Source organism: Amblyomma mixtum, chromosome 7 (genome assembly GCF_055824585.1).
Source record: "Amblyomma mixtum isolate Tamu chromosome 7, ASM5582458v1, whole genome shotgun sequence".
NCBI lineage: Eukaryota > Metazoa > Arthropoda > Arachnida > Ixodida > Ixodidae > Amblyomma > Amblyomma mixtum.
In genome coordinates this window covers 114598268-114670356 of record NC_143018.1, presented here as the reverse complement: position 1 = coordinate 114670356, position 72089 = coordinate 114598268, and the positions used below count along the sequence as shown (strand labels likewise).

At 48.4% G+C, this 72089-nt stretch overlaps 1 long non-coding RNA gene and 3 pseudogenes across 1 annotated transcript; 3 read left to right on the top strand and 1 right to left on the bottom strand.

The window, feature by feature from the left end:
* Positions 1-33508: 33508 nt before the first annotated feature.
* On the top strand, positions 33509-45845 carry LOC149337260 (uncharacterized; annotated as a pseudogene).
* On the top strand, positions 42512-44186 carry LOC149337261 (uncharacterized). Its single transcript, XR_016284609.1, has 2 exons — positions 42512-42833; positions 44046-44186. It is a non-coding gene; the product is annotated as an uncharacterized LOC149337261 (long non-coding RNA).
* Positions 45846-45858: 13 nt separating the features above from the next.
* Positions 45859-47637, bottom strand: LOC149337259 (uncharacterized; annotated as a pseudogene).
* Positions 47638-51285: 3648 nt separating this feature from the next.
* On the top strand, positions 51286-57280 carry LOC149337258 (uncharacterized; annotated as a pseudogene).
* Positions 57281-72089: the final 14809 nt, after the last annotated feature.

Sequence of the window (72089 nt, the reverse complement as noted above, 5' to 3'; positions counted from 1 at the left end):
AGCCCATTCCGCCTTTTACTGAGGCTTCTCTTCCGTACGCTGTTCTATCCAAGCTTTCTACTCATACTGCTGTCCGTGTTTATGCTCATATTTCGAGCCCATTCCGCCTTTTACTGAGGCTTCTCTTCCGTGCGCTGTTCTATCAAAGCTTTCTACTCATACTGCTGTCCGTGTTTATGCTCATACTTCGATCCCATTCCGCCTTTTACTGAGGCTTCTCTTCCGTACGCTGTTCTGTCCAAGCTTTCTACTCATACTGCTGTCCGTGTTTATGCTCATACTTCGAGCCCATTCCGCCTTTTACTGAGGCTTCTCTTCCGTACGCTGTTCTGTCCAAGCTTTCTACTCATACTGCTGTCCGTGTTAATGCTCATACTTCGAGCCCATTCCGCCTTTTACTGAGGCTTCTATTCCGTACGCTGTTCTGTCCAAGCTTTCTACTCTACTGCTGTCCGTATTTATACTCATATTTCGAGCCCATTCCGCATTTTATTGAGGCTTCTCTTCCGTACGCTGTTCTGTCCAAGCTTTCTACTCATACTGCTGTCCGTGTTTATGCTCATACTTCGAGCCCATTCCGCCTTTTACTGAGGCTTCTATTCCGTGCGCTGTTCTGTCCAAGCTTTCTACTCTACTGCTGTCCGTGTTTATGCTGATACTTCGAGCCCATTCCGCCTTTTACTGAGGCTTCTCTTCCGTACGCTGTTCTGTCCAAGCTTTCTACTCTACTGCTGTCCGTGTTTATGCTCATACTTCGAGCCCATTCCGCCTTTTATTGAGGCTTCTATTCCGTGCGCTGTTCTCTCCAAGCTTTCTACTCATACTGCTGTCCGTGTTTATGCTCATACTTCGAGCCCATTCCGCCTTTTACTGAGGCTTCTATTCCGTACGCTGTTCTGTCCAAGCTTTCTACTCTACTGCTGTCCGTATTTATGCTCATATTTCGAGCCCATTCCGCCTTTTACTGAGGCTTCTCTTCCGTACGCTGTTCTATCCAAGGTTTCTACTCATACTGCTGTCCGTGTTTATGCTCATACTTCGAGCCCATTCCGCCTTTTACTGAGGCTTCTCTTCCGTACGCTGTTCTGTCCTAGATTTCTACTCATACTGCTGTCCGTGTTTATGCTCATACTTCGAGCCCATTCCGCCTTTTACTGAGGCTTCTCTTCCGTACGCTATTCTATCCAAGCTTTCTACTCATACTGCTGTCCGTGTTTATGCTCATATTTCGAGCCCATTCCGCCTTTTACTGAGGCTTATCTTCCGTACGCTGTTCTATCCAACCTATCTACTCATACTGCTGTGCGTGTTTATGCTCATATTTCGAGCCCATTCCGCCTTTTACTGAGGCTTCTCTTCCGTACGCTGTTCTATCCAAGCTTTCTACTCATACTGCTGTCCGTGTTTATGCTCATACTTCGAGCCCATTCCGCCTTTTACTGAGGCTTCTCTTCCGTACGCTGTTCTGTCCAAGCTTTCTACTCATACTGCTGTCCGTGTTTATGCTCATACTTCGAGCCCATTCCGCCTTTTACTGAGGCTTCTATTCCGTGCGCTGTTCTGTCCAAGCTTTCTACTCTACTGCTGTCCGTGTTTATGCTCATACTTCGAGCCCATTCCGCCTTTTACTGAGGCTTCTCTTCCGTACGCTGTTCTATCCAAGCTTTCTACTTATACTGCTGTCCGTGTTTATGCTCATACTTCGAGCCCATTCCGCCTTTTACTGAGGCTTCTCTTCCGTACGCTGTTCGGTCCAAGCTTTCTAATCATACTGCTGTCCGTGTTTATGCTCATACTTCGAGCCCATTCCGCCTTTTACTGAGGCTTCTATTCCGTGCGCTGTTCTGTCCAAGCTTTCTACTCTACTGCTGTCCGTGTTTATGCTCATACTTCGAGCCCATTTCGCCTTTTACTGAGGCTTCTCTTCCGTACGCTGTTCTCTCCAAGCTTTCTACTCTACTGCTGTCCCTGTTTATGCTCATACTTCGAGCCCATTCCGCCTTTTACTGAGGCTTCTATACCGTGCGCTGTTCTGTCCAAGCTTTCTACTCATACTGCTGTCCGTGTTTATTATCATACTTCGAGCCCATTCCGCCTTTTACTGAGGCTTCTCTTCCGCACGCTGTTCTATCCAAGCTTTCTACTCATACTGCTGTCCGTGTTTATGCTCATACTTCGAGCTCATTCCGCCTTTTACTGAGGCTTCTCTTCCGTACGCTGTTCTGTCCAAGCTTTCTACTCATACTGCTGTCCGTGTTTATGCTCATACTTCGAGCCCATTCCGCCTTTTACTGAGGCTTCTATTCCGTACGCTGTTCTGTCCAAGCTTTCTACTCTACTGCTGTCCGTATTTATGCTCATATTTCGAGCCCATTCCGCCTTTTATGAGGCTTCTCTTCCGTACGCTGTTCTATCCAAGCTTTCTACTCATACTGCTGTCCGTGTTTATGCTCATACTTCGAGCCCATTCCGCCTTTTACTGAGGCTTCTCTTCCGTACGCTGTTCTGTCCTAGATTTCTACTCATACTGCTGTCCGTGTTTATGCTCATACTTCGAGCCCATTCCGCCTTTTACTGAGGCTTCTCTTCCGTACGCTATTCTATCCAAGCTTTCTACTCATACTGCTGTCCGTGTTTATGCTCATATTTCGAGCCCATTCCGCCTTTTACTGAGGCTTCTCTTCCGTACGCTGTTCTATCCAACCTATCTACTCATACTGCTGTGCGTGTTTATGCTCATATTTCGAGCCCATTCCGCCTTTTACTGAGGCTTCTCTTCCGTACGCTGTTCTATCCAAGCTTTCTACTCATACTGTTGTCCGTGTTTATGCTCATATTTCGAGCCCATTCCGCCTTTTACTGAGGCTTCTCTTCCGTGCGCTGTTCTATCCAAGCTTTCTACTCATACTGCTGTCCGTGTTTATGCTCATACTTCGATCCCATTCCGCCTTTTACTGAGGCTTCTCTTCCGTACGCTGTTCTGTCCAAGCTTTCTACTCATACTGCTGTCCGTGTTTATGCTCATACTTCGAGCCCATTCCGCCTTTTACTGAGGCTTCTATTCCGTGCGCTGTTCTGTCCAAGCATTCTACTCTACTGCTGTCCGTGTTTATGCTGATACTTCGAGCCCATTCCGCCTTTTACTGAGGCTTCTCTTCCGTACGCTGTTCTGTCCAAGCTTTCTACTCTACTGCTGTCCGTGTTTATGCTCATACTTCGAGCCCATTCCGCCTTTTATTGCGGCTTCTATTCCGTGCGCTGTTCTCTCCAAGCTTTCTACTCATACTGCTGTCCGTGTTTATGCTCATACTTCGAGCCCATTCCGCCTTTTACTGAGGCTTCTATTCCGTACGCTGTTCTGTCCAAGCTTTCTACTCTACTGCTGTCCGTATTTATGCTCATATTTCGAGCCCATTCCGCCTTTTACTGAGGCTTCTCTTCCGTACGCTGTTCTATCCAAGCTTTCTACTCATACTGCTGTCCGTGTTTATGCTCATACTTCGAGCCCATTCCGCCTTTTACTGAGGCTTCTCTTCCGTACGCTGTTCTGTCCTAGATTTCTACTCATACTGCTGTCCGTGTTTATGCTCATACTTCGAGCCCATTCCGCCTTTTACTGAGGCTTCTCTTCCGTACGCTATTCTATCCAAGCTTTCTACTCATACTGCTGTCCGTGTTTATGCTCATATTTCGAGCCCATTCCGCCTTTTACTGAGGCTTCTCTTCCGTACGCTGTTCTATCCAACCTATCTACTCATACTGCTGTGCGTGTTTATGCTCATATTTCGAGCCCATTCCGCCTTTTACTGAGGCTTCTCTTCCGTACGCTGTTCTATCCAAGCTTTCTACTTATACTGCTGTCCGTGTTTATGCTCATACTTCGAGCCCATTCCGCCTTTTACTGAGGCTTCTCTTCCGTACGCTGTTCTGTCCAAGCTTTCTACTCATACTGCTGTCCGTGTTTATGCTCATACTTCGAGCCCATTCCGCCTTTTACTGAGGCTTCTATTCCGTACGCTGTTCTGTCCAAGCTTTCTACTCATACTGCTGTCCGTGTTTATGCTCATACTTCGAGCCCATTCCGCCTTTTACTGAGGCTTCTATTCCGTGCGCTGTTCTGTCCAAGCTTTCTACTCTACTGCTGTCCGTGTTTATGCTCATACTTCGAGCCCATTACGCCTTTTACTGAGGCTTCTCTTCCGTACGCTGTTCTATCCAAGCTTTCTACTCATACTGCTGTCCGTGTTTATGCTCATACTTCGAGCCCATTCCGCCTTTTACTGAGGCTTCTCTTCCGTACGCTGTTCTATCCAAGCTTTCTACTCATACTGCTGTCCGTGTTTATGCTCATACTTCGAGCCCATTCCGCCTTTTACTGAGGCTTCTCTTCCGTACGCTGTTCGGTCCAAGCTTTCTAATCATACTGCTGTCCGTGTTTATGCTCATACTTCGAGCCCATTCCGCCTTTTACTGAGGCTTCTATTCCGTGCGCTGTTCTGTCCAAGCTTTCTACTCTACTGCTGTCCGTGTTTATGCTCATACTTCGAGCCCATTCCGCCTTTTACTGAGGCTTCTCTTCCGTACGCTGTTCTCTCCAAGCTTTCTACTCTACTGCTGTCCGTGTTTATGTTCATACTTCGAGCCCATTCCGCCTTTTACTGAGGCTTCTATACCGTGCGCTGTTCTGTCCAAGCTTTCTACTCATACTGCTGTCCGTGTTTATGATCATACTTCGAGCCCATTCCGCCTTTTACTGAGGCTTCTATTCCGTACGCTGTTCTGTCGAAGCTTTCTTCTCTACTGCTGTCCGTATTTATGCTCATATTTCGAGCCCATTCCGCCTTTTACTGAGGCTTCTCTTCCGCACGCTGTTCTATCCAAGCTTTCTACTCATACTGCTGTCCGTGTTTATGCTCATACTTCGAGCTCATTCCGCCTTTTACTGAGGCTTCTCTTCCGTACGCTGTTCTGTCCAAGCTTTCTACTCATACTGCTGTCCGTGTTTATGCTCATACTTCGAGCCCATTCCGCCTTTTACTGAGGCTTCTATTCCGTGCGCTGTTCTGTCCAAGCTTTCTACTCTACTGCTGTCCGTGTTTATGCTCATACTTCGAGCCCATTCCGCCTTTTACTGAGGCTTCTCTTCCGTACGCTGTTCTGCCCAAGCTTTCTACTCTACTGCTGTCCGTATTTATGCTCATATTTCGAGCCCATTCCGCCTTTTACTGAGGCTTCTCTTCCGTACGCTGTTCTATCGAAGCTTTCTACTCATACTGCTGTCCGTGTTTATGCTCATATTTTGAGCCCATTCCGCCTTTTACTGAGGCTTCTCTTCCGTACGCTGTTCTATCCAAGCTTTCTACTCATACTGCTGTCCGTGTTTATGCTCATACTTCGAGCCCATTCCGCCTTTTACTGAGGCTTCTCTTCCGTACGCTGTTCTGTCCAAGCTTTCTACTCATACTGCTGTCCGTGTTTATGCTCATACTTCGAGCCCATTCCGCCTTTTACTGAGGCTTCTATTTCTTGCGCTGTTCTGTCCAAGCTTTCTACTCTACTGCTGTCCGTGTTTATGCTCATACTTCGAGCCCATTCCGCCTTTTACTGAGGCTTCTCTTCCGTGCGCGGTTCTGTCCAAGCTTTCTACTCATACTGCTGTCCGTGTTTATGCTCATACTTCGAGCCCATTCCGCCTTTTAGAGAGGCTTCTATTCCGTGCGCTGTTCTGTCCAAGCTTTCTACTCTACTGCTGTCCGTGTTTATGCTCATACTTCGAGCCCATTCCGCCTTTTACTGAGGCTTCTCTTCCGTACGCTGTTCTGTCCAAGCTTTCTACTCATACTGCTGTCCGCGTTTATGCTCATACTTCGAGCCCATTCCGCCTTTTACTGAGGCTTCTATTCCGTGCGCTGTTCTGTACAAGCTTTCTACTCTACTGCTGTCCGTGTTTATGCTCATACTTCGAGCCCTTCCTCTCTTGCTGTGGGTAGCGCGTCTGTTGCGAACAAATTTTACCCCAGTTCACTCATGGCGGCTCCGCTTGCCGTTTCTTCTTTCTTCTCGGTGTGCTCTCTTCTGTTTGCACTTTCGTCTATAGACCGCGTCCTTAGTGAACGCCGGACTCATTGTTCCCAGTTTCTTCCACACTTTGCTGGGATGTTCATGCAGCTGATTTGCTCTCGACTAAACTGTCATGGGCTTAGTTCTCTTTCTTTCCATTCTCTTCTTGACCCTTCTCCGAGGCTCGTCTGGTTCGATTCCTCCTGTATTGGCGGTGCTCGATTGACTGCTCTTTCTTTTTACTTTCTTCCAAACTATTCTTTGGGGCGAGTCGGATTCGTTTTAGCATGCATCATCCGAGATAGGTTCTCGCGATGAAGCCACTGGCTCAGTCCTTTGTCGTGTGGCAGACTGAACTTCCTCCTTTATCTGGCGGCGTTTTCTTCTTTTTCCTCTATATGACCTTGCTTCGTGTACTTAGCTCCAAGCACGGCTCACGACTCACTGCAGGACCATTCTCCTCAGTTTTGCCTGTACTACTCCCCAAATTCCTTCCCTTAGTTGATCGCTTTCAGTGTAGTGGTAAAACGACTTTTCCTGCTCCTTTCCTTCCACTGCACATGCTCCTTCCTTATAGGCAAAAATTTCGTCGCCTTCCTCATCAAGAAATCCCTCCTCGATGCTCGAGGGTTCACTCGTTATGGCTTCCAGTTTTTCAATGTTTATGCTTTCCTCAGCTACAGTTACGTTGGAGCTTTCGCAATCAGTGCCACTTAACGACTATTTCTCGCGGTCTGCACTGCAACATTCAGACGCGTTGTATTCAGAATTCTCGATAGAGGTCCGATCCAATTCTGCTCCCTCAGGCGGCGTCCTTAATGCGCACTCTGGCTGAAGCGTCAATTTGGCCTTCTCCTCACTGCCTACTACGCCGGTAGTAGCTACACTTTCACATCCCTTAGGATGCGACACTCCGGGCTGGAATTCAATCTCTGTAATCCCAGTTGCAAGAACGGGCAGTTCCGCAAGCAACCTCTGACCTGCGGAGCTAGGTAGAACCTCGCCTGTGGTTGCCGAGGAATTAATCTCCTCTATCGTCCACCCGGCCTCTCCGAGGGTAAGCTCCACTGGCTCCCTGGTATTGCTCAAGCGCCTAAATTCAACAAGCTTCCTCAGCCAGGACAGCAGCTTGGGCATATTGGTCATTCATTTGTGACGGAACAGCGCAAAACACCTTGTGTCTTGTCCCGGTGTTTTGCGCTATTCCGTCACAAATGAAGCTTCCGCAGCAGGCTTGCTTTCTCTGTTTCAAAAGCTGTTTCGGCCGCTTCTCCTCTCCTGTTCGGTTCTCTAATTTCTTTTTCCCGTTTCCTTGCCTTTCTAAGCGGCTTGTTTAGCGCGCTATCTTTCTTTTTCAGGGGGTTCTCTACCGCGCTGTCTTTTTCTAGTGGCTGAGAAAGACAGTATTTCTTTCTCTTTCTCTTCTTGGATCTCTTTCACTTTCTGGTCTGGCAACTGAACAAGTTCAGCTCCCTTCCGACCTTTTTGAAGGCATAATTCAGCTACCTCCTTGAGATTCATAGCGAGCTCGCACTATTCAAATACAGCACATAACCTCTGTGCGGTGAACCGCCTGTAACCGCTTAGCGCGGTACCTTACAGTATCGCTATTCTGTTAAACACTCGTTTACGAACTCTTCGCGAACTTCTTCCGACTCTTCCTCCGTTCTTTGAGCTTACAAATAACAAACGTGCGGTCGCGGAAGCTATAACACCACTTTGCGCAAATTTGCGTGCGTTCCCAGACACCCTTCGAGCGTGTGGTGGTAAGAATTTCGGTCACAAAGGAGATGCCCTCGACTCAGCGTGGCAAGATCAGCCACAGACCAGCTACCAAGTGACAAGAAGGGTGGTCACTTGGTGCCCCGCTTTCACCGGCCGCAAGCAGAAAATGCGTCGGAGCCAAATGTTCATAAACGAAAGAATGTTTATACAGCAAAGACATGATACAAAGGATTTCGCAATCTTTCGTACGAGCGCATACAAAGTGACTTACAATGCTATTCAACTAGTGCAAAGTAACACTGGAGAGATTACATTACAGAAGAATTATTGCACCTAAAGTGCACTAACCAAAGAGATAGGCAATCAAACAAACCTGAACTTGTTCACAGGGCAGTGCGAAAATCCGACGACCAGAGCTTCACGACGAAGCCGTCGCTCAGGATGGCTCGCGATTTCTCGTTAGTTCGTGGCTGGTCGAGCGGTGTTGTCCAGGAAGTCAAGCGGGCGCGCTTCTCTTAGGCTTGAACGACTGCTCGCGCTGATAGACAGCGGTAAACACCCTTCTTATATAGGCGCGCTCCACGCCTGTTCGTTCTTCGCTCCAAGGCAGGCGCGAACATACAGGCAGTATCATCTGTGCTATTGCCTTATCCTTCTTGCACCGGGCGCACGTCCATATTGGTCAGGCCCGGAGAGTGGCTTCGAGATGCTTCGAGATCTTTCTTGTGCTGCGCCGTCGCCGGCGTGTGAGGGAAGGGTGAGAGGGCGTCACTTAGAACATTCAAGGCCACACCCTCTCCGTCAGCATTGAGTAGAAACTTCTCTGACATTCTTGAAAGATCGGCGTCATGCGCTGGCGTAATGTTCCTTGGCGCCGCGCCAGCGGCCGTTGATAGATAGGGCAGCTACACAAAAGGCTAGGCGCTCTCCATGGTTTCCTTGTCCCGTGTTCTACGGCGCGCGCTGGCGAGAAAGCTTCCGCGGGGCGCTGGTTTTTATTCAAAAAATGCGCCGAATTTTGTGACAATCTCCTTGCTTCGCCCTGTCTTTTAGCGAGGGGGGGGGGGGAATCTTACTGTGCAGCCTATTCGTGCCCCCCCCCCCCCCCGCCACCGAATACGGGCCGGTGTAGTTTCGGCGACTAGGCTTTGTTTCGGTGCAATGCCAGCAGTGGGGATGGGATGGCCGGGACCCATCCTCTGGGGATACAAACCCCCAATGGGAGTGGCAGCGACTCCCAGGCGACTGTGAGGGCCAGTCGCGCACGTGAGGTCCGATGCCTGAGCGGAGGCAGGCCTGGGTTTATACTCAGGTTGGACCCACGAAATCCGGCCCGGAAGGCATGTCAAAACGCCAAAAGGTTTTCAAATACATGCTACCTTCCTCTGCGCGCGGGGCGTGCAAGTCTGGCTGCCGACGCGTCGGTTTCTGGTTACGAAGAAACCAGGTCCGCGCGGGGGTTCATAGTGGCCAGGCTCTGAGGACCGCCTCCTCGGGGAAGCGGCCTTACGGCCGGCCGCAAGCTCAACCGCCTGCGGAATGCCGGGGGATGAGGGCCTAGTACTGCCTCGTAAGAGTCTGGCGAAAATCGAAGATGTGTGGAGTAACGGTGGAGTAGGCCCGGGTCATCTCATCCTAAGCCACGTTCTTGGTTAGTGGCCCGGTCGCCCAACCTTGAACACTCTCTCCTCAGTAGGAGAAGAGCAAGCTAGGAGAGGAAATAAGTGCATAGATGGTTGGAGGAAGCACAGATGGGTCCCCCCGGAGCGACCAGTTCTGAGGCCGCGAGGCCGTTGACGTTCTGGACCTCTACTGGCCGGGACTATCACACATACTTCCGGAGTCTGAAAAACCGCGAAAAACCTTCGACGGCTAGTAGCCGGCAGGTGGGAAAAGCCCTCTAGTGAGCGAAGAGGACCCCAGGTAGCTACTGACCCCGTGTTAGGTTTTCCTGTCTCCGACGGTCGGAGCCCGTTGCGTATGGTGGGTGGTCGGGCATCCCGTGAGTGGGGCCGCACCATTGGGCAATCTCGATGCTCTCCCTGCCCTGGCCAGGCAGGCCAGTAATGGAGTCGAGATAATTGAACGATCAGAGCAAAAAACTAGCTGTCCCCATTCCCTTCCCACATCCCATTTCCCTTTCCGCTACTTCCCAGGGGAGGTCAGGAGAGTCTCCCCGGGCCCGCTCTCTCGGCTGTGGGTCGCTACAGTAGCTTTTCCCTTTTATTTTACTTTTCCACCCACGGGTGGTAAAATTACAACTTGCTTACGGGCCGATTCTTTTATTTTACTATTGGATTAAGCCTGTTGTACGTAAGTGGTGCAGGCAGGGGCCTATTATTTTTATTTCCTTTTCGGTTGCCCCAACCTATTCAATGTCTTTTAGCGATGCAAAAATGCATTCCACGTACAAAGAGAAAACCAACTAGCCCGTTTTTCCACATGAACAAGTATCTCCAAGATTATTAGATCAAGCCCCACAAACACTCAATAGCAGCGCCAATTCCCCTGTCGTAATGCGCCTTTTCGCGGTGAAGTTGTTCGTGTAGCCTTCGGCTCAACAGCTGAAACCCACGGCAACAAAGACGCTGCCGTAGGCACAAATGCTTGTCCATAGTTTCTTTTCTCAAATTTCAGTTGCCATTTGGGCGGCTGAGTCTAGGATTTCAGAGAAAAAAAAACTGAAAGTGATATAAAGCTCGTTAGAGCTCCATTTGACTTTTACGATCCAGAAAATGAGGCCCGACATAAAACGCCGAACAAAAAAGGGTAGCACTTAAAATCTCAGAGGAAGAGACCTATGTAGATTTTGAACTTATTGTCGCTAGTAAAACAAAGAACATGTCTGATAGGATTTGATATTCAGTCTCGACGTAGTTCGGCATTCAGAGCACGCACATTAGGTTACGTGGAATGAAGCGTGTTGCACCATGAATTTCCTGGGTTCGTACCTGGCGACTACAATGATTATTATTTATGGAAAAAATACTGGCGCAATTACTTCTTCCAAAGACGCCCTCCACGTAGCCAGGTGCATGCATAGTCCAATTATTTTCTTGACTGCTCAAATTGTTAGTGATTGCTCATACCGACTGTTGTGTTTAAATATTTGAAAATTATAAAGGGTTGCCAAGCGGTGCTCAAGTGCTTAAATTCAAAAAACATACCCCAGGTAACTTTGTCAATGGATTCATTAAATTTCATCATTTTCTTCCTCTTATGCGCGTTGTCTAATAAATGTGATAAGTTCTGTCAGTTCAGATTTCCGGCACAAGCTACCAGGCATTATATCCTCCATTACATTCTGCGAAAATATTTGCCGTATTGGCCTTAATATTTTATTTCAGAAGACTCTTTGCGTCGATAGCCGAACTGTTATTTCTATTCGCTTAAGTTACACACGTCACTGTAGCTTTATTGTGACATAGGAAGCGTCTTCCACATGTGTTTGCGAGTGAACTAATAGAAGTAGTAAAGGAGAGAGAAGCTGAATGGATGCCTGGTTTTTCAAAACTTGTTGTGTGAGAGCGGCCAGGTGGGTGGTCGATGTGCCCTTGGAAGCGAATCACAGCTGAATGATTTTATCGATACAGGCTTACACGACGTGTGAGTTAAGAGAGCCGACTCGTATGTTGTGCCTCTACAGTTGAGGAAATAACAATTCACTGCTTATAAGGCAGCCCATTTTCGAAGCCTAAAAATTAAAATTGCAAACGCACCCTTTGTTCACCTTTAACTAATTGCTGTTTGTTTCGGGCGTTTTATTGTTGCCCCGAAAATTTTTCACTCTGAGATTATAATGAAGTACAGCTCTACTGTGGGCACTGACAAAAAGAGCAGATGTCGTAACCTTCTTCGTTGCAGTGTGTAGTAGGGTTAGCAGTGCCTTCTGGACGCAGTTTGCCTGTGGGCATGGGGATGAACCTTGCAGCGTACATACGGTCGTTACCATACAAAGTGTTTGGTTCTCTTGTATTCCATTTTTACCTTCCAGTTGAAGGACTAACTGGTGTAGGTGATAGTGAGGGAGTTGGCCTATGACAAAGGACAAAATATTCATAAAGAATTCAAAGCAGTCTGTTATCGTTGTAAACCATCTTCCAGCCAGAAACCAAAGCCCCAGATGAACATATACGCATGCCGAAATAGAGGCGGCTCGCATAGAGGCCGTCGAGCAGAAGTCGGTTCAAGCATAAATTGTGCTTGTTAGTTATCAGTCAGCACCGCCATTTCTATCGTCATTTGCATTTTTTAAGAGAACGCTGCTTTAGCTTTGGTGCAGGCATTTATACTAGCATGACACCATGGAATCTACCGTCCTCCTTTCAACCGAGCGGCCGCTTAGTGAAACAGTAGTATAGACTCGTTAGTACAACTAGCCACCGCTAGGATCGCTTGTATCGCAGGCTGTCGAGGAGTGAAGCCACTCCAACGCCACCTAATGGCTGCGCCGACGCCAGAGGTAGGAAGCGGGTGCGCGGCTGAACAAATCCGCAGCCCGCAAAAATTGGCGGGGGCTTAGCTTTGGTTAAGCCTGGTAGGTTTCGAAAGCAAAAGCTCAGCGCCTCCAACAAAAGGAACGCAGTGCACCGCGTCTACAGGTCACGCGTGGCTACCGGCCGCCGCTGTGCGACGACTTATAGCGTCTTCTGTAATTTTTTTTATACCCACGCCTCCGCACAGGTGTTTTATACTGTATAGGCAGCGCCTCTAGTGGAAAGAGCGCGGCGCACCGTGCCAAGCGGCTGCCGTTACCCGACGAGCCGAGTTGGTAGCCCCTCTCGCTCCTGGTATGACGTCACTAGAGATGGTATAACTCAGGGGTCATTGTATAGGTCAAACGTGCCAAGTGGCCGCCGCTACGCGAAAAGCCGTTCTTGGGAGTAGTATTGCTTTCGCAATAAAACCCCCTCCTTTCCACGACGGTGCTGGTGTCAAAGCAATCACGAGCTTGTAGAATAGTTAGCAACCTGAGGCTAGCTTTGAACACACTGCATTAGTCTTATTTTTCCAGTATAGATTGTTGTCAAATACAAAACGTAAGTATTTATTAAAGCTTGTTTGCGTGAGTGCATTAGTATTAATAGCCAGTTTAATTACAGAGCTCTTCACGCATTTCCTTAGTGAATGAAGCACTATGGATTTAGATTTCTTAGTATTAATATCAAATTTATTTGCCAAAAACAGACTGAAATCCTAGTCATTTCAAGTTCAATTTATCTTGAAGTTCGACATCGTTATCAGCAGTGATTATAATTCAAGTGACGTGAGCATGCATGAGCATTTCAGAATTGGTAACTGTTGTGCCCCCTTATTGCTTTTGTGTGTGTGCGCCCCCGCACCCTCCTCCTAACGACCACTCGCATCCTCCTCCTAACGACCACTCGCATCCTCCTCCTAACGACCACTTGCCCTTCGTCGCACGCTGTCGCCAGATGCCCCCCCCATGGTGCGCCCCCGCATCCTCCTCCTGTTTTGGGAAGCCACCCCCTCCCGTGGACGCTTCTCCGCTCCCTCCTTTCTTCGGGCGGCCAGTTCGGCTCCTGCCTCGGTCGACGCTGGTCGCACCCTCATCGGCTTTAAATAAACGAAGTCTTAAAGTACCGTGTGCGTCTTTCGCTGCATTCAACACAGCGACCGGACACGACAGTGGCGACGAGAAAGTGGATTCGACCCGCGCTACGCAACGCTATTGACAAGCCATGGCTACGCGAGGGTTTCCCAATCAGATACCAGAGTTCAACGGCTCATCGTGGTCATCGTGGGTTGGACGCCTTCAGTTCTACTTTGAAGCTAACAACATCACAGACCCAGCCTTGAAGAGGGCCAACCTGCTGACGCTGTGCGGGGAGCAGACCTACGATACTGTCTGCGCCCTTATTCAGCCAAGCACACCAGCGGCAGTGTCTTACGACGACATCGTAAAAGCGCTGCAAAAGCACTACGACCCAAGGCCATCCGAGGTCTACAGCCGGGCTCGCTTCCAACGACGAGATCAACTGGGAGGAGAAACTGTGAGCGCCTACGTAGCCGCGCTCAAGAAGCTCGCTGCCGACTGCAATTTTGGAACGCTGTCGACAACAGCTACCGGGCAGGAGGGAGACGCAGCTTCTTCTGCTAACACCACCATGCTTCCCTTGGACGTGATGTTACGCGACAGATTTGTGTGCGGACTGAGTGACGAGTCACTGCAGCAGCGCCTGTTCGCTGAGAAGGACCTCACATTCAGCAAAGCTTACGACATCACCGTTCGAGCGGAGAGCGCCGGTCACCAGCAGAGAGGGATTCGCCGGAACACCGAGCCGGTACACCAGACAAGCAACCAGGTGCGCAAGCCTTCTGTTGTTGTAAAATCGGTCAAAAAGGCACAACGCTGCTGGCGGTGTGACGACCAACACAACCCCCAGGGATGTCGATTCCAGTCAGCCACGTGTAATTTTTGCCACAAGCGAGGGCATATCGAAAGAGCATGCATTACGAAACGGAGACTTGCCAAGATAGTCACCTTCCCAGCCTAATCACAGCGTCAACGCCTCAGAGAATACGCCGCTATCTGATCTCCATGGAACAACATCAGCAACACCATCTGTGTTGTACGACCTGAACACCATGAATCTCGGCACGCGACCGAAGATTTTTACAGAAGTAAGCGTACATCACCAGCTGATTAAGTTCGAGGTGGACTCCGGCGCAGCCTGTACTCTGATCAGTGAGGACACGTTCCGAACTTCATGGCCATCTGACGCACCCGCCCTGCAACAAGACGACACGCACCTGCGAACGTGGTCAGGACAGAATCTGCCACTATTGGGCTCTGCCGACGTGCAGGTTAACTACAACGGCCAGACCCATACGCTACCTCTGCTTGTTGTGAAGGGCACAGGATCAAGCCTTCTAGGGAGAAACTGGTTTTCTCCACTAGGCGTGATGATATGCGGCATACACCAGACGCCGAGCCAGAACATGGTTGAGCAACTGCAAGAGAAATACGAAAGAGTATTCTCGGAAGAGATTCCAGGAAACGAAGGGCCCCCGGTCACACTGGAGTTGTTGGACAACGCGCAACCCAAATTTCTGAAGGCCAGGCCGGTGCCGTTTGCTCTCCGAGATTCAGTTGAAAAAGAGTTCGACAAACTGGAGCAGCAAGGTGTCATCGAGCCGACGCAGCATTCAGAATGGGCCACACCACTTGTCGTAGTTCGCAAGAAGAACGGAACCATACGCCTCTGCGGAGACTACCGGAGCACCGTCAATCTTGCGACTAAAGCGTCCTCTTACCCGCTACCGACACCTGAAGAAGTATTCAGTGTACTACGTGGCGCAAGAGTCTTCAGCACATTGGACCTCACCCAGGCGTATCAGCAGCTGAAGGTGAGCGAGTCAACTGCTGAATTATTGGCAATTAACACACTGAAAGGCTTGTACAAAGTCAAGCGACTGCCTTTTGGCGTAGCTGCAGCCCCGGCCATATTTCAAAAATTCATGGAGACAGTGCTTCAGGGCATCCCAGGAGTTTGTGTCTACCTTGACGATGTCATCATCAGTGGCACTTCCACTGAAGAGCATGCAGTGCGCCTAGAGCTCGTTCTCGAAAGGCTAGCAAACGCTAATTTGTGCATAAGCAAATCGAAGTGCTGTTTTGCGGTGCCAGAGGTGCAATTTCTGGGACACCGAATTGATGCGGAAGGCATTCACCCTACCGAGGACAAAGTGCGAGCGATCACAGAAGCACGAGCTCCAACAAACAAGCAGGAGCTACAGGCTTTTCTCGGACTCTTGACGTTCTACGACCGGTTCTTGGAACAAAGAGCTACCGTGGCCAACGACTTATACCAACTCCTTCGGAAAGATGTGACATGGACATGGTCGCCACGCCATCAGCAGTCATTCGATGCCCTAAAAGACCTGATTCGAAGATGTACAGTCCTCCGCCACTACGACGAAAGGAAGCCTCTGCTTTTGGCTTGCGACGCATCACCGTACGGAGTCGGCGCGGTTCTATCGCAAACTGACGAGCAAGGAAGGGAAGCTCCCATCGCCTTCGCCTCACGTACGTTGTCGCAAGCAGAACGCAACTACGCGCAACTTGACAAAGAAGGGCTAGCCATCGTCTACGCGGCGACACATTTTCACCAGTACCTTGCCGGCCGGAAGGTGACCTTTATAACCGATCACCGACCGCTATTGGGCATTCTGGGACCACAAAGGACTATGCCACCAACTTTGTCTCCGCGAATGACACGTTGGTGCATCAAACTCTCAGCGTACGACTACGCTCTGGTCTACCGCAATGGGAGTAAACATCAAAACGCCGATGCGCTAAGCCGTCTGCCACTAGACGCAACTGTTGACGAACCATTTCCACCAGGAGACGTTCTGATGTTCGAAGCACTGCCAGAACCTCCGCTTACAGCAGGCACAGTTGCAGCATCTACGCAGAAGTGCGCAGCTCTCCGGCTAGTTTACACAGCTGTTCAACAAGGCAACGTGCATAAACTCAAAGGGGACAACTTCGACGCTTACCGCAGGCGAGCTACAGAGTTGAGCACCCATCGCGGCTGCATCATATTTGGGTCCCGAGTTGTGATGCCGAGAGAACTACGCGCACAAGCTATGTCTCTCATCCACGCCGGACATCGGGGCATCGTTGCAATGAAAAAGTGTGCCAGAAGCTACATGTGGTGGCCTGGCATTGACAACGACATCGAAACAGTGGTGCGAGAATGCAAGCCTTGCCAGAGCAGCCGGAGCGCCCCGCCGAAAGCTCCTGTCCCAGAATGGGAAAAGCCAGACACACCATGGCACACACTGCACATTGATTTTGCAGGACCAATTGAGGGCTGCACTTTCCTTGTGGTCGTAGATGCCTACACAAAGTGGCTTGAGATAAGGCAAATGGGACAGACGACTTCGGCAGCAGTCATTGACAACCTCCGATCACTATTTGCAACGTTCGGCCTGCCGCGCAAGGTAGTGTCGGACAACGGAACACCGTTTGTGTCTGCGGAGATCCTCAAGTTTTATCGCGACAACGGGATCTCATCAGTTACATCGGCCCCCTACCACCCAGCGACAAACGGACAAGCCGAGCGCTACGTAGCCGAGCTAAAACGCGCCCTTGAAAGAGATCAGACAGGCTCGCTGCAGCGCCGCCTTGCGCGCTTTCTCTTCAAGCAGCACACGACGGTTCAGAGCACAACAGGCGAGACCCCCTCGAAAATGATGTTCGAGCGTGAAATGCGAACCCAGCTCACAGCCATCCTCCCCGAGCCAAAGGCAGAGACGTTCCGGGAAGAAAAAGCAATTCCGCGCTGCGGCACGCTTAATGAGGGGCAGCGCGTCCTCGCCCGACAGTTTCTGAAAAAGCCACGCTGGGAGGAAGCTACAATTGTCAGACGCATAGGCCTGCGCTCTTGGCTCGTCAACATACATGGCACAGTAGCACGCCGACATCTCAACCAGCTGCGTAGATTTACGACGCCGTCTGAGAGCTGTCCGCCAGCGGAGAGAACACGTGCACCATCTTCCCACATAGCCTGGCACCTCTTCCCGGAAGAAGAGACTTCGCCCAGGACAGACCTAGGAGACACAGCGAACAACAGCCAGCCTACAAGTGTTTCTCCCCCGAGAGCACAAAGCCAGCGCGCCTCCACGCGTGAGCGCCGTCCCCCTGCACGATACCAGGCAACTTTCTAAGGGGGAAGGAAGTGTTGTGTCCCCTTATTGCTTTTGTGTGTGTGCGCCCCCGCACCCTCCTCCTAACGACCACTCGCATCCTCCTCCTAACGACCACTCGCATCCTCCTCCTAACGACCACTTGCCCTTCGTCGCACGCTGTCGCCAGATGCCCCCCCATGGTGCGCCCCCGCATCCTCCTCCTGTTTTGGGAAGCCACCCCCTCCCGTGGACGCTTCTCCGCTCCCTCCTTTCTTCGGGCGGCCAGTTCGGCTCCTGCCTCGGTCGACGCTGGTCGCACCCTCATCGGCTTTAAATAAACGAAGTCTTAAAGTACCGTGTGCGTCTTTCGCTGCATTCAACACAGCGACCGGACACGACAGTAACCACTTCTAACCACTTGAGGCAAGTCATTAACATAGAGAGTAAAGAGCAGTGGTCCAAGCACTGACCCCTGCGTAAATCCTGTGCGTATGAGTTGTAGAGAAGATGTTATGCTGTTTACTTAGACAGTTTGCTGTCGGTCAGCAAGGACACTAAGAAACAATTCACTGTGGTTGCTCCGGAAACATAAACTTTAAATTTTTCCATCAGAATATAACTGTCCGCCGTACCAAAAGCTTTCCGTAGATCTAAAAATACTGCTGCAGCGATCTTATTTTTTAGGAAGGCTATGATGATGGGGCAGTGTTTAAAGCGCCTTAGAAGTTCATCACTGCATGAGCAGAGGAAGAAGATATCAGGAGTACCCTGATATGTAGCTTAAGTGCGAAACTGCCCTAAAAACGCATGCAGAATGTGTAGCAAGAACCATTTAAACAGTTACTTTTTATCTTATGCGGCAAACGCTATATCGGCAAATCGAAATAATGCATAACTGAAGAAAAATAGTCAACATTGAAGTAAATGTCCGCGCTCTGTGCAACAACATTACCTGGCAACACAGTGTGCTCTGCACAAGTGTGATTGTAGGCGATGCCGCATGAATGACTTAAGGAATGAACGCGAGAAAAGCAAAAAGCTCTCCAAGTGTTACAAAATTTGAAGTATGAGAGTGGCGCTGCAAACGACGCAGGCGTGCTTTGAAGAGCATCAAAGCTTAACACCACCAGCAATGAAGGCTCTTAAACTATGGGTGCGTAAAAACGGTAGACACATATTTTTTTTGCCCCTAGCCGGCGAGTAAATTAGAATTCATCGTTTTTAAGGCTGCGCATTTTAAAAAGTTAAAAATGGAAATCTCAAATGGGGGGGTTCTGTTTATCTAAATAATTACTCTTCGCATTTCGCTATTTATTTCTATCTACGAAAGCTGGTCACATAAATCGCCGACAAGAAGTAGTCAAAGATCGTAAATATGGATGGCTTGTTCGTTGTACTTTCCGATAAGGTTAACAGCGCCTTCTTGGAACAATTTGCTAGCAAGCAGTAAAACGAAGGCTTGCATTGAACGTATGGCTGTTTTCATACGAATTGTACGGGTGCACCAGTCTTACCGGCGCTTGGGCTTTTGCCAACATCGCCCGCAATCTTCGCGCATCTCGACTTACCGTTTGAGCTCCTCGCGCCACAGGAGCTAATGGCCCACTGCGATTTCCGAGTTTTGTGCAATTTTGAGCCAAAGATCCCCTCCTTTGGCTGGTGCTGCTTGAGAGCCACTTCAACATCACTGACCTGCCCATCCATTTGCATACCTGCTGCGGGTTCCACCTGGGCGCTGGCCAAACTGATTGCTGTCACCTGACCCCTCATGGCCTTGCTGTCCACTACAGCTTGGAGCTGTCACTGCCTCCCTGCGCTCCTTTTTTATGATGCCCCGATATAGGCACCCGTCTTCTCGTCGCCACTCGCTCTGCTTCCTTAACAAGCTCATCCGGCTGACACTCAACAAGTCGCTTCCACGGAGCTCTCTATCACCGCCGCACCTTCGCTCCAGCTTCGAGAGGAGTACTACTGACATTTCAGCTAGTTGGCATAGCCTCTAGGAAAAAACAGTGAAAAAAGGGAACGGAGCTAGCACGAACCCACACCACAAGTTGTGTGGCGTCTGCTCTAGTGGAGTCATGCTTGAGCGCTTCACTATCTTGGCCACCTTTGCTAGCGACCATAGCCCATCAACCAGTTCTTGACAGTGCTTTCAGTGTTTTTTTTTTCTTTCTGCGGGACACACCCAGGTAATTCGCCGTTTCCGGCACACATCCGACGCACTTATCGTGCGTGCCATCGCCTTCATTAAAAATTAAAGGGGACATGAGGCCAAGAAAGTGGCGGACGAACAGAGTGAAGCCCTAGGTGAAGCCTTAAGAGAGTAGGTCTGCGCACACTGGCAGGTGGCAGTTTAATTAATCCATCGCCTCGATAGGTTGCCCGGGAAGTGCAACGTGGGTTGCGTGGGTATCACCAACGGGTGCACCTGCCATGACAGGGCAGTGGAGCATCGCTTAATGATTGCACCACTGCGCCAGAAGTGGTATGAGGACCGCCAGGGATCTATGAATGTAGAGAATGAGCAATGTCGCGGCATTAAAAGGGGATGGCGAGAACTATAACGTGAAGAACAAACATCAAAGAAATAAAAAGAAAATGTGAGTGGTTAATGAGTGTCGTTTGTAACAGCATCCCCACGCGCACTCCCGTCGTGTCGTCCAAACTAGCGCCATTGTGTGTTTTTTTTAACTTAGTTTTGCTGTCATGTCCGGACCCCATGCTCTTCCCCACATTGCATCGTAGTACATACTGCAGAGACAGTTGACACGGTGGGCCGTCCCACTATGCGCGGACCGCCCGCAAAGTTCCTGACTCGACCCCGTCTTTGGCTCCTACCATACGCCGTGTCGTGCAGGACCAAGTCGCTGATCGGCTACCGTCCAGCCCTGTGCTCCCGCCTGTGACAGCACCCCTGACGTACGCCCAAGCGGTGTCCAGGCCACAACATCAGCCGGCACCCAATCCCTACCGGGCCGCCCCTTCTTTCTGTCCTCCGCCGCCGTCTGAGCCCCCGTCTCAAGCTCCGTTCTAAAGAGTTCGCCCACATCCTACGAACCCTTGGCGTACTGCTGACAACCGACCCATCGGCTACGCCAGTGCTCTGCCCGGCCTTTCGCGGAAACTGATGGGTCGGTATTATGGTCCCTACCGGGTTCTCAAGCCAACCTCTCCGGTCAATTACATTGTTGAGCCCGTTGCGCCCACTCAGGACTTGCGCCGCCATGGCTGCGGGTCCGTCGACGTCAACCGACTGGAGCCGTACTACGACCCCTCTGTTCTTCCTTCCCCTTAAGACGCCAGGCTGGCTGCTTTTCACCCGGGGGAAACTGTAGTGTGCCAACTGTGACGGGTTTCGCTACCGCCATGCGCCGACACTACGCTGCGCGTGACGACGACGAAGTTGTCCCGCTTTCTTGGTGCTGGCTACGCCTTCCTACGCTACCTGATCCTGCACGGCGGTTCGGTCTCTTGAGGACGCCTAATAAACGCACCCCTACCGTATATATTTCCGGGGGCATTCTGTTCCTCTACAATACCGCAGTGCTGGAAAACGCCTATATGATTTCACGCTCATGTTTAAGCAAAACCCAAAGTTGGGAAAGTTGGTGTGGGCCCATTAAGAAAAAAAAGCGCGAAGAGGACCCGGAGGACCGACAAGACGATGCAGACAAGCGATAACTTGTAACTGTTGTTTATTGGCGAATGTACGCAATATATGTATGGCACATTGAAAAAATTATTAAAAGCAGGCTGCCTTCGGTAGTCTTAGTCCAGTATTAAAAAGAAACGAAAGGAGCATGTATTACTGATCGCCTGCGGCAGAAAGAAACTAGCTTAATAAACTTTTTCACACTTGTGAGTTTGCGCTTGTCTACGTCGCCCCGTCAGTCCGTAGTGTTCTCTTCGCGCATTTTTTTCATCATGAGCGCTCAAGGTGACTCTGTCGGCCATCGCTGATGAGAGCAGCTTCTACGCTGCCCTTCCCGCCACCGCCCCGAAGAAGGCGAATGTCTTGCTGAGGCGCGCATGAAGTCCAAGAGCGCACCGACACCCCATGCTAAAATCTACGCCGACCTCACAAGCATAAGACAGCCGGCCGCGGGCCAGTGCGGACGCCCGAGTTTGCAGCTACGAAATGGGCGAAAATCTTTTTCGCCGCTTCTTGGGCGCGTACATTCTCACTACTCGACATGGAGCTCTTGATTAGGTTGCTGTCCTAGACTTAGCGATAAAAATGCGGCGGCGCCGCACACACCGAGCATCATACATCGGGGTTTGAGCATGTGACTCACCGAAGACTATATAACGGGCCGCAGGAGATCCCCAAGGACGCGTTTTCACTGTTTTGCAGTAGTGGTGTAGGCCAGGCCCTTTTAGCTCATTTGAAATGCCTCAGTTTATTACCTGTAGGGTGCTTAATTAGTACGTGTATTTTTAGCGTTGTTACGAACAGACCGATGCTTGAGGAGCTAATGGCGCAATTACTAAAGTTTGTTGTCGCGCCTGAACATGCCCGTTTCTGGCGCAAAACGCGTCCAGATTTATCTGTAAAGGTGAAATCCATACGAAACTACATTCAAGTCCTTGCAGATTGCTCTAGGTGATCCTCGCGCCTCATGTTGAAAGTGGTTCAAATGTAAAAAGTACCGCTACAGGAACAGGACGTAGAAAAAGTAGTGAACGGGACGAGCGTTCCTATTCCTGTAGTTTCTTTCGCGTTGCACATGTCGGGCCGACTGATCAAGCACATCTCCGTGCTGATTCAAAGTGCTTCGTTAGTATTAAAATGCTCGCCATCATTGTATGCAACAATGATAATTGCCGGGCTTACTTATCGCTGCTGCCACCCTTAGCCAAAAAAGGCTGTGCTAAAGATGCTTTTCGAATATAGCATATTAATTTCATATATTAGTTGCTATGACTAAATTCCGAAACAAATGCTTTTTAAGTATGCTATAGGAGTAATATTTTGAACATTTTTACAAATACGTCAAATATATTATTCCACACTTAGTATACTTTTATACTTAGTATACATTTAAAATATGCAGGGAATATGCAAGAAATACATCAAATGATTTTAAAAATCCACAAAAATACACATTTAATGCATAAAAAATGAATTCACTCCGGCTAGAAAAAGGACTACTAAACGGCTTTACCGTACGAGATTGATTGGCGGTTTCTCTTAACATCCCAAAGCGGCAAAGGTTACGAGGGACGTCGTAGTGAAGGGCTTCGGATATTTTGACCGCACGCAGTTCTTTAACATGCACTGACGTTGCACAGTACTCGGCCCTCTAGAATTTTGCCTCCATAGAAATTCGACCACCGCAGCCGGGATCGGAACCGCGTTTTTCGGGTCAGCAGCCCAGCGCCATAACCACTGTGTCACCGCGGCCTAACACGAGACTGATTGAAGTTGTCCACAGCAGAACTGGTGACTAACCCGGTTATAAACAATAAGCATAAAATAGCCCATCTCTGAGAAAATGCGGATGAAACAAAAGATATTGCCACGTAGCAAATGCAGACAGAAAGTTATGTCTGCAAACAAGAAGCGCTCTGACAGGCAGATGCTTGGCTTACCTTGGCCCCTCGAGAGCTGGCACATTATCCTGCCCGGTGAGGCGATTCTGGTGCAAAAATTGTGGGCCCCCAAATTGTCACACAAGTGCTTGACTTGTGACGCTTGAGCCTGGGGGCGATCTACGACCGAACTGCGAACGGTAACTTGCGTCAGGCAACGTATAGGAGTCTAAATATCAACCAACACATACATGAGCGTCTATGGGAGCCGGTCGACTCTGCGAGCCCGGGTACTTTTCGCTGGGGTGTTCGGGCCCAGGGGTGCCCAATGCGCCCTTGCAGGTGTAACGCTCTCACGTTCTCCACACATAATGCGAATTACAGACTCTCTTCCTGCTAGAAGGTACCATAAACCAAAGGACGCCAGAACAGGGAGAGTGTTCACTGCTCCCAAAAACCTTATCTCGATCATGAGATTGTTCCACGGCACCTTGAATTGGAATGCTAATATTATTACGCGGAGGGCTCATTTTCTGGAATTGAAGTATACTTTGGACGAATTATTTCGTATTTACGAAATCGTTTTAAAACGTTGCAAACGTGCAAATTTTATTTCCTGAAACGCGATTTCGAAGCACCAGATTGTTCTATGGCAATCACAAGTGTGCCGCACATATGCTTACGACTACTGCCTGTTTGTTAGAATTTAAGTATACATCGGACTAATTAATTTCATATCTACAAGAGGACATTTTAATACACTGACAAGATGCTAATCCACATACTTTTTTTACGTATTTGAAACATGCTTGAACCATGCTTAAAATAATGTGTATTTTAGGATTTTTAAGATTATGGTTCGAATACGAAGCATGAAATTTCAGAAGCCTATTTCATGCGTATTACTAGTGCAATAATGAATACAAAATATGTGTAATATAGAATGTAAACACACCGCTGTATACTCGAAACATATTTTATTTCGCTAACAGCAGTACAGTGATATTCAGGTGATAGCAGGAACAATATTTCCGAGCATACAGCTTTCTTTAGAAAACCGACCACAGTCAACATCACGTCGCGTGAAGTTATGCGCAAAGAAGGTCGCATTGAGTAAAAGCAGTGTGAATGCGACCCACATTGTCATTACTCCTTTTTGCTGGTATTTCTAGCAAATACTAGCATCACTCGCAAATTGCTAGCATCACTCACATGATGACGATCATTAATGTAGGAACTCTTATGACGATTCCAGAATCGCTGCAACCGGAAAAAACAAATGCGAAGGGTGCAAATGCTCGGGCGGAGAATCTGAATGCCCGATTCCTGACTCGCTATGCGAGTGCTATGGCGGGATCCTTTATTATAGGAATAGCGCGATCTGTCCCCTTCATGCCAGCCACTGCACCAGGACAAACCATAAAATGTAAGACGTTTCATATTTTCTGCGATTTTGAGCGTTACAATGACGTACAAATTGCACAGGATGCAAAGTAACTGCGAGAATTTTTTAATTATATGGGTGCTTTGCTGCTGTTAGATGGTGAAATACGCCTTGCTTGCATCGTTGTAGTGCGGGAGAGTGTAATCATCGGCTTAGTTTTATTGAGGCGGTAGCAGCGCATCTACAGGCTATGGACGCGCGCGACGAAGACGAAGCAATACGAGCCGCGTGTCAAAAAACCTCGGGCTCCGGGTCGGCTAGAGGACATCAGAATAAAGTGGTAAATTGGTAAATTGATTTTTGAGAAAAAAATTGCGCAGTATCTGTCGCGCATATCTCGGTGGACACTTGAACCACGCCGTAAGGGAAGGGAGGAACGTGGGAGAGAAAGAAGAAAGAGAGAAAGTGGTGCGCCAGTGGAGGTCTCCGGAATAATTTCTACCGCCTGCGGATCCTTAATGTGCGCTGACATAGCACAGCACAAAGGCGTCTTTTGCGTTCCGCGTCCATCGAAACGCGGCCGCCGCGATCGGGTTTGCGCGCGGGTACTCCGGCTCGGTAGATGAACGTCTTAACGACTGAGCCACCACGGCGGGTATATCAGAATAAGAATGAACCTGTTCTGGAGTAGAGCAGCTGACTGGTTCGCGCCCCATCTCCATCGACACTCTACAGGAGGTGATGTCCGCATGTGATCTCTGTGAGCCTTGCTTAGATGAGGTAGAGTATGGAGCACCACTTGGACACCCCTCTACGCAGAACGCAGCTCGGTTCCAGCTCCGGGGCCCCAGGCCATGAAACTCGTCACAGCTGATCCTCTCCAACCAGCCGAATTAAGGGGAGAGCAACCCAGCGCTGTGGTTTCTCCTGATCGAAGCACACTTCGGCCTGCCCCGGATCACACCTCAAGCTACGCGGGATTTACACGCCCAACACAACATCTCCCACCGTGGCTGAAGAGGTAGCCGACATTCTGGCTTGGTTCCGGATTAACCCCCGGCTGATCTTTACGACCCCCTCAAAGCCGCGCCCTTCGCGCACACTGCAGCCTCAGAGCAAACGGCTATCCAGCAGCTCCTGTCCGCTGAGGAGTTTGGAGACCTTCGCCAGAGTGAACTGCTAGGTCGCGTGGGGCAACTTCTCTGCGCACGAATCATAACGGAGGACGACACTCTGCTACGTAAACTGTTCCTCCAGTGGCTTTCGTGGAACATGGAGATAATCCTGGCTGCTGCCTCGGCAATGGACCTCTCCAAACTCACCGACTTAGCCTATGGATCCTGAAGGTCGGCGACGCGTGTCCAAAGCTTGACACTGCAATTTCTTCTACCACCGCCATCTCTGCGCCCCGCGCACCCAATCCTGCTGATCAGGACAGGCGGCTGCACGTGCATCCATCGCACAGCTCTGCCACAGCATAGATCAGCTGATCGATACACTACACCTAGGGGATTCAGTATACCTCTCCAGCGCCAGTGACGGCGGACATCGTCCTGTCCCGGGTCCCAGGAGCACCGTTCGGCCTCACCATCCCTGCCACCGCTCTCTTGTTACCACCACCGTTCAGGCGCTGACAACCGTCTCTGCCTTCTGCAGTGTTTTTTGGCGGCCATTTGCGGCCGCACGAAACGGCGACGAGCGGTCAAGGCCAGGAGTCCTGTCGTATTTTCTGCGTGACTAGCAAGACCCCCGGTAACATTTCAGATTGCTACATGTGATCCAATCAGTGCCCTATGCGCTATGCGCAACGACCGAACTTTGAGACCGCTCACCTATATGCTAGCCATGAGTGGCACCCGCATTCCGGTCTACTAGAGCGGTCTATGACACTGAATTTGGGTTTCTGTAGAATTTCTCGATGGATAATCGTGCGTTCTGAGGCCCGCACGCCTCTCCTCGGTGCCCACTTGCTCATTCATCATGGCCTTCTTGTCGATGTCGTCTCGCCGTCTTGTTGATTCGACCACTCGCCTCTCGCACATGGGTCGCGTAACGCAGGCAACTAATGATGCGGCTAGTTGTTGTGCATGGCGACTGACCCTCCGTCTAGCCCTTTACTCCGCGAGTATCGGACCCTGAAAGCCCCTACAGACTGAACTATACCAGCATTAAGTTCATATGATCTGGACACCATCGGCCCGCGTGAATTACCCTGTCGACCTCGTCTTGCCCCGGACAAGCTCAAGATCGCTCGCGCCGAATTTCGGTGCATGTATCAGTGGAGGGTTATTAGGCGTCCAGCATTTAGGCTTCTGCATTCGCTTTGTCCCCCAAAAGACGGAGGTCTGGCAGCCAGCTGGTAACGGTCGCTCTCTCAGGGCCTGCACCATCCCTGGACACTACCCGAGTAGCACAGAAAATCTGCCCAATAATGAAAACGTATTGGCAAAGGCCTAGCCCTACATTGGACCAGAGCGAAACCATCCATTTTGTAATATCGGACCGATTGCATATGCTGCCTGGGTGCCCACTGCCCCATATCCAGGACTTTACCATAGCTCTTTATGCCACGACCATTGTTTCGAAGATGGACCTCGTCCGCCCTACCACCACATTCCAATGGTAGCGGAAGATATTCGGATGAGAGCCATTACAACATCATTTGGTCTCTCGACTTCGTGCCGACGCCTTTCGGATTGCAGAACACTACGCAGTCCTTTTAACGTTTTACCTTCCAAGTCCTTCGAGGTCTGCCCATTGTTTTCGCTTAGGTGGACGGCCTACTTGTGGCCAGCAGGTCCTTGGACTATCGCTTACTTCATCTGCATCAGTTGCTTGGTCTACTCTCTGCCCAAGGCGTCGTCATCAGCAGTGAATTCCGCGTCGGTTCTCTTGACTTCCAAAGAGGAAGCAATTGTTGATTTTCAACACCCTACCTCTGTCGCTTCCTTGCACTCGTTCCTTGGAATAGTGAACTACTCTTCATCATCATCATGTTCACCTTGACTAGACCTACAGAACTACAAAGGCCTCTCGCAGATCTCTCCAATTAACCCCGTCATGCGCCTATTGAGGCCAGCGTATACCAGCAAACCTTAATCCCGTTAGCCCACCTAGCTTCATGTGGCACCCTGCTACGCTTCCCTTCAATTCGAATCAACTACGTTACTCTTAAGGACAAGTCGTTATCTTGTCTTTGCATTACATGCTCTGCCCAAGCCCATTTCTTCCTCTTCTTTGCGACTAGGGTGTCATTCACCGGCGTTTCTTCCCTCACCCACTTCACCTGCTTGCGATCTCTTAACGTTACACTAATCATTATTCTTCCCATAGCTCGCCACGCTGTCCTTCAGTTAAGCTGAGTCCTTTTTGTTATCCTCCACGTTTCTGCCGCTTAGGCGAGTACCGGTAATATTCACCTGTTATGTACTTCTCTCTTCAGGGATACTGCTAAACTGCTTTTGAGTGAACATCGCAAACGCGCTTGACCACATTCTTATTTTTGTAGTTATTTGATTCACGTGGCCCAGATACGCATTCAATACCTGCCCTAAGTACACCTAATCCCGTACCACTTTGAGCACCTCGCAGACTGTTGAAGAATATTTGGTTTTCTGCATACCAATTTTTAGACCCAGATTGCAGACCTGCCTGTCTAACTCACTGATCATGTTTTGCAGTTCATTTGCCGGGTGGTCTATAAAGTCATTGTTATCAGCGAATAAATTTTATCCTCAAGTGTTCCCTATCCTGCCTTCTGAATATCTCCTGCAAGCAGAGGTTGAATCGCATGGCGCCATTCACACTATCTTTATGGATAACTAGGGCAGCTGTTTACCCTCTTTATCTTCCAGTATTTTTGCATTACGCTCTTGCTCACCAAGAGTCCGCCATGTGTGCACGAGTGCTGCAGTTTCGACTGAGTCAAATAGGTTCTTAACTATAAACTCTATATATAGGGGTTGATTATAGTCTGCGCACTTCTCTATCATCACATTGATAGTGTAAATATGGCTTCGAGTACCTTTCCCGAAAACATGCTTGATCATTTGATTCATTCATATGCACCGTTCTCCTTACTCTACTAGTGATTACCCAATGAATACTTTATAGGCAACGAACAGTAAGTTGGTCGGTCGTAAATTTGAAAGTCCTTGACATCTCCTTTCTAATGGGTTTAAATGATTCCACTGTTCTCCGAAGATTCTTGTATGCTCAATGTCATAAGGTGTTGCATATACAGGAACACTAGTTTTTCTAGCACAATCTTCCCTCCATCATTCGACTTATCTGCTGATTCCCCATCGTCGCCAGCTGCTTTCTCCTTTTGCATTGCTCCTAAAACTTTAGTTCCTCTTTCGTTACTGTCGGGATATCCCAGTTGTGCTCACTGCCGCCTCTATAATTAACCATAACTAACCTTCTTAATACGTGCGCTGCAGTATATACTTGTGCAGAACTCTTAAGGTACTATAACTATCTTGTTAATACAGGTAACGGCATTGCCCTCGTTGTCGCTTAGCGAATACATCTCGTTTTGGACTATGCCTAGATTTCTATTCATCGCTTTTATGTCACATCGGTTCATGAGAGCTTGCTCGATTCTCGCCGTATTAAACTATCCGATGTCGGCTAACTTGCGTGTATTGATTAGCTTTGACAGGTCTTTCAGTCCCATTCAATCTGTGGCTTTAGATACCTTCTTTTCTGGCGTTTTTTTAATCAGAATTATTTTTACATTTTGTCTCCTAAGTTCGTTCTGCACTTAGTTCTACTGCATATCCCGTAAAGATAGCTGTGACAGGATCGTTCGCTGCTTAAACATGATGGTCGTCATCAGTGAGGTAAACTGAATATCCGTTCCTGAATTCCCCTGAATATCCTGAATTACTCTATTTTTCCTCAAACAGCTAACTCGGCAATGGGCTTCCGCTTCCCTAGTTACTGCGGTTCCCACCTCAAGTCCAGACTAATTCGGACCTTTTCATGCTGTGGTCGCGACCACGAAACTTTCCAAGTACATCCATATCCTGCACGATGCCAGAGTGAGTTGATAGTATGAAGTGGATTTCATTTTTATTCTCATTTACCAAAGAAAGTCGTCATGATCCATGAATAATTTCTGTCTGCACTCTACTTATAACTCCCTCCGAAATAGCTCTAGCCATAGTCGCCTACTGCGTGGTCTCCAGCCAGCTTGTTCCCAACCTTGGCACTTAAGTCGCCCTTCACTGCTGTGTAATGTGTTTTTCTTTGCTCATGGCCGATCCGAAGTGTTCGTCGAAGCTTTCTACGATCTGATCGTTATAGCTACATGTAGGCGCGTATGCATGGACTGCCTTCACTTTGTGTACTACTTCGAAGTGAAGTACTTAGTGTACTCCACTGTATGCTGCCTTCACGAGATAGCGATAAGAGGGAAAGCAGAATTCAGTATATCGTAGCACAACAGATAATGGGCTTTTGCTTAGAAAGACGACTTTAAAATTAAAACGATGAACGATGATCTTACGGCTATTTTTACAGAAAGCCCACTAGAGCTAGGTTGCAGGATGATTAGATAGGTTACCGGCAAGATCTTTCAGGCTACGAAATATCTGATTAAGAAACTTCAAAGCATGAAAGTCTCTAAACCTAAAGATACCTTTAATATCCTGTGGAAGTATCTAGTCGAAATAGCCAAATTTTGTCAGGCTGGCCTTCTCGAAATTAGAAAATGCGTAACTAACCGATAAGAAACTTATGCACAATGTGGAAAATGACTGCTAATCTTACAAATGTAAAATTATGGCAGGTAGCTGGAAGCACATCAAATCGCTCTTAAATTATTCTCTTCAAATCATTACGCCAGCCATCACGTCAGCTAAATATTTAGGCCTTCGTCTGACTTGAAATTAATCTTCGGCGAAAGACATTCGAAACATTCATCTAAATATATATTTAGTGCCGCCGCGGTGGCTCACTGGATATGGTGCTCGGCTGCTGACCCGAAAGACGCGGGTTCGATCCCGCCCGCGGCGGTAGAATTTCTTTCGAGGAGAAATTCTAGAGACCCGTGTACTGTGCGATGTCAGTAAACGTTAAAGAACCGCAGGTGGTCGAAATTTCCGGAGCCCTCCACTACGGCGTCTCTAATAGCCTTAGTCGCTTTGGGACGTTAAACCCCATAAACCAATCATCTAAATATTTAGGCCTTCGTCTGACTTGAAATCGCTCTTCGGGGAAAGATATTCGAAACATAACTTCTATAGCTTCGCGCACGCTGCGCTAGCTTAAGCGAAGTGTTCATAGCACATCTATTTCTATCTGCAAGCTCGCATTCGCAACATCTATGCATCCCCAAAGAGGATATGCTTCTGCTATCTGGTCATCGCAACAGGTTTATCTAATCCGATCTCTCGAAACAATCAAGAATTGTACAGTGCACTTTTATTGCTCACGGTGACAACCATCACTGAGCGTAAAGAACATGAAGTTATCTGAATCAGTAGAGAATCAGCAGATATATAATTGAGGCTTTCCATATAGCTAATTGTAGCGAAGGTTGCATCAGCACGCCTTCAATACGGTAATCGCCCAGGGAGATTGCTTTTCTTCAAAGACAGCTCGTGCCATTTTCTCAGGATAAGGATCTCACGCATGCTCCTTGATGGTTTCCTTTTTTCTTTATATGTCTCATTTTTGTATATTAAAATTGAGTTGATAGTTTGCGCTTCGTCGATTCTAGTCTCGTCTTGTTTTTTACTCAGCGCATTTCTGCCGCAGATTTAAAGTTAGCTGTACCGTTCAAAAGTTCGCAGACACGTACTGTAGTCGCACTTCTGTGCTTATTACCGAAAATAATTTTAGTAATCACGCCAGACATTGCCACCTACACCCCCAATACGCACGTCACGTCGCCTGCATAATTATCTAAGCTTCGAACGCCTATTCTTCCGATTACTAGCGTTTAATTCTGCTTTTCCACATGTTATTAAGTGTTGGAATAATCTTCCATACTGCAATGCTAACATACCTGACCCAAAATATTAAAAAACGAATAGACCACCTTTACTGAGTCACTATACAGTATGTGTAATGCGTTTATGAGGTGCGAGTCCTCAGTCTTGATTGCCATTGTTAACTATTTCATTGCGCGTGAATGTGAGTGTTTTTCCTTTCATGTTTTTATAATAGTTTGCAGGATAAATTGTATCATTTTGATTACATTTGTACTTTTACAGATTTTACTATCCCTTGTCCTTAAAATTTTGTTGCCCCTCCCTTCACACACTGTTCTAAATGTCAAACTGTTATTCAGTATTTCAGTAAATGTATTTCAATAAATAAATGAATATATTTATTTCGTGCGTGTACATGAAACCCAATCTGCTATCGTCATTCAACACTCCCTCACTGCTTAATCGCTAGAGGAGGGTTGGGTAGCGAAATGACAGGCCAGAGCACGTCTGCCAAGCGCGAGCAGATTAGATTCCGTGGCTGCATGACCGAATGCCGGCGGCGTTACACCCAGTGGCACAGGCTGGGACTCTTTTTCTTAATTCTTTTTCTTGTTCCCAAATGATTTTAACCTGCTCCTGCCTGGATACGAGTCCTTTTAAATATATTTATAGAGGTCTGACTACGACTTGTGCTTGGGTTCTTCTCCCCACGGTAAAGAGGCTACAGAGAACGCGTAGAACGCGTTACGCAGTATTGTTTACTCACGCTCTCTTTCTTTCAGGATTCCGGATGAGACATCTGACCATATGTGCGCCCATTGCACATGCTTGTCTCCCGAAATGTGCTGCGTAATGGGCGGCGAGAAATGCGACTGTGTCAGTGGAATACTTTACTACAAGGACACATTGAGATGCGTTCGGGACAGAAGCGAGTGCAAGTTGAGTGACTGATAAGCTTTTTCGCACCCACACGAGCAGTCTTTAAAATTTACTCTGAGCCTATTACTTTGTACTCGAAAGATAGTGAACTTCGTTGCAGCGATGCAGAGTGTAAAATAAAGTGATTGCATAAAGGTAGAGGAAACCACCCTGCGTTTTTCACGGGTAGCCACCAATGACAGGCACCTGCTCCTCCAGCGACTTATGGTGCATATACATATGCTGTTGCCCGCTATGAGTGTGAATGGTTGGCATTTTACGAGCAGGGTTGCCAGGTTTGGTTACTTTGCGCCAAATTGGCTACTTTTGAGAGCTCTTGGCGACAAAACTTTGAGCTTGGCTACTTGGCTACTTTTTGGCTACTTTTGAAGTGCTATTTATGAACACCATTATCCTGTTGTACCTGCCTTGTTGTCGATAAATGGGGAACAATTTAGCGAGGTTAGGCCAAATGCGAATTAGTTGTGCACGCACTCCGGTTTTTACTTCGGTTTTGGTTCGAGGCTCAGTTTTACACGTCAAGCAGGCTTCAGACAAAGATCGGCGACTTAATAGGACTTGAGCTCCATCTTAAGGGTATGACGAGATAGCATTAATGGGTTAATGCCCAGATATGTGGAATTGGTCATTCTCTACATTTATTGATCGCTGATAATGCTACCATTCCTGGCGCCGTGCTGCAGTGGTTAAGCAATACGCTACTGCGCTGCGATGGCAGGTGCTGCCATTGGTGGGGCTTGTGCCCAGGTTGCTCTTCCCAAGCAGCCAGTCTCAAGCAGTAATTTAACTTCCACAAGCCACGGTGGGGAGAGTACTCATAATCAGGTAGGCAGGGCTTCACTCCTAGAGTTCCACCTACGCCTTCACGTAGGGCTTCACGTAGGGCTTCACGTAGGGCTTCACTTTGTTTACCCATCACGAAATCGCGACATGTCCCCTCTAATGCTCACGCATTAATAACTATGACTGCGTCAAAAGAACACAAAGTATTTGCTCTGCCGAAGAGAAAATGATTTATTCTGGTCACTTTTCAAGTCATGTCATAAATACCTCTTATGCTTCCAAGTTATTTACAAGCACTATTGCCCCATAGGTTGCCCCCTCTCTTTAAACTGTAAATTTCCTGCCTCTGGTGACGTTTTTTTTGGTGCCTTGGCGCCAATTCTGGCTACTTTTGAGACCGTGGCCGTAGACTGGCTACTTTTTGGCTACTTTTATCATTTTCTTGGCTATTTTTTGAGATTAGGAGCTGGCAACCCTGCGTGAGCGCTGGATTCGGCTTATTCGTCGCCAAAAGTAAGTTCGATCTCCTTTTCTTGATCTCATACCATGCTGTAGACACAGGGACTCGTTGCAGTTTTACAGTGCTGGAAAAATCAAGTTTTTTGGCACTGTCTTGATGCACTTTCGTGAACTTATATGACGATAGATAAAAGCGCCGCAGCATCGTTCCTTGCAAACGTGTAGCGGAGTATCATGTATATTTGTTTTTATTTTGAACTATGCACCGAAGATGGTACGGATTGGATGCCTTCGAGGAAATCCAAAATATGCAGCACGCATTTTGTAGGAAATGCTAAATCGAATAAAGAAAAGCACCCGTCCTACTACCGACCCAAGTATCTTCCCATCAGCCTACAAAAAAGCAAGCACAAGTGGTTCATCCGGGCGTTATGACAGGTATGCTGACAAATGTATCAACTTCGGATTCATTAATGTGTACTTCATCCAGTATACATCCAGTAACTGTCCAGTTGACAGTTAGCGCTTGTGTGTGTGTTTCGTCTCTCTTGTCCGTGTCTTTGTTTGCGCTATAACATTTCTACTTCAACATAATGTGTACTTGTTGTGTTTTCGGGGCTAGATATTTTCTCCAAGAACGCGTAATTGGTCTGAAAAACGACAGCAGGCACATGGGTGCATGCAGGTGCGCTTGTAAAACTATCACATTGCCACGTATCATTGAAGTGTCCGTTCGTTCGCGCAAGGCCGCAGGAAACGGGTGTTATCATTTGTGTTCGTGACGCGAGAAGCGACCGGACTAATCTCGATTGATCACAGCCATGCAGAGCTGCATCTCCGTGTTTCCAGATTACTCTAGATGATCTCGACCTGTTATCTCGAAGTTTCCTTGCCGGCTTTAAATTGAACGATGCCGCGAGCAGCGGGCATTCGTAGTTCGACGACCGACGAGCACGTTTGTTCCTTACGCCGCCGCCGAGTGATTCAGTTCTTTTGCGGGCGCAAGTCAGGCCAAGTAAAGAGCTTCGTTTCCAAGACTGGTTGCTGTATTCCTGACCGCTGGACAGCCGTCACTATAACGTGACAATATGTATTCGCCACAATCTCGAACGTCTCCATTCCTGTCCTCTTCCTGCACATCTCTTAGACCATTTTAAATGCAATACGCTGCTGTATTTATTCCCCGTTCAGAGCGGCGTGTCACATTATTTTTTTTTTGCTCCGCCTGGTCGAGAGCTTAGTTGTTTTAATACATTTTGCTGGCGGCGATGGACGAAACATCTGTTCGTTTGACGACTGACCTTGATTTCTTTTTCTTGCACTTCCGCTTATTTTTGTTGCATAATATCTGCAGACGAAAGGAAAGAGAGCAGAAAGCATGATCAGCAGATCGACGATGATCCTCACCCAATGGTGAATACAAGGGGGGGGGGGGGGGTACTGCGCACAAAAAGACAAGGAAAAGAAGTTAACACAACAAGCGCAGACTCGCGACTAACTTTATTTGAAAACACGACACTCCTTTTATAGTTTCAAACTGTCACATCACACACATGTGGAAACCAAGAACCTGTCTTCATTGTGATACATTTTGATAGAAGGGTCACTTACGCAATCTTTATCCTTTTGTTTGATGCACAACGCCCAATGAATGCAGTTTCACTTGACGCCGACCCTCCACCGAGTGGCGGTGACGAAACTGCGTCACAAAAGAAGTTTGCCGATGTACGTAGCTTTTCCTTCAAAGCAGCATTGAGCGTTTGCAAAACTGTGAGAAGTAGCTTATTTGCGTAGCGAAAATCACTTCACCATGGCAGCCAAGCCGGTTCTGGGGACAGAAAATAGGGTGCAGCGCTGTAGACACACATAATTCCTGCACATTTTTGAAATTTGTTGCTTTCGCGATAAAGGTAGTTAAGTACAGCTCTACCAAGCCATTCCTTCGCAGGTATAACTCACTCTCCCCGCGCTGCAATCGCGAAGGAAGGGTGCGCTAAGGCAATTCTTGTCAATGCATACACGGCGTACGGCTTGGACAGATGTCTTTAGCGCTGCACCCAACTTCTCTTCCTAGGGTAGGCAGCGTCTTCATGATAGAGTTTTTGCTACGCAGGGAGGTTGACTCACGGAGTCTTGAAAAGGATCAGTGTGCAAGCAATCGGGAAAATGTTAACAGCAACCGCTGACATGCTACTTTTTTTGGTATTTCGTGCATTGCAGGCACGCACGATGACCGACATGGAGGCCGAATGCCTTTCCGGGGAACTTACGTTCATCTGGACAACATCAAATTGCAACGCAAGTTGCTGTGTGCACCACAGGACTTCCACCACCGCTGAACGCGGAACCCCATGTGACTCAGCTCAATTGTGCGACAAAAACGTGGGCCCTGTGCGGAAACAGCCGTACTTTGGAGGTTTCAGGGCACTCATGGTAATGAGGCTGCGCTGCAATCCTTCACTGCCGTGTCATTTCAACTTTTTTCGTTGCTTCTAAGTGTTCTTCCGCCAGGAACGCAAAGGTTATGGGAGTTTTCCGTTGAGGACAAGCTTCTTTTGTTTTTGATGAAGCTAAAACATGGCTTGCCGTTTTCGTTTCTCGCTTCACTGTTTTGCGTGCACAGCACAACGGCGTCCAGGGTATTGAAGTCTGTTCTTGTGAACATAAAAGTAGCAATGAAAGATTGGATCTATTGGCCGCCACGACTAGCAGTGCAGCGGACAATGCCGCCGAGCTTAAAAAGGCACTACGATACGTGCAGGGCTATTATAGATTGTACTGCAATAGAAACCGAAATGCCACCAGATGTGGAGACACGCAGCCTGTGGTTTTCCCACTACAAGGGCAGGTAGACCCTGAAGTATTAAGTCTGCATCGCACCGAATGGTGCAATAACTTTCGTAGCAGAAGGGTACGGCGGAAGGACTTCGGACGCGACCATCACAGTGGACGGCAAGCTGTTATCCCTTCTAGAGCCTAGCGATGTCATTCTAGCGGACAAAGGCTTTCCGGGAATTCGCACTGACGTTGGGGTGCAACAGGCGACACTTGTGATGCCACCATTTGCGACGAGTACCCAGTTTACGGAGTCAGAAGTCGATGCTACGTATGAGACAGCGTCTGTCTGCATTCATGTGGAAAGAGTTATCCAAAGGCTGAAAACATCCAATATAGTGTCCCAAAGAATTTCTCATGAACTGACTGGGTATGTCGATGATATTGCCACGTATCATTGTAGTGTTTGTTCGTTCACGCTCAAGGCTGCAGGAAAGGGTTGTTATCACTTTTGTTCGTGACGCGAGAAGCGACCGGACTAATCTCGATTGTTCACAGCCATGAACAGCTGCATCTACTTGTTTCTAGATTACTCTAGATGATCTCGACGTGTTATCTCGAAGTTTCCTTGCCGGCTTTAAATTGAACGATGCCGCGAGCAGCGGGCATTCGTAGTTCGACGATTGACGAGCACGCTTGTTGCTTACGCCGCCACCGAGTGATTCAGTTCTTTTGCGGGCGCAAGTCAGCCCAAATAAAGAGGTTCGTTTGCAAGTCTTTCTGGTGTCTTCCTGACCGCTGGACTGCCGTCACTACAACGTGACATCTGGTGGAGGTGCTGGGTAGTCTTCTAAGTACCGGACACCCCCAGCAAGTCGCGACGCCAGCCCTTCGAGTCATTCACCGCAGGACCTGAGTCCAGTCCACCGCGCAAGCCGACGTCTGCTAGGAGACGCACCTGAGTTCGGGATTCTGCCTGACCCTACCCGGAAACGAAAGCCAGCAGGAACGTCCACCATGAGCTTGCCCCAGCCGACGGCTCCAATCATTCTTCACCAGCCCCGGGTGCCACCAACCTTCGACGCTTCGCCTGGCGCCGACCCCGAAGAGTGGCTGGAACAGTTCGACCGTGTGGCTGCCTTCAACAACTGGGATGATGCTACGAAGCTTAGGTACGTCTTCTTTGCCTTGGAGGGACCAGCAAAAGTCTGGTTTGAGAATGAGGGAGCTAACATCACGAACTGGGAAACCTTCAAGGAGCAGCTTCTAAAGATATTCACGAACGTTGTGCGAAAGGAGAGAGCCCAGCAGCTGCTACAGTCTCGCATACAACACCCAAACGAGACCGTTGCTGTGTACACTGAGGAAATGAAGCGTCTCTTCCGGCGTGCCGACGCAAACATGAAGGAAGAAGAAAAAGTAAGGTTGCTCATGCGAGAAGTTAAAGAGCAACTCTTTGCCGGCCTCGTCCGCAACCCACCGAAAACTGTCGCGGAATTTGTAGAAGAGGCATCCACGATGGAAAAAACTCTGGATGCCCGAGCCCGCCAGTATGACTGCCAGCAGCGCATTTTCTCAGCAAGCTGCCTGGACACCGCTAACAGCAATGACCTGCGGGATGTTATACGTCAAGTTGTGCGAGAGGAGCTCCGACGATTGCTGCCAACGGGAACGCAGCCGCAAATTTCATCGCTCACTGACGTCATCCGGGACGAGGTTCAACAGGCCTTGGCTGTGACGCCGACACCCACGCAGCCTCTGCAGCCCCCAGCCATGACTTACGCCCCAGCTGTGCGCCGTCCTGCCCCTCGACGACGGGACCCAAGCCCCTATCACTCTCAGCCAGCTGCGTTGGACCGCCGCCCACTCGCCCCAACCCGCCCGTCCTACGAGCGACGCGCGCAGCCGAGGAAATGCGACGAGTGGAGAACTCCCGACCAGCGCCGCCCACTATGCATCCACTGTGGCGAAGCCGGTCACGTCCTCCGGCACTGCCCATACAGAAGACTGGGCATCCGAGGGTTCTCTTACGACGCTCCACGACCCCGACCCGGCCAGCGACCAGCCGAAATTGAGGAATTTTTGCGTCGGGAAGAATGCTCACCACCCAGCCACCTATCACGTTCACCGTCGCCTTCGTCTCCGCGCTTCGTATCTCCGAGCCGAAGCTACGCTGTGCGTGGACGCTCCCCCAGCCCCCGAAGGTTAAACTGAATAAAGCAGCCTCTGGAGGTGAGGTTGCTTCTAAGCGCAAGGACAAAGATCCTCCACCGACGATAACTCCGACGACACCTCCGACGACACCTCCGACGACACCTCCGACGACACCTCCGACGACACCTCCGACGACACCTCCGACGACACCGGCGACGACAACACCGACGACGACAACACCGACGACGACAGCTCCGACGACGACCACAGCTCCGACGACGACGACACCGACGACGACGATGACGACGACGCGGCCAGACTTGAAGCTTTTACCGTTGCCCAGTGAAGTACCGTCGCAGTGCGCCCACCGCAGCCTCACTACTCGACGAAGCCGAGATCGTGCACCGAAGACAACGTGCAATGCGAAAACGCGAATAAGTGACCTTGAAGTTATGATCGACGATCACGCGGTTACTGCCTTGGTGGACACCGGAGCTGACTACTCCGTCATGAGTGGGCCACTCGCTGTCTGACTCAGGAAGGCAACAACAACTTGGGATGGCCCGCTGATCCGCACCGCAGGTGGTAACCTGATTACGCCGTCAGGACGCTGCACCGCGAGAGTTACTGCAAATGGGAGAACCTACGCGACAACCTTCCTGATCCTACAGCAATGCTCGCGAGACGTGATTTTAGGAATGGACTTCCTGAATGAACATCGGGCGATCATCGACCTTCGATCCAAGTCGATCAAGCTTTCCACGGACAAAGCCATATCTGCACCGACGACAGCGACTCATCGCGTTGGCTTAAACGTCCTTGACGAAGTACTGAGCGTGCCGCCCCGATCAAGTGTATTCGCCTGCATAGGTACTGGAGACGTCGAAACTGCCGAAGGCGTCGTCGAGGGGAACACCCAGTTACTCCTTGATCGAGGACTGGGCGTCGCAAGGGGAGTCGCCCAAATCCGAAATGGCCAAGCCCAGGTGCTGCTAACCAACTTCACCGAAGAATACCGGCATGTAAACAAAGGTACGACGATCGCTTTCCTCGACGAGCTGGCAGACATCAGAGACATATTTGCCCTACCCGACCAACCCGTAGAACCATCTAACCAAGGCCATCAACCAACGTTTGATATCAACCCGGCATTACCACGGAGCAGACAAGAACAAATACGCAATCTTCTTCAAAAGTACAGCGATTCCTTCTCATCAGCATCGAATGTGCGAAGAACCCGGCTTGCCAAGCACCGCATTGCCACAGACGAACACGCCCGAGCACTGCGGCAGAGCCCCTACCGCGTATCGCCGATAGAACGCCAAGCTATCCGCAAGCAAGTAGAGGAAACGCTACGTGACGACGTCATCCAGCCATCAAGGAGCCCCTGGGCAGCACCAGTTGTCCTAGTGAAAAAGAAAGACGGCACCCTTCGCTTCTGCGTCGATTACCGCCGCCTGAACAGCATTACGAAGAAGGATGTCTACCCCCTCCCCCGCATCGACGACACACTGGATCGGCTATGCAACGCTAAGTACTTCTCATCGATGGACCCGAAGAGCGGCTACTCGCAAATTGAAGTCGACGAAAGAGATCGCGAGAAGACTGCGTTCATCACGCCAGACGGACTCTTCGAGTTCAAGGTGATGCCATTCGGCCTCTGCTCTGCCCCAGCGACGTTCCAGCGAGTAATGGATACGGTGCTCGCAGGCTTGGAGTGGCAGATTTGCCTCGTCTACTTAGATGACGTTGTTGTCTTCTCCTCAAACTTTGAAGACCACCTCAGAATGCTTCGGATAGTGCTGGAAACGATCAAGTCTTCAAGCCTGACACTGAAACCAGAGAAGTGCGACTTCGCCTACGAGGAGCTGCTGTTCCTTGGTCACGTCGTAAGCAAGGATGGAGTTCGCCCAGACCCCCAGAAGACGGCTGCGATCGCAGAGTTTCCACAGCCTAATGACAAGAAGGCTATACGCAGATTCTTTGGATTGTGCGCTTATTACCGACGATTCGTCAAGAACTTTTCGCGCATCGCTGAACCTTTGACCCAACTTATCAAGGCGGACGTGCCTTTTAAATGGGAAACGCCGCAAGAGGAGGCTTTCAAAGAGCTAAAGCGCCGATTACAGTCCCCTCCTGTGCTCGGGCACTTTGATGAAAACGCCGAAACCGAAATCCATACCGATGCAAGCAGTGTGGGCTTAGGAGCGGTGCTCGTTCAGAAAAATGGTGGAGAGGAAAAAGTTATTGCGTACGCTAGCCGTTCACTGTCGAAAGCCGAAGCTAACTATTCGACGACCGAGAAAGAATGTCTCGCCATTATTTGGGCCACGTCGAAATTTCGCCCCTACCTGTACGGACGACCATTCAAGGTTGTGAGCGATCACCATGCTCTGTGCTGGCTAGCCAATTTGAAAGATTCCTCCGGCCGCCTTGCCCGTTGGAGCCTGCGTCTTCAAGAATTCGACATAACTGTAGTCTACAAATCTGGCCGCAAGCATTCCGACGCAGACTGCTTGTCGCGAGCCCCCGTCGACGCAGCAATCGAAGAAGACGACGAAGCTTTTTTAGGACCGGTAAGCGCCAGCAGTTTCGCGGAGCAGCAGCGCTCGGATCCTGACTTGCAAAGCCTAGTTGATTATCTGAAAGGCAAGGCCGCATCGCCTCCTCGAGGGTTCAAGCGGCAACTGTCGTCCTTCGTCTTTCACAATAATGTCCTCCTGAAGAAGAACTTCGCGCCGAACAGGACAGTGCATCTTCTTGTCGTGCCCAAAAATCTCAGGCAAGAAATTATGCAGGCATGTCATGATCAGCCGACTGCAGGACATCTCGGGATTGCTCGCACGTTGCACCGCATCCAGGAGAAGTACTATTGGCCACGGCTAGCTACCGACGTTTCCCATTACGTGAAAACGTGCCGTGAGTGTCAGCGACGCAAAACGCCTCCGACTAGACCAGCCGGACTCCTGAACCCCATACCACCGCCAACTAAGCCCTTTCAGCAAATAGGGATGGACCTCCTCGGCCCCTTTCCGACCTCTTCATCTGGAAACAAGTTGATCAGCGTGGCCATCGACTACATGACCCGCTACGCCGAAGCAAAATCGTTGCCTAGTGGTACCGCAACAGAAGTCGCAAAATTTTTTGTCGAACAAATTCTCCTGCGACACGGCGCCCCGGAAGTGCTCATCACAGACAGAGGAACGGCGTTTACAGTGGAGCTGACGCAAGCCATTTTAAACTACAGCCAGACAAGCCATCGGAGGACCACTGCCTATCATCCACAAACCAACGGACTCACAGAGCGTCTGAACAAGACCATCGCAGACATGCTCTCCATGTACATCGACGCCGAACACAAGACGTGGGACTCCATTCTGCCCTACGTGATCTTCGCTTATAATACTGCCGTCCAGGAGACAACCAGGTTTACCCCATTCCAGCTGGTATACGGCAGGAAGCCCACGACAACACTCGACTCAATGCTCCCGCACGTGTCCGACGAAGACAACCTCGACGTCGCCGCCTACCTTGATCGCGCCGAGGAAGCCCGAAGACTTGCGCGGCTTCGCATTAAAGACCAGCAGCACGCCGACGCCCGACGCTACAATCTGCGCCGACGAGACACGAATTACAAGCCAGGTGATCGTGTTTGGATATGGACACCAATTCGCCGCCGTGGATTGAGTGAAAAGTTGCTTCGATGCTACTTTGGCCCGTACAGGATTCTCCGTCGCATCGGTGACCTCGACTATGAAGTAATCCCCGACGGCACTACAGCATCTCAACGACGACGCACACGCCCGGAAGTCGTACATGTCGTACGCCTTAAACCTTACTATGAACGCTAATGGATTCGATGTTACATTGTCCGTATTTTTCATTTTTTTAAGCGTCGAGGCGACGCTTCTTTGGAAGGGGGTAATGCCACGTATCATTGTAGTGTTCGTTCACGCTCAAGGCTGCAGGAAAGAGCTGTTATCACTTTTGTTCGTGACGCGAGAAGCGACCGGACTAATCTCGATTGTTCACAGCCATGAACAGCTGCATCTACTTGTTTCTAGATTACTCTAGATGATCTCGACCTGTTATCTCGAAGTTTCCTCATAGAGAAAGATATTGGTAAAGAGCGGACACTCGGCGAAATCTGGCCCCAGGAAATGACGCGCAATCCTCCTCCTCCACTAGATAATCTTCCAACTCCAGGATGGCGCCACCAGTCTCTAAACGCGCGCGCGCGCGCGGGCGGGTAGCCGGCGCGGCGGCTCAGACCCATCCAAGTGGCAGACAACGGAGCATCGTGGGGGCTGTTTCGTGCGCGTGAAAGCGTGCGGCGTATTTGTTCGTGCGTGCAGACCGCAATTTTTTTCGTCTCTCTTGCCCTTCGACGCAGAACTCCTCCTGTTTATGACGGCGGCAAGGTGAGAAATGTTTATTTGTGGAAGTACGCTGTATTGCATGCAATTTAGGCGGCCGCGCCGGCCGCCGTTGCCTGTCTGCAGTTCGTGAAGCGGCGCGCTCGCTCTGTGGCCAGCCGGCTGTTGTTCACGGCATTCTTGCAGTTTGTGACAACGTCAAGGAAGGAATGTTTTGTTTTTGCAAAAGTACGCTACATTTCAAGCACTTTATGCAAAATTACGCTGCATTTCGAGCACTCTAGCTTAGTACGCCGGCGCAGTTGTGAAGGGCGCGCGCACGCTGTGTCATGCTACGCCGTGGCGGGAGCGGCGGGAGGAATGATGCTGCATGATGCAGCCTCGCCGGTCGGCGCGTAGAAACAAAAAAAAAACCTGCCCACGGCCTGTGGCCCGACGCGCTGTGCCTAGCGGTTAGTTTTGCTTGGTTTCGCGCTTTCTCGGGACGTCACGTTTTTGTATGGCCCCCGACAATATGTGACTTCTTATGGGTGACATTTGTCGGTGTAAGGTTAAAATGTACTTTTTTGAAAGTGGGCGAACGGCGAAGACGACCGTTCCCGCGCAGCAAGTACGGGACCGTAGTTTTCAAGACTGGTGGAAAAAAAGATGACGCACGAAAAGCTCAAAAACCTTACTCTTGTAGTACGTATGTATGTATGTATGTAGTACGTGTGAAAGAGTCCGTTATCTGCGCTCGTGGAAACGCACATTTCACCCGTGCATTGACAACACAGGAATGCGCTTTTGAAAACCGGCAAAAAAAGGCAACGCGTCGGGCTTTCTAAACTCTAAAGAGCTTGAAAACCAAGAACTGTTGCGCCGATAGTTTAATTTTCTATGCTTCTTAAAACATACGTTGCACCCGTGTATTTCTCAGTGCTCCTAACACATTGTGTACTTCTGGTTCGTAGTCCGTGTTGTGGCCGTCTTTGTACGAAATATTCTCGAACCGCGTACTCTGCTGTCCACCTAGGTTTTAGAAGGTAGACAATAACGTCGGGGAATGTAGAAATGCTTGCAAAAAGCTGATTGGTATCTGCCGTGTAGTACGGTATGTGTATTGTACTTTGCGCAACGACGTTCAGCACGCGAGTTTCGCAAAAACATGTTTACTCCACTCGTAATTTCGTTCCCTCGCCGCTTTCGCACCTTTTCACTGTTTACAGAGTTACAATATAAGGTGACTGAGAATGACCATACTTGCGAATTTTTCAGGTGATGCCACCCGTCGGCAACACCTGCTGTGTGCCGTGGTGCCGCAACAGGATCAACTTGAGCAGGAGGCCAGGAACCATCTTGCGCATCCCACGGCTTTGTTTATGTTGCACAAAATAAATGTTCTCATTTCACTCAAAACCTGGTGTCTTTTGTGGAGTGCTAATATTTGGCAAAGGCTGTGATGCAGCTGCGTTCATGGCTGGTCAAAAGCACTCGAAATCTATTTAATTATACGCTGCCAACGGCGCAGCGGGGCGCGGCGTATGCTAACATTCAAACCGCGCGCCCCTGAAACCGGAACCGGAAGTCGTCCCAGGCAGCGAGGCGCAGCGCATGCAGCCATTCAAACTGCGCGCGTTGAAACCGAAACCGGATGTTATGAGACTCCGCCCGCTTGGTGCGCTGCAGTCAAATGGGCCGCTGGGCCCTATGGGAGTGTCCGCTCTTTACCAATATCTTTCTCTATGGTTTCCTTGCCGGCTTTAAATTGAACGATGCCGCGAGCAGCGGGCATTCGTAGTTCGACGATTGACGAGCACGCTTGTTGCTTACGCCGCGCACGTTTGCGCGCAGGCTAACCTCAGCCTGTGGCTCTTTCGTTTGGGCGGGCAAAACCGAACTTGTGTCACGAATGTTCATGCGCCTTCCATCGTACATGGGTGGGTTTGGTATACCTTGTATCCGCACCATGTGCAATGTGCTCGCCTTGCGAGGAGTACGAGATCTTGTACGCAACCCAGACTATCCCGGGAGAACACTCCTCACATATTTTCTGGGTACAGCGCGTAACGTGTTTTTTTCACAACACGTGGTTGGCCCTACAGCCGAGCAGCCGCCGGCATTTTTCGTTAATGTGCGTCGCACACTGACGTCGTTGACTGCCAGCGTGCCCGATCTGGATGTTGATGAAACCCCACCCTCCAGAATGTGTGAAGCACTAACGGCCGCTGCGCTGACCCGCGAACAACTCCAGAAAACGAGACGGGCACGCTGGCGCCATCTGACCTCAGCTACGCTTCCTGCAGATGTCAGGGACTTCGGCTGGCTGCGAGGCTGGCGGGTCCTGCCCACAAGAGACCGCCTTGCGGCGTGGGGCGTGGCGCCCTCCGCCCGATGCCCGCAGTGCGGTCAGCTTGAAACTTTGCAGCACGCAATGTTTGAGTGTGTAGTTGCGCGCACCTTTTGGACATTAGTGTCACGCATGTTTTTAACCCGCCTGGAAGCGCGCACTAGTTCTCCCGAAGTGTTTCAAAATATGCTCTTGTGTGTCGGCATGTTCGTTTTGTGGCGGCAGCGTGGAGTGGCATCCTTAAATGGGCGTCCGCAAAGAACAATGTTCCCAATGTTGCAGCGCCTGCGCACGCGCCTCTTTGAACAAGCATGCATGGACGCTCTGTCAATGAGCGAGGCTGAGTTCTTGCGCAAATGGTCGACATACTTTATCGTCCTGCGCGGCGGTCGAGTATCGGCATTTTTACTGCATTACTGACGTGCTCAGTGCTGCGTCACTGCGCATGTGCTTGACTGATCAGAGAATTAAGTTCATCTGTTTTGTTTTGTATGTTCTATGTTAAAACAGAAAAAATAAACTTCTCTTTCTACGCCGCCACCGAGTGATTCAGTTCTTTTGCGGGCGCAAGTCAGCCCAAATAAAGAGCTTCGTTTGCAAGTCTTTCTGGTGTCTTCCTGACCGCTGGACTGCCGTCACTACAACGTGACAATATTGTTCATGTGGTCGCTGTGATAACAAACCTAAAGCCAGTAATTTTTGCAAGGAATGAATGCAATGTCTCATAAGAGACTCTGTTTATTACACTTCTCGGTATGTACATATTGCACAGCTCTGTTTTTGACTCTTTGGTAAATAAACAAATGATGAAAAAATTGAGTATATTTCATGAAAGGATGACTGCACCATTGCGTGTTGTAGTATTCTTTCAAGCATGTCAGGTACTTCGCGAAGTAAAACTCCCGGAGCACCGGAATCGCTTCGGCGAGTTATTCTTCATCCCAGGAAATTTTAACCGTCAGGGAATCAGCTTCCGTGTGGACGTAAAACCAGCACTGTTGAAGCTCCAGGACGTACAGAGAGACCTGTATTTGAGCGTAGTAAGTGTGCTTTCTTTCGCAGCTCCAGAGCATCGTTCTTTGCAGATATGGCAAAAGTGGATCTGTTGTCAGCGTCTGACCACTGCGACTGAAGGGGCACTTTATCTCCAAAAGCACAGCCTCTTTCTCGTGCGTCCTGCATTTCAGAACAGAATAATCGAATGCATCAATGGAAGTTATTGATGTTTTGGCAAAATAGCAAAAAGCTGATATCTTGTACAAAAATCCGCTACAAAAATTATTATATACTTACAGAAAGATTCCGTCCGGAGAGCACGCTAACCACGGATTCTTGCGGGAAACAACCAGGCCGAACAATGAAACTTCAACGCCGTGTTCATTCTCAAATGCTCGGCGGGCTTTGGGCTCCATCGCAATGCCGTATCGCACGGTTGGCCCTCCGAAGTCTTGCTCGAAAATGAGGGACCTCGCTCTTCTGTCAATAATTTCTGGCCGACAGCAAAGTGCTCTGTACGCCTGAAACGAAAGCAAACAGCGCACTTCATAAATTTTGCAGGGTTCATTGAACGTAGACGTTTTTACACGGAGTCGTATGACACGCTCGGTAAAGTCATACGATACGCTCGGTAATTCGTTCCAATTGTCTGGCTTAAAACAGCAAAAGAAAATTAGAGCTTAGAATAAATATTTTGCATCCAAAACGATATTTCTGCGCTCATAAGTCTTATCATAACTTTGTTTGCTTACAGCGAACTGCTATTTCCAACCTTTTACTCTGCTATGCGAAAGTTCTTTTATTTCCTAGTGAGTCCTCCGAATCCCCTTTTGTTTGGTGGGTGTTTTTTTCCACCATTGGTGGCCAGCGGGTTTTACTTGGAATGTGAGTCTCTCGGCGGGGCTCGTTCGGCTCCGCAGCTGGCATTCCAAGGACTGTGCCACTGCGGGGCCCACCCTTCGCGACGGGCAAAGCGCGCGCGCGGTTTCTGGTCAAACAATGGTCAAACCCGTGCGGAAGGCGTTTGTTCAACTCATGCATTACCTCCTAGACATGTTTTTAGCTCGTGGCACATTGAACAGACGCCGACGAATGCTAATGGATCTCTGGGAACCCTTCCCTCTTCTTGCACCCGCGATTTCCGGTTATTGACTTCGCTATCATTAATATGTGGGCTTAAACAGCCACGCTGCAACTCCGTCCGAGAGGAAGAAGCCCAAATTTTGAGCAGCAAAAAATCGCGTACCTTTGTTCCAGTTATGCGCGGAATCCTAGGTCGCTTCCACTGCGCCTTGTCGTCCAGCGTCTTTTTGGACAGTGAAGGCACGTTTTCAGGGGCAACAGCAACATGTTCCTCATAAATCTTTGCCTGGACATCTGAAAGACTGTGGGATAATTCAGTACAGTAATCACATATCCTAATGTTGAAGAATCAGGGCACTTGTCATAACCGTGTAGAACTTAATCAAACCTTGCAATGAAATTCCGCTTTTTGAGCACAAGCTTTCCGCAAGAATCTTGCATGAAGTAGCTGGGGTACTCCTTTTTTGCAGAATCCCAGTGAAAAAGTGTTATGTTGCCGGCAGGAATTTCAGTGCACACAGGCGCTTCACCGCATCTTTCATCCTCGTCTGCTTGTAAAAGCTCGTTTATTGGACATCTGATATCCCCAAAATACTGATGCACGTGTTGCAGCGATAACGGCCTAGCAGTTGCTGAAAAAATGAAAAAAATATGAGTGGCAGATTACACAGCGGGTACATCATTTCAAGGGATAGTTTCAACAGGGAATTTCGTATCGAAAACCGAAGGTGCTGCAAACGAGAATTTTATCAAGTCAGGTTTGAGCCGTTCGCTCAAAAACTGGAGTTTTCTAGTTAACTTCAATGTTATGCCGCTTGGCCGTCTTTGACAGTTTAGGGTAAACCTTCTTAAATGTAGGAACACCCCAGGCTTGCGGTTGGCTCGTTTAAGCCTATAATATTGTACAGAAATGTTCTCACCCGCTCTTGAAACCCTACACAACAATTTCAAACATCTTCATGCGCGCTGCTGTCTTTGCATCTTCGAAAAACGTAGCGCGAAACACAAGACACAGGTAAGGTGAAGACAGGACACGAGCGCTCGTGTCCTGTCTTCACCTTACCTGTGTCTTGTGTTTCGCGCTACGTTTTTCGAAGATGCAATTGCTCCGACTAGCCCAGTTCAGCTTACTTGTGCTGCTGTCTTTCAGTTGCACTAATTTTTTATTCACTGATCGCCACTGGCATCATTTTCTAATGGCAATATTTTTTACCTTGTAGAACCGAAAGAGACTGAATAGCATTCGACGGTTCGAATGACATTAAATCTGCTACTCTGATAGGGTTATTAGAATACTTTCATTCTTGCTAGTCTTTCGGGTCAAGGTGCCAAATAGAGTTGACAACTTTGAATCCAATGTTTTTGGGTTTGTGCCAAATAAAAGAATTCAAATATCTGCGACTGGGATTCGAAGCGAGGCGGCGCCAACCGATAAGCTCAGCTGGCCAATGCGCGAGAACACATGGCTGTCACGACAGGCGACCACGCCACGTGTAAAACTGCAACACGCTCTCGTGCTAAGCATTGGCCGCCATTGCCATTGCCATCGGGCCGCCATTGCCAACTCGCCCATTCGTCCGGACCACGGTGGTCCGGACGCAGCATGCGTGTGCCCCCTATGCACACACGGGGCGCCATCTGCCACCTTTCAGCTGGTCTAGGGTAGAGGGCCGCGTACAGCCCACTGTCTGTGCGCACACGCTGGAAGCTGCTATGGACTGGCGCTATCTTTCCACGAAGGCTGTCTTCCCTTTCTGGTTGCAATCTGAGATGCCCTTTTCATGCAAAATCGCGCTTTGGGAGGCTTATAGAAAAATATTCTTCCTTGCTTTTTTTCCTACTGAAAATTACAAGCACACAAACAGTTGTTCTCTTCTCTCGGGATGTGCGCTGCCTTTCAGATTGAATCCTCAGATGTTCTGGGTCCAAAATTGCCATTTAGAAATATTTGAGACGAGTCAGGAAGCAGAACCGGAAATGCGTGCACTGTGACACTGCTCTAATAGAAATCGTCAGATTGCGCGCCCGACATCGTCAGCTCCCAAGCAGTGTTTAGTACGTGCTGAATTAGCTTCTTATTCTAGGGCTTCTTAACTGTTGACATAGTGTAAGTGCTGCGCCAATTGCGCCATGCTGTGCCAATTTGATCTTCTGCGCCAAGCTGCGCCTGAATGGCAATTTACGCCCATTGCAAGTATACAGAGCCAAAATTTAGCCGTGGGTTATTGCCGGCTGGGCCACAGTGGGCGCTCGCTACGAAACAGACGTGACCACATTCGCATCGACAGTTGGGTTCGCTCCTGCTGTGGTCTCTGCTTGTGGTGGTCGGAACGGCTGTCACGCGAGGCTTGTACAAGCGTAAGTAAAAGTAAGTACTTTTAACTATTATCTGGTAATATATCTTGCGCGCGGCCGGTATTTTGAACTTATATCACACAACAAGCTGTATTTACTGTGTCGAGAACGAGATACCAAGTTCACTCGCATAATCTGTGCACCTTCTTCTGTGCTTTAGGGCTCCAAAAAGAGATGCGGAGATTTCGCGAACATCTCCTAAAATAACTCCATAAAGGCCATAACGCGCATATATGGCCTACATTGTCGCGCATACGTCGACCCCCCACTTGCTGGTAAAAAAAAAAACAAAGATGCCATCCACACACAGGTCGACGCAACCTCCGGCCCCGCGGAATGGTATGACGCCGCGTTCACAGCTCTTTGCAATAAATGCTCAACGATACAATCGCAGAGCCTGCTGTCAGGAGCCAGTGGAGATAAACGGCGCTAAAATGGCGTCCTCGTGATAGGCCCGGCTGACTAGCGACAAACCGAACCGGCAGCGGTTCGGTTGTTTAGGATTCCGGACACCTTGTCCTGGAGAGCAACCGCCAGCGCGAGTAGGCCGGGTAAACGGCACGCGAATATAATTTTCTCTACCGGAGCTAATTTAACAAACGAAATACGTACTTCTTACACGTGGAGCTGCCAGGGAATGGACACCTGGCTTACTAGCCGTCGTGCTCGCTCCACGCACGTAGCAGTTATGACATTACTTTGGCTTGGCCTGGCCAGTTACGTGGTTACATGTTCCCAGCGGCGCGGCCGGCGTCCCCTCGCTACTCGCACCTTTCACAGCCGTACAAGGCAACGCGTTCGCGCCGATCTTCCACAGCCTGCCTTGCGTGCACCCTCGTGCATGCTGGTGCATTTTTTTTTTCATATATGCCTTGATAATGAACTCTGGGTGCGCATTTTCGCGAGGGCGCAAATTATGCGAGTGAATAGGGTAAGTTAGCCCCCTCCTTGTTGGTTTGGCTACGGCAATTTTCCGAATTGTAAAATCCACCTGTTCGCGGGTATTGATTCTTTTTTTTTCGGTCCTCACATAGTATATTCGAGATTCTGCTGCACTCTTTTGACGGTTGCGTTGTGGCTGTTAATAAATTATCCAGAACTGAAAGGCTTTGAAGTTTACCAACCAAGTCCGGTCGTTCGAATTCTAAGAGAAGTGTCATGTGACAGAATTGGGCGAACAGTGCGGATCCTTTTTCTATATAGTTCTCACTGGAATAATGCAGTTAAGTGAACTGAGTGGGACAACTTTTCGTATCAAACCTTTTTGTATACTTGTTTCTGTGAGGAGTGAAGTGCGGATTTGTTTCAAGACAGTTTTTGATTTTTGGCTTTTCTCTTTTGTGTAGATCGGTGCACCGAGTTAAACACCGATGTAAATATGAAAAAGGACGCCAATGGAGGTTTAATATCAGTCTGGTTTCGGCCAATTTCTAAAGACAGTGATGCCTTTTATACGCTCTGCTGCACCACTGTGTATTGCCGCCAACATGGCACTGCAGCGGTACACCGCCATGCGAGCTCTCAGAAGCACACCGCACAAGCGAAATGAAATCGCAATGCAGAAGGTGTTCTCACCAAGAGTTCAAAGGTTCAAATTACGCTGGACGTACACAGTGCGACTGCAACGTCACTTCAAGAAAAGGTCACAAATGCAGAAACTCTTTTTGCCCTCTCTGTGGTGGCAACAATATGCCCTTCACATTTGGAGACGCAGCAACAGTGACGTACCGTCACATGTTTCCGAATTCAGAAACAGCGAAAGGCTTCCAGTGCGGACGCAAGAAACTTTCATGCGTTATTCCTGATGGCCTGGGGCCATATTTCAAGGCAAATGTAGTTCAGGAGCTTGTCATGCCCGACACATTCTACACCATCATGATTGACGAGAGCCCAACCCCTGAGGCCAAGGGGTTGTCCGCTCCTACTTTCCTCATACTGAAAATGGTGTGGTGGAGCATCTCCAGTCCTTTCATTTGGGTCATGCGACCACTGATGAGCTGTTTTCCTGCACTAAGGATGCCCTAAGTGACGTCCGCAAGAAGAACATAAGTTTTTACAGCAATGACCCTAACATAATGAAAAGCCTTAAGCGAAGGCTAAAGAAAGAAGTGAGGGGAAGAAACACGCAAACAAACAAGCGCTGTTTGTTTGCGTGTTTCTTCCCCTGTCTTAGTTTTTCGCGCTGTACACAGCGCTTGTTTGTTTGCGTGTTTCTTCCCCTGTCTTAGTTTTTCGCGCTAAAGAAGTGAGCCCTGGCATGGTTGACATCGGCGAATGCGGCCTCCACAAAGTTCACAACTCTTTTGCTACTGGGCTGGATATGTTCTCTGAGAAAGTGGAGTCTATTGTAACTGATGTCCACTACTATTTCGAGTTTGCCACGAGGCATGCGGACATGAAGGATCTGCTGACCGATCTAGGACTGCCCCAGCTAGAGTTTTTGAGGCACGTGAACAGTAGATGGCTGACACTGTTTCCTAGTGTCGAGAGAGTGTTAAAATCATATGATGCCCTCACGGCATTCTTCTACAAAGCTGGACAGCCAAGGTGTTCAATGAGGCACGGTCGTCTGACATCTGCGTTTTTGTGACGAAGCACTGCGAGCAAAATTATTTTTCTTTCAAAACGCTGCTCAGATATTTGACAGATTTCAAACGCTCTTCTAAAGCAAGGAACCTCTTCTGTATGTTTTCTATGAGGAGATGTTGGTTCTCGTGAAGCACCCAGGCAGCACAACAACATTGGCCGAACGTCGGGCAAGTGTTGGCAAAACTTGGCACGAACATCGGTCCTACACTGGCATTTGGGCCGAGCGCTACCACTTTACACATTGGCCCTACTTTCATGCCAGTTTTGGGCCAACGCTCGGCCGATCAAGCGGCCAACGCAGTCCCGATGTTCGTTCTGCAGCATGGGCCAGCAAAGGTCTCATACTGGCATCCAACTTTCAAACATTGGTAGCCAACTTTCAAACATTGGTAGCCAGCTTTCGAATAATGGTTTCCAGCTTTCGAATAATGGCATTCAGCTTTCGAATAATGGTTTCCAGCTTTCGAATAATGGCATCCAGCTTTCGAACGCTGGCACATGCAATTAACCCACTCGCCAATGACCGGCACTGTGGATGGATGTACATACATACCATTCTACCTAGCAAATATTCATAAATCAGGGTGCGAAAAAATTCCAGAAAAAAGACCAGTTTATTGCTTTGAGTTACAAGAACCACGCTTCTAGCGCACACAGGATGGTTTGCGCTACCACCAGCCACTGTGGGAAGTAAAGAAAGGGGACCCAAGAGCATGGTGGCAGAGGTTGTGGTAAAACAATTTATTTTCAAGTTTGGTGCGTGCCGATCAAGTTGGACAAAGCATCTCGGCAAGCTGCTGCGGCACGGCTAAGGCATCCATAAAGCGCTCAACGGAGCTGTCATCCAGTGAACTGATCAGTCATATCCGAAGTAATCGTTGCACTCCACTTGCTAGAGGGCTGTTGGACTCCATTCAAACGAATTCCTCGTCCAGCTCTTGCACGATGGCCTCACGAAGCGCCAAGCCTGCAAAGAGATGCATGATGTCATGGTAAGCTCAATTATGGCCATCACAGAACAAAAACAAAAATGATTAAATAACACCGAATTTTGTGAAACACAGTCATCGTGAAGACACTAGCAACATATTTTACAGGATAATTTTTAATTTATTCTTAAGAACCAGCACCACATTAGTTGCACAAAGTGGAATTTAATTTACTAAACTTCCCTTATACCAAATGGTTTTAGTTTAATGCGTCGTGCGCACTCCCAGTAAATATATTAAATGCAAGATATGCAAATTAATGTGATATTGAAAACAGATTAATGTATTATTTTGTTTTAATATCATAACTCGTATCTCTAAATTGCAAGCTAATTTTTTATTCCAGTAAATATGCACAGGTTGTAGCGTCTCTTCCACATGGACGTCAAAACAACATTTTTGATTAGTTTTATTTAATGGGGTTAAAAATGTGGCTTGCGATTTTTAACGAAATACGCTGAACGCAAGGAACTCAGGGCACCTTTGTTTTACCTTAGTTGCTTCGCATGCATGCTATAATTGGATTCCAAACTGCAACTTGAAAACCACACAAAAATACTAGTCTGATAGTCCAGAGTAATGCCTTTTTTCATTGCGAGAGAACTTGGGCAAAAGCTTTAACCAGAAATTGCGGATATTCTATTGAGTCTGCAAGTGTAGAAGGCAAAAAGAAACACTACGGAAGTATTACATATATCCTTACCAACTAGTCTGCAGTAGAAAATTAATTTAGCGGTTCTGATTTCCGTCGTGCATAAGCGGTAAAGGACATATTCCGGAATGCATCCTATCTCAAGTCATATGAGTTCAAACCCGCTGTTAGCCAAAGTAGTGAATCTTTAGTGAGTTCATCTCACCAAAGACGAAAAATTAAATTCTCACCATTCGGCCACAATTCCAGTGCGCACGATGTCTAGCAAGCCATTTCGCAATGAGAGTGGGTACACAGAAGTCGTCCTCGTGCTTTTTGGCTCGCTCTCTTCTCCTGCCGAAAAAATAAAGGCGCATGTAGTCAAAGCAACATTTACTACAAAAACCACTTTAACTTCCAGACGTATATCAAGATAAAAGAGTTTTAGTACTTACAAAGAAGATCTTTCAGTCAAGAATGTCTTATTGTGGGGGGGAGGGGGTGCTGGAGGGGAGAGAGTCATTTTCCCTTATACAGGTTTTGTGGTTCCGAGAAAAGTCCCCGAGCTGAAAGGTGGAGACAGGGAGGTGGAGGAACAGCGAAGCGCGTAGCTGCGCGCGAGGGAAAACAGCTTTGAGAAAGTGACAACCAAAAAGAAAAAATAGCGCTTCGCGGGGTGGGGGGTTAGCCCGCTACCTGGAAAAGGGCACGGCCGAGAGAACAGGTGGGGAGATATTGGACTTGAAGACTTGAAAGAGAGAGGGAAAGAGGCCAAAACACGTGAAAAGTGTTTGGAATTTTTGGAGAATGAGTCACATGGCCACAGGCAGTACAGAAAGGAATATCTACAAGAGAGAAGTGGATGGGAAACACGGAAGCGTCAAAGTATTCCTACAAAGCTGCAGCAAAAGCCTGAAAATTTTGAAGTGAAAAACTTGGAGCTTCAAGATGCATTTCGCCAAAACGACTTGAGACACTCGCGTATTTCGTGGGGCCGTATGATGTGGCTTCTGTTAGTTCAAGATAGCTTAAAGTGTTACCACATAATAACAAAAATATAAAGCAAAAAATATCCAAGCAGAATGCGCGCTCTTTCATAGTTTAATGTACCGTACATGCGCCAAACAAGCTAGGTTAACATGCGTCTAACGCCAGTTGTCAGTCCATTTATTCAGTGGTCGTCGAAGAATCCTCAAATTGTTTGTTGGTGTGGAAGTTTCGAGCAAAAAAAGCAAAAACAAACAAAGGCATGTTGAATTGTGGTTCGCGACTACTTTCGATAGTTTTCATCAATAAAGGTGATGTTCGAAAGAAGAAAAAAACTTGCGAGTAAATATGCAAAGACGTGAGCAAGAGCTATATTGCCCCCAATGCAAATTACGCAACAGAAGAATAAAATGGTCAAGAACAACAATTTCCAACACTACGATTTGCAGAAAAGCAAGGAAATAGCAAATCAGAAAACACGGGAAAGGCGCGATAACAGGGCACGACGTAGGGAAGTGTAGCAATCGCTTAGCACGTGTCCGCGTACGTTTATGAAGCACCCGCCTAATATTTCACGAGCGCAACGCATAATTCCAAAATTACGAGGCGATTGCTTCGTTTCTGGACGTTGCCAAAACTGAGCACAATTTCGGTTTAGCGAAGGCACTTGCGCTAATCTATTACGTTGGTATCCCGATCTCCATGAAGCAGACACCAGCTGCGCACTGCGGGAGTGAATTCCTAGAGCGAATAAAAAAAAAGTGATTTTTTATTCCAGAAATTTTATCAAATGAAACTTATTTGATTTTTGTTATAGGCGCCTGTTGACAATTTTTGTTGAAGGCGTCTCGGGTGTAATCAGAACGTTAATTCTGACCAACAGGACTTCGATCGCAATTCTCCTAAATGTATTATTGCTGCTCACTGCGCAACCAGAGTGCAGCTTTTCCAACGGAATCATGGGTAGCTTTGCTCACAAACTGCAAAAGTGTTCGGTTAAAATATAATAATAAATAAAACCAAATCTTTGAACTCGCATGTTTTAGCGCGTTCGAAAATTATGAACTGCCGATATGGTACTCGACAATAAAATTAATTTTTAACCCATTTTAATGGATGACACAATGTTTACCAACGTTTGCCAGTATACTTTGAACACTGGATAAGCGGTGGCAATCCTAGGCCAATATAGCCAGCTCCCGGAAATGGCATAGCCAATTCTGGCAAAGAGTGGTACAACACTGGCTAACATGGCCCATGATAGCCAGGATTCGATGATGGCACAGCCAGCAATGTCAAACAGTGGGGCAATCCTGGCTAACCTGGCCCATGTTAGCCAGGATCTAATGACGGCTCAGCCAATACTGGTAAAGCGACGGACAACTAGGGCCATTGTTGGATGTGCTAAGGAGTGGCCCAACCAGTATCGGAGGCTCACTGGCAACTCTGGGTCTAGTTAGGGCCGCGCTTTGCCAGTGGATTTCCAATATTGGCCCGCTGTCGTGTGCTACCTGGGCAGGCCCTTGGGAGGTTTCTGCGCCAAGAGCCATTTGCAGGTGCTACTGGCTCACAAATGAAAGAACTTGATGTACAGTCTTCTCAAATTGGAAGGAAAAACCTGAAATTCTACTGGACACGGAGCAGTCAGTGAAACTGGGATGTGACTGATAAGAAGGCATTTTACATCAAGGCAAGAGCCTTTTACATAGCTTGTGCAAAGTACCTGATCGTGAGGCTCCACTGGACAACAAGCTAATCAATGTTTCATTGAAGATTTTTAAGCCCAGACACAAAAGGGAAATCTTTCACATCGTCACTGCGCTATGTGGCTAACGCACTGCCTCAGGTCATTCCACCCTGCGATGTGTGGTCCCTCACTGATGAGTGGAATTCTCTTATACTCGAAACCAGTGACTGGGAACTGTCTCCTAATGTGATCACCCATTGGCCAAGTGTGTTTGCACTACAGGCACCTGCTGGCCGGGCTAAATATCCGAGTAATACTAAGCTTGTCAAAGCAGCCCTTTCATTACCTCACTGAAACGCAGATTGTTAACGAGGATTCATTGAGAACAAGCACTCCACCATCGAAGTACTTTGTCCATAACTAAGCATTTCCAGCCTTCGCCAAACCAAGGCCTTCATGAAGCGGTACAGTGGAGATGCTACAAAGGTGCCTTTCACCACGCACACTCTCAGGAACGTTGTAAAGTCCTACAGGGTGTATCTGGAGCGAATAGAAGAGGAAAAGGTTGCAACGTCCTTGAAGCGAAGACATGTGGAGTAGGAGCCAACTGAAGTCTGTGAGCGAAAAAAGCTGGTGAATGAGGTCTAGCCTCCAGCATCGACTGTCATTTCGCAAGCTCAACTTGCAAGTGCACAAGAGCTTATAAGCAAAGGTGCGGCTGACAGGGACATGGACAAGGTAGAGAGTGGTAATATTTTGCAGCGTGATGTGAACTCTAAACTGCCCTTTGTGATTGAGCGAATCAAAACGGTTGACTAATCTCTTCAGTCTATGAAGGCCAACTGAATCTTCGTTAAGGTGAAGCTTTGTGCAAACCCCATTACGCAGCTCACTTCATATTTTTAATGTTTAACGGCAAGGTCTTTGTATTTTATATGTCAGTAGCTAGTTCTAGTCCACACTGCGTCTAGTTATTATATTTCCTGCAAGCCAATTACCCCCTGTGATCCAATTTTCCTTTGTTTTCTCTTATGCAATCAGGAGTAAACCAGTCTGAAACAGTTTATCTTAATTGTCTCGGCTAATGCTTTACCACTAGTGTCATAGTCATATATGTGTGTTTTTGCAGTGAAGTGCTCTGGGTTTGTTTAATACAAATAAAACTGTCCCTATTATGTAGTTGTTTTCTTTTTTTCTTAACGGAAATTAATAACAGCTAATGCACTGCAACAACTGTTTGTAGTAGCTGCCACATGTCTTTTTTTTATGAACTCTAGCAAATACCTTTGGAACAATTGATGTCCTTTTAATCAATTATAGCATGTGGGTCCGTGATTAATATTTATATAGTTTTTCGTCTGGTGGCAAACAAAAATGCGCGCAGTCGAATTTAAATGTCGCCAGTCTGCTCCAAAATGGGACTTTTGCTGCTCCAAAGTTGCCCCAAAATAAGGCTTGTGCTGCTCTCGTGCCTGCTCCAAAAAGCTGGAGCCTGCTTCCACCCCTGCGTGTGTGTGTGTCCTCTTTTTGTGCTCTTGATGAGTCGTTGTGCATGCCATTTTTTTAACCAAATTCACATTTGAAGTATGTTTCTGAAACCGCCGCTATATAAAACTTTGTATCTGGTTGGTTTGTTTATGGGGTTTAACGTCCCAAAGCGACTAAGGCTACGAGAGACGCCGTAGTGGAGGGCTCCGGAAATTTCCACCGCCTGGGGTTCTTTAACGTGCACTGACATCGCACAGTACTACACGGGCCTCTAGAATTTCTCCTCCAGAGAAATTCAACCGTCGCGGCCGGAATCGAACCCGTGTCTTTCGGGTCAGCAGCCGAGCACCATAACCACTGAGCCACCGCGGCGGCAACTTTGTATCTGTATGATACCACATGCTTGGTATTCCGTGACTGCAGTAGCTCCCAAATAAAATAAATGGTGTGTTGTGTTGGGTTTAATGGCACATAGGCATCTAAGGCCATCATGCGCCAAACACAATGCATAGAAAATGTTTTCTGTGAGATTTAATAAAAATGTGGAAAGTGATCAGTGGCGTGAAGGGCCTAAAATGTTTAACTACCTAGTAATAACAGACAAAACGAGATTTAAGAATAGCTCATGGTAAAAGGTTTTTTAAAAAAAAGGTCAGGCAGCCTGAGCGGCCATCCTTGGCTGGACAAGGATATCGAGGATCCCAACCAATCACATAAAAGCCTCAGCCTTCTTCTCAGGAATGCGAAAGTGGCTGAGGTGTATCATGCAATAAAGCGAGCCAGTGGTTCAATATTTAAAGATTTTCAAGTACGCCTGCTTCTTTTAAAAAGGTAAAAATGGAAGGTACGTTAACAATGGCATTATCATCTAAGCGCAGTGCTGGAAGAAAAGGAATGCATTCAATATAAAATTGACTGAAGTAGTTTTTTCTTAGTTTTTCAAGTTTAACACGAGATTAAAATTTAGTTAACAGTAAGCTCGTCTCCGCATTCTTCGCAAACAGGTTTGTCTTGCTCGGCTAGTAAGAAGTTGTGTGTAAGGTGCGTGTGGCCTATTCGGAGACGGCATAGGATCACTTCTTTGAAACGTTCCTTGTGCACACGCGACTTAAATTCACGTAAAACCGGTTTTACCAAGTGTAGTTGTTTACTTCACTGTTCCAAGCCGACTGCTATTTTCTCTTTAGTTTCCTTTCTACTAATTTCATGCAATCCTTAAAAGGTATATCTAATTTTTTTATTTCCATGCCACGAGCGAATAAAATAAATAAATAAATACTTCTGATTATTTCGGGTGACGCTGAGTTTAATCCCGGCCAGATGACGAAGGCTGAATTTGAGGCATTTGCCCTGCTCGTAGAAAGACTACAGAAACTTGGTTAAGGATATGCATCCTTACTCGAAACAACCCGAGAACTTGAAGAAGCTCGAGCTGCTTTGCTTGAAGAATTGAAATGTTTCAGGGGGAGGGAGGATGCCGCAGCAAACGCAATTAGACACTTTGCGGAAAGGGTGGCTGTGCTTGAGGCGCACGAGACTGATGAAAGCGAGGCACAGATTGCGGCAGAAAAGGAAGCGGCCTCAGAAAGTGAAGTTACCCTTTTGAATGAGCGGGTCGCTACGCTGGGGACCTCTTTGGCTGAGCAACGTTCAGGTGAAGCCAGCACATCTGAACAGACTCGCAGCACGGTCTCGGAACAACTGTAGCTAATTACACCTAGATGCTATGATGCAGAGAATCGTGTGCGACGATACAATCTCCTTTTTTTTGGATTGGAAGACGATCCTGAAGAGGATCGGGCTGCTTCTGAACAAAAAATAATTCAATTTTGTTCATGTAAACTACGGATATAAACAACCCGTACAAAGTTAGAACGCGTACACAGACTAGGAAAATATAGCTATGATAAGCAGAGACCAATTATAGTAAAGAGAATGTTTTCCAAATATAAAGTGCACATTCATTCATGTGCACGTAAACTGAAGGGAATTTCGTTTTCCTCGGTGGCGTCAATTTAGGCATAAAGAAAACAATAACGTCCTACCTAATTAACACCGATTCAAATCTGGAAATTGTCTGGGGCGCCTGCCTACTATCTTCCGTTAAGATTCTGATAAGCGCTTGTTACCGCCCGCCAGATTCCAGTCATTCTTTCGTTATTGGATTTCGTATCAGTATTACTAAAGCAACAGAGTTATGTCTTGCTCATAGCATCTATCGTATTTGAAAGTTCAATTATCCTTTAATTAACTGGGCTCAGCTACCATCATCTTGTCATATTTCAACAGAATTTTGTAAACTTACGCTCGATTTCAACCTGTTCCAGGTTGTAAACCAACCCACATATGACACTAACATTTTAGATCTGATACTGACAAAAACGCCGGAAATGACAGGAGAACAAATTCACTTAGAGAGATTCAGGCATCATTATTTACTTCAGCCAAGTATTGACATCCCAGTTCCGTTTATGGGCTATGTGACGAAGAAGATCCACGATTTTAATAAGGCTAATTTCACAGCTATCAACACGAAACTAGAAACTTTCTTTTATCATACATTTCTACCTTCAATTAACAACCAATGCGTTGAAGAAAATTGGGTACTCTTTAGAGATAACACTTCACCTTTGATCAGCCGGTATGCCCCTGTAATCAAAATAACTAAAGATAAATCTGATCCCGGGTTTACTAGAGACTTAAACAACTAAGGAACAAGACAAAGCGGCTATACCGGACTGATAAGCGTGCTTATACCATTTTTTTCTTGGAATCAATACAGTGACACACTAAAACTCCATTTTGCCGCCTTATCTGCATCGAAAGACAAGAATTTTTCACATGATCTTCCAGTACTTATGAAAACTAACCCCAAATTTTTTTGGAAACAAATATGCCCTGAGCTTGACGGTAGTTCCATTTCTCTACAAACTAACAACACCCCCATCCCAGACAACGAGTGTCCCCCAATATTTAACAACTTCTTCTTATCTGTATTCTCTTCCGAAGATCGTTCTACTCTAGCTGATGTTCCCGATCTGAATTACCGCTACATGACACGCATTCAAATAACTTAAGAAGACATCGCCTGTCTAAAAAGTACTCTTAAGGTGGGGTACTCTTCAGCTGGTGTTGATGGCATTAATTCTAAAAGTTTATAAAATACAGTTCCAGTGGCAAGCAAATTATTATTTCATATTTTTCAGCAATCTTTAACTACACGAATACTGCCCTCAGACAGGAAGATAGCTCAAACAGTACCGATTTTTAAATCCGAAAACAGGAACTCAGCTGAAAATCACCGTCCTATATCTCTGACGTGCATCTGCTGCAAAATGCTGGAACATATAATTGCATCGCATGTTTTCAGTCATCTTGAACAGAATGACTTTTTTTACGCTAATCAACACGTGTTTAGGAAGGGTCACTACTGCGAAACACCATTATTCGAACTAACTAGTGATTTGCATTTTATATGAATGAAAACCTTCAAACTAATTGTATATTCCTTGACTTCACCAAAGCGTTCGACCGGGTAGCTCACTGGAGCATGATTTCGAAATTATCATCGCTCGGTCTAGACTCGCTAACTTTAAGAGGGCTTCGCAACTTCCTCTCGCATCGCCAACAGTTTTTATTTGTTAATAATCTGTCTTCTAACCTTTCCCTGGCTAGCTCCGGTGTACCAAAGCGCAGTGTGCTTGGTCCCTTATTATTTCTTATGTATATATTGTAGCGTGCAACCCGAAACAGAACACCGGAGCAGAGACGACAAAACTGCGGCGGTCCCTCAGTGGTCAAGCGCGCGAGCAAGAGCCAACTAACTTCTTCCTCTTCTAGTGCATGCACTACTTCTGTCTCTTCGAATGCATGTATCACTGCCCCCCTCTTCTGCAGCATCGACACGATGCGGCTAGGAGGGAAAAGTCAGCGAAAGGGGAGAACACAGCTGCAGTGAACCGCAGTTCAGTCAGGTAGCCGGTAGTGTTAAGGCTTCATGCGAACAACGTGTACGACTTCAGTTCTGTGCGACCGGCGCGATGAACAAGCTGTCGGGGCGGGAGCAACTGCATAAGTCACATCACTGATGCGGCGCACTACTTCGTAAGGGCCGAAGTATCGGCGCAGCAGCTTTTCAGAGAGCCCGCGGCGACGAACAGGTATCCAAATCCACACAAGGTCGCCGGGAGCATAACTGACGAAACGGCGTCCAAAGTTGTACCTAGCGGCGTCAGTCTCCTTTGAAGGTGGATTCGCAGGCGGGCGACTTGACGCGCTTCCTCAACACGCTGAACGAAGGTATCTTGCTTCCCCTGCTTGGTCTCTATGACTGCAGTATGTGTAAATAAACAAAAAAAATAAAATCTACGTCAATTTCAGCGTCAGAGTCGCAGTAAGGGTCGACGGGTAACATAGCATCCGGCGGAGTGGTCACCTGGCGACCGAAGACAAGCTGAAAGGGGGTCAGTCGGGTTGTTTCCTGCAGGCAGATGTTGTACGCAATTGTTACGTACGGCAGGATGGCGTCCCAAGCTCGATGCTCGACGTCAACGTACATTGATAGCATGTCGGCTAGTGTGCGGTTGAGTCGCTCTACCAACCCGTTTGTCTGCGGGTGATACGCCGTAGCACGTCGCTGGCTCGTGTGCGTCACAGTCATCACGGACTGGGTTAAGCGGGCCGTGAAAGCAGTTCCCCGGTCAGTAACAGCAACGGCGGGTGCTCCATGACGCAAGACAATGTTTTGGACGAAGAACTGCTCCACTTCAGCAGCAGTGCCTTTCGCAAGAGACGTGGTCTCAGCGTACCGTGTGAGGTAGTCAGTCGCAACGACTATCCAACGCTTTCCAGACGAAGACTTCGGAAATTGACCGAGGCGGTCCATACCGAATTGATTAAAAGGGGTCTTCGGTGGATCGACGAGGTGAAGAAATCCGGCTGGTTTCAATGGAGGAGTCGTCCGACGTTGGCATTCACGGCATGTTTTGACGTAGGCCCGCACCGATGGGAGTAACCTGGGCCAATAATACTTCTGTCTAATCCGCACGAGTGTACGGCTGACTCCAAGGTGGCCGGCGGATGGTGCATCATGACAGGTACTCAAGATCTCAGACCGCATCTGTGATGGTACGACAAGTAGGAACACTTCTTCGCTGTTGGCAAAGTTGCGCTTGTAGAGAACACCAGACCGTAAAGTGAAGGTGTGAAGCCCTCGAAGAACACGCGGAATGGGAGCTTCACTGCTTTTGAGGTAATCGATGAGCGGCGCCAACTCCGTGTCCGCCCTCTGAAGCTGCGCCATTTGGGTGGTACTAACACAGCCCAGGAAAAGAAAATCATCTGTGGTTTCTTCGGTATTGATTGGGATAGGCGCCCGCGACAGACAATCCGCATCCTGATGCTTACGGCCAGACTTGTAAACTACTTTTAAGTTGTATTCTTGCAAGCGTAAGCTCCATCTAGCCAAGCGTCCTGAGGGGTCTTTGAGGCTCGCCAACCAGCATAAGGAGTGGTGGTCGCTTACCACACGGAAGGGTCGTCCGTAGAGGTACGGTCGGAACTTGTAGATGGCCCATATCACTGCAAGACATTCTTTCTCCGTCGTATAATAATTGGTCTCGGAGCACGTAAGTGTTCGACTAGCATAACTGATGACCCGTTCTGCACCGTCTTGCCACTGGATCAGTACTGCACCAAGGACAACATTGCTGGCGTCAGTGTGGACGTCCGTGGCAGCATGCTCGTCGAAATGGCCGAGTATCGGAGTGCTTCGCAGACGGCTGCGAAGCTAGACAAATGCAGCCTGTTCGTCGGTCCCCCACAGGAAGGGCGTGTCGTCACGGGTCAGTGCGTTCAGCGTTTCCGCGATTTTCGAGAAATATTGAATAAAGCGCCCATAATAGGAGCACAGGCCCAAAAACCGGCGAACGGCCTTCTTGTCAGTTTGGCGTGGAAAACCTGGGACGGCAGCGGTCTTGTCAGGGTCCGGGCGAACACCTCGTGCGCTGACAACGTGACCAAGAAAGCGAAGTTCCTCAAAGCTAAAATGACATTTCTCGGCTTTGATGGTGAGTTGCGTGGATTTGAGCGCTTGTCGCACAATGCGCAACCGCTCCAAGTGTTGGTCAAAGGTGGTCGAAAATATAACGACATCGTCCAGGTACACCAGGCAGGACTGCTATTTCAAGCCGGAAAGAACAGTGTCCATCATGCGTTGGAACGTGGCCGGTGCTGAGCACAGACCAAATGGAAGCACATTAAACACATAGAGGCCGTCAGGCGTCACGAAAGCCGTCTTCTCCCGGTCTCTCTCGTCCACTTCGATTTGCCGGTACCCGCTTTTAGGATCTAATAATAATATTAATAATAATAATATTAATAATATTAATAATAACTTGTTTATTTCCGTCACTGATGGGGGAGACTGCGGATAAAAGCCGCTTCCCAACAAGCGACTTCACTGAAGCCCGCAGCCTCCCTACAATGCAGGGAGCGATAGAAACAACAAAAAAAAACTCGCAGAAAGCACAATATTAAAAATGAATGCGCGCACACTTGATAGTCACAAGAGGTAAATAACAAAAGGCAAGATAACACTTTTAGTTGTTATTGTAAGCAAGGATTGTTAATGAAATGTTTGCGTAGGGTTCGTACAGAAATTGTATGCAAATCTATACCTGATTTGTGGAATGAATTTAAAAGGGTTGGCAGTGTGTATGACACTTTTTGCCTGGAATAATTTGCCCGCGCAGTGACCACCTTCCACGGTTCTGTGTAACGGGTGGTGTAGGAATGTGTGTTTTTATCGAGATCTGATAATTCATGAAAAAACTTGCGATTTTCTTTCACCTCCCGTTTGAAAGCCAGACGTAACTTATAGTTATAAAGATTAAACGCGCGTATTATGTTTGTTTTCGAAAATAGCTCTGAAGTATGGGAATGATACGGTACATTAAAAAGTGCTCGAACATTTTTTTTCCGCAGTATATGTATTCTTTCAAGATTTGTACGTGTAGGTGTCGTGGTACCCCATACCAAAACACAATAATGAAAAGAAGAAAAAAAGAGGCTATTGTAGATAAGAAACTTTATTTTGAAAGGTAATATAGCCCTGTGTCGCGCCGTCATACCAAGAACACGAGATAGCTTCCCTGAAACAGATTCAATGTGCGAATCCCAAATCATATTCTGTGTGAAGGTAACGCCAAGCATTTTAACACTACTATCTGTTTCGATTTTTTCGTTCTCGTAAAGAAGAGTGATTAGACTGCTGTTTATTTGCTTCGATTGCGGCCTGAAACTTACGGCTTTTGTCTTTTTTGTATTACTTTGTAGACTTTGCTGCGGACTATTTATGAAGGGATCTTAGAGCACAGTTGGCGTTATTCTGAAGGCTACTAGGTTCAGGTGATGAAAAAAATATACTAGCGTCATCAGCGTATGAAATGTATTTTGCATCTCTGTAGATATGAACTAATTCATTTATATAGACTATAAAAGGAACGGGCCAAGAATACTGCCTTGAGGAACACCTCTGTTGATTTGTTTCAAATCTGAACCGCAGTTCTCTATTTGTACATATTGATGGCGATGATCTAGGTACGATTTTATGAGATTTTGACTGTGTCTTCGAACGCCGTAAGTCTCAAGCGTTTCAAGTAATATAGAATGATGGATGCAATCAAATGCTTCAGTGAAATCTATGTAAAGGCCGAGCACAAAATTCTTGTTGTCAAACTGCGACAGAATAAATTCTTTTTGCTCAAGTAGTGCTAATTCCGTCAATCGGCGTTTTCTAAATCCAAACTGGGCAGAGGAAATAAGATTATGCTTATCGAAACAATGACGAGAAGTATCGAGCGTTCCGCAATCGGTCAAGCGCGTCATCTGTCCTGGGCAGCGGGTAAACGTCCTTTTTGGTCACGTTGTTAAGTTTCCTGTAGACCACTCAGAAACGCAGAGTATTGTCCTTTTTTTGACAAGAACCACAGGCGATGCCTACGGACTGGTGGACGGCTGAATGACACCGTCTGCAAGCATCTCGGCAACCTGATTCTGAATGGCTTCTCTCTCCACCGGCGAAACACGATATGGGCGCTGGCAGACGGGTCGCGTAGTCTCACCAATGATGATACGATGCTTGGCGAGGAGAGTTCGGCCGACCTTCGAACACGTAGCGAAACAGTCCGCAAAGTCTGCCAAGAGGTCCGACAGAAGATCCCTCTGAACCGACTGCAGGGCAGGATTTATTCTGACTGACTGAAGAACGTGATGTGGGCCAGCATACTCCGGAGCGGGTCCTCCCACGGTGCACAAACTTGGAACCTCAGCAACGTCGTGGAGGAAGGCAATAGCCATGCCTTTGACTAGGTGCTGATATTCGTTGGCAAAGTTAGTCAGGAGGACGTTGGTGCGGCCGTCACGTAGTTGGACGAGACCTCTTGCAACGGCAAGTCCCCGCTTTAGCAGAAGTGGACTATGGCTGTCCGCTAGGCCCTCGTAGTCGTGAAAGAGGTCGTTCCGCACGAGCACCAGAGCACTGCACCGCGGTGGCACCGGAACGCCGTCTTCGACAATGCGCAGAGCGTTGCTGCATGGATCGCGGGAGTCAAAGAGCGCCACGGCCTGTTTGATCGAGAACGTGATGTACCTCCTGAAAGTCAATCACAGCGCCGTTCGACTGCAGGAAGTCGATCCCCAGAATCAAGTCTCTGGAACACTCGGGGAGTACGACAAATTCACCAACGTACGTGAAACCACTAATCCAAACTCTAGCCCTGCACTTGCCCACAGGGGAAATTAGGGGGCCCCCAGTGGTGCGAATGGGGGTCCCCGTCAACGATGGCAGAACCTCCTTAAGTTCTCCAGCAAAGGCACGGCTCATAACAGAGTAATCAGCACCGGCATCGAGCAGCGCGGTAATCTCAGTGCCATCAATTGCCATCCGCAAATCGGATGCAGCGTATGTGATGCTGTCGCTGCCTCTCTCTTTCCAGGGTATCGGCGGCTCGAGGGTTTCGCGATGCAGGATCTTGACACGTCCCGACGTCAGCGGCCTTACCTCCAGAGGTCACTGGTGTTATTTTCCCGACGCGGACTCGGCGAGCGACAGCCAGCAGAGCTACTCTGGCGGCCAGGGCTGGAAGAGCGATAACGAAGAGGTGAACGGGAACGGGACTCGCGCCTTCCAGAGTAGGCAGGGTTCTGGCGTTCCCAGAGATGCTGCGCAATCTCATGCGGTCGTTCGCCATTCTGAGGGCAGGGTGCGTGGGGATGGAAACCGCGAAGGCCCACTTGGCGGTGCGGACATGCTCAGTGAATGTGACCAGGCTCCCCGCAGTGGTAGCAGAGAGGCCTGCGGTCCGGTGTACGCCACAAATCCGACTTGCGAGGGCCTGGCCAAGCTGTAGCAGATGCGGTTGCGGAATATGCGGCGATGTTACTCAGAGGGGTCGGCGGGGTCACATCGTAGCCAGGCACGCTTGCGTGACATGTGCCGATGTTGCTCACGCCAGGCGTTGGGGTAGTGGGACCGTAGCCTGTCGCGCGACGTACAACGGATGCGTACGTCGGTCTGTCATCGAACCGGGACGGCGCTTCGGGGACAGGAGGTGCCTGCGCAGCCTGTCGCACCTCGTCCCTGACGACTTCGGTCAGCGCTGCCAGTGGCACAGGTGCAACCTGGGGCAGATGGATCCGTTGAAGTTCCTCCCGGACAACTGAGCGAATTCCAGCAATACTTTGATTTGAGCTAGTTGGTTGTAGCATGACATGTTTACGCAAAAGGCGTACTGGCGCTAAAAACGAATACAACTCACACAACAGGACAGGACTGGCGCCAATTAGAGCGAATTAGTTCGCGCAAGGTGTCTGCTGTGCCGCCTAGACACGACGAAAAGCCTTCGGGCACCATGCTGTTGATGTGCCGGTTGTACTGGCGGGCCCGTTGTTGCAGCGTCGTCTCCATCGTGGTCGCCTCGATTAGAAATTCCGCCACCGTGCAGAGTGAGCTGCGCACGAGGCCCGCAAACAGCTCCTGCTTAACCCCACGCATGAGATGGCGCAGCTTCTTCTCTGTCATGCTGGGGTCGGCGCCTTTAAAAGACGGGTCATGTATTCGGTGTACATGCGCACGCTTTCGTTCGTGCGCTGATTTCGGGAGTGCAGCGCAGCTTCAGCCTTCTCCCGGCGGTCAGCGTTGGGGAACGTAGCCAGGAGACTCCGGCAGAACGTCTCCCAGGTGGGAAGGGTAGCCTCGTGGTTTTCAAACCATGTCCGAGCAGTCTCTTCCAGGGCAAAGTAGACGTTATTGAGCTTGCACTCGTCGCACCAGCCGTTGTAGCGTGCGACCCGCTCGAAGGTCTCCAGCCAGTGCTCAGCGTCTTCAAATACGTCACCGTGAAAAGATTGCGGTGTTCGCGGTGGGTGGCAAAGGATCGGCAGGGGCCTGGTGTCAGCGGCGGGGTCCTGGTTTCAGTGGCCATGTCAGTTGGACTCGGCGGTCGAGGCTGCGTCGTCCTTGTTGGCGGGGGAAGGGGCCCAAATTCAGGCGACTCTCCGCGGAGACGGCGGCTGGGTCGCTGGTGAACCGGTGTGAGGTCCGAAGTGACGCTGTACAGAGTGCGCAGGTCGGGAAGCGTACCCAGCACTGCTCCACCAAACTGTAGCGTGCAACGCGAAATAGAACACCGGAGCAGAGACGACAAAACTGCTGCGGTCTCTCAGTGGTCAAGCGCGCGAGCGAGAGCCAACTAACTTCTTCCTCTTCTAGTGCAGGCACTATTTCTGTGTCTTCGAATGCATGTATCACCGCAGCCGTGGCCTCGTGGCAGAGCGCCCGCCTCGGCTTCAAGAGGTGGTGGGTTCGACTCCCGTTGCCGGCCGGGTACCCACCGGTTTTCTCAAAATGGGTACAAGCTATGGCCGGGCCTGGTGCTCGGCTTCCTAGGGTTGCAGTGCTTGGGAAAGCAGCCTGCACCTTCAAATCCCGTCACTGTGGGCAAAGAGTCGTGCGGACAAAGCGAAAGAGATGCAGGAAGCTTGTGATGAGAGCCAACTAACTTCTTCCTCTTCTAGTGCATGCACTACTTCTGTCTCTTCGAATGCATGTATCACTATATAATGTTTTACATAGTAATATAACTTCCAGTTGCGAGTTTTTGCGGTTGATTGCATTATATATGGCGCTATTAGATCTACTAATGCCCAGCTGGCGCTCCAATCAGACCTTTTTATGAACGACTGGTGGAATTCATTGTTAATGACTCTTAAAATATCAATGAGCAAAGTCATCACTTTCACCCGTAAAAGTAATGAGTCCGTATTCAATGTATCACATTAAAAATAACTGGGCGTTAACCTTTCTTCAGATCTTTCATGGTCATTCCATATCTCATCCATATTCGCCATCGCCTCAATGTCATTAGGCTACCTACGCCGTAATCTTCGAAATTCACCATCTAATATTCGAAAACTAGTATACCTAATTTTTGTTCGACCACAACTTGAAACTGCTACTTCTATTTGGTCTCTCTATCATAACAACGTGATTACCACGTTAAAATCTGTCCAATACAGGGCAGCACGATTTATTTCACGAAACTATAACTATCGTTGAATCGTCACTCAGATTCAAACCGATCTTTCTCTACAGTCATCAAGCACACGCCGCGATTTTACTCTTTATTTACTCGACATTACAATATTTCACAGATAAGTACACTTGAATAGAACAAGTTCATTTCACCTCGATGTCCCATCCTGCACGTCGAAAAGATTATATATTTAGCTCAGTTTCGCAAGGATACTTTGTCATACATCCGCTTTCAATTCATCAGCACTACCACGCGACACCAGAATATAGAATGACCTACCAGACAACATCGCTTCCACGTCTAATCTAGATTCTGTCCATACTCAACTCATCACACATTTCACTGCAACCATCATTTAGCACGCCTTCGTTCAAATGTTTATATTTCTTATTTCTTGTTCTTTACTTTGCTGCAACTGAAGTGCCATTTTGATGTTCTCTTACTTTTGTTCGCCTGTGATGTTCCTTTTTTTTCTCTGACGTGCTTGCCTTAATTGCGCTATGCTACTCATTGTTGCCCTGTTCCGCGAGCACATTATCCTTTGTTTTTGTCTCTTATTTTGTGTCGCGTATTGTTTTGCCGTTTTATTATTTCCGCGTCGCTTCTTCTTCTCTACTAATTTGTTGATATATTTTTTATTATCAGTGTGGATTTCCATTGGTTATTAATGCACTGTATAGTATTTTTACGCACCTCTAACACAATGCCCAATCGGCCTGTTAGGTATTTCAAATAAATAAACAAAGGCTGCCGACGATTAACTGGTCGTGAAGTTCCTTCAGGACATCAGAACGAAGCCTTTAGGATCGCAAGCAGCGACTCAGGCCTGTCAGAGTGGACGAAGCGGCGGTATGCAGTGCCATAACTGAAAACAGGATGCTGTAGGGAGACCTTCGGATTTGCGGAGTCGAGGCCTTGAATGGGCAAACTTAATCAAAGGCCGCGGCTTTGTTCTTAAGAAATATTCTAGGGGCCGCTTGCACAAACGCTAGCCTCTAAGTCCAGACTTATACCCTAATCTCGTCTTATTTTAACCTAAGGTAAGTTTGGGGCTTCCTACAGACGTAGTGTGCTTGCATGAACCGAAAGCACTGAACTAAAGTCCAGACCTATTGCAGACTGTGGGTACCTTTAGTGCCTAGTAGGGTAAGGGTGCGGGCTAGTTGGTGATCCATAACATATAAATACCAGCGCAAAACAGCAGGACACACGACGAAGAACGAGAACGCACAAGAGCTGCTTCTGTGTCCTCGTTCTTCGTCGTGTGTCCTGCTGTTTTGCGCTGGTATTTATATGTTTAGTGCCTAGGCCGGAAATTTAGCAGCCGACAAGGAATGAGATGGGGAATCGGCCTGAAGTCGGTTGCTGCTGCGACAGGCGGTCGGGCTGTCCAATGGATGACTGCGATTCGTGTCAACATCCGGCCATACTCCCGCGCTTTCTGAGGAATTGGAAACTGAACATTGTGGTAAACGCTTCCCATGGCAACGCGCCCGTCCCAAGTGCAGAAGATGGATGCAGCGTTGACGATCCAAACTGTAAGTCGTGCGCACAGCTCCATTTCACCCTCTCTTCCGAATTTCAACGCGAGGGGGCGGGGGGTATTGTATCGCGGGTGCAAGTCAATAATGCGGCGGGAATGCCCCTCAAAGGAGGCCCTGCACTCATCCGCATCCATAAATTTCCAAGACTCCGCGGTTAATCCGAAGGAGTGGCATTGCGGGGAGGGGATGATGAAAGGTGGTTAACAACGGCTTAATCAGGTTAACCGCTGAGCCATGAAAATCTGTCGAAGCCATTGGCTAGAGGACCTCATTTGAGGGGCATTCGCGCCTGCATTGTTGACTTGCACAGGACTATAGGCAAGGTGCACAGCATTAATCTCACAATAGCTGTCTCCAGTTCCGCAGCTAACAAGATAACTGCTATAGTTCTGCAAAGTGTTCATTCCTGGAAGAGACTGCTACTGGAAGTATTAAAAGCACTGCGAACAATGCAAAACGCTCAGAAGGCAACCTGTGCACAGGGACCTGTGCACTGCATTTCGCAGAACCAACACCAATAGCATGCTGCAGTCATCCCCGCATAGTTCTCGGAAACAGATGCATTGACTTCCAGCCGTAGGCTTTCTGTCGACAAGCTTCCTTTCCTCCCCATCGAGCATTTCAACTTAGGATGCAAACCAAACTGCCCCTGTCAGTCCTGAAGATGCAGCGGAGCCGGGATCAAATATCGGTATAGTGCTCGCACGACCTTCAAGCATGGCTTCGCAACCGCATGCCGAGCGATTCTAGTGTCAGCATTGGAGCGAAGATGAGAAAATGGACTTGGTTCATATCATAAACGAAAAATCTAGGACATTATTCAGCAAGTTCAATTCCCCTGTGACAAGAAAAAAACAAGATCAGACCTGGGCAGAAGTGGCCATAAAACTAAATCCACACCTCACTACGAGAAGAGAAGTGAAAGAAATAAAAAAGCAATGGCAAAACTTAAAGCAGCAGCTGGAGGCGGCCATTCAGCGCGTATGCCGGCACGAAAGACAAACCGGTAAGTGATCTATTAACCCTTCT